Source organism: Hypomesus transpacificus, chromosome 9 (genome assembly GCF_021917145.1).
Source record: "Hypomesus transpacificus isolate Combined female chromosome 9, fHypTra1, whole genome shotgun sequence".
Lineage (NCBI taxonomy): Eukaryota > Metazoa > Chordata > Actinopteri > Osmeriformes > Osmeridae > Hypomesus > Hypomesus transpacificus.
In genome coordinates this window covers 1,083,715-1,146,080 of record NC_061068.1, presented here as the reverse complement: position 1 = coordinate 1,146,080, position 62,366 = coordinate 1,083,715, and the positions used below count along the sequence as shown (strand labels likewise).

Genomic DNA, 62,366 nt, shown 5'->3' with positions numbered 1-62,366 from the left:
ACAGTCGATGGCCCGGACGTGTGGAAGGGACAGCCGTGGGGCAGCCTGAGTGCAGAGCACCGCCTCTGCCCGTACCGCTTCTTGAAGAGCCCCCTCCAGGGTTCTGGGCATGGTGAGACGCACATGCTGGCGTAGCTGCTCTGGCATAAGCCCCTTGAGGAATGCATGGAGAGCCAGCTCCCCTCTTGCAGCGGCGTCGAACATTGGATAGCCATGGCGGGCGTAGAGCTGGATATCTGCGGCGAAAGCGCCCAAACTCCCTCCCTCCTGGCGGCGACAGCTGGCTAGCCTGTCCCTACTCTGGTCAGGGAATGGTGGCTGCCCGAACCGCCTCTCCAAGGCCCCGGTCAAGGTCTCCAGGTTCCGCTGTTCTCCCGGGGTCAGATCCAGGAGCACCTGCAGCGCATTTCCCTCCAGCGCCAGGGCAAGATGAGTGGCGGCTTCCTCGCTGCTCCAACCACCATGCCACACTGCCAACTGGAACTGGGCAAGATATGGCTCCAGGAGCGTCTCTCCATTGAACTTGGGCACCTTCGCTGGTGTTCTTGGCATGGCAGTGGAACGGGGCAGGATGGCCCCAACATCCACCTGTGGGGACGCCCCAGGTAGGTCAGGTTGGATGTCCACAGCTATGGCTGTGTGTTCTGTGGTTCCACTCCCGGGCTCTAGGGGGCGACAAGGCCGTGGCACACTGGACCCATCAGCGTGGGACGACGTTCTTGCCCTGGAACGCTCCATCTTCAGCCTACGTTTCTCCAGGTGTAGCTGAGTCCTCTTAATGGTCTCTTCAAGATCTGCGATTTCTTCCTCCATCCTGCGTGGTTGCGCCATCCCACTTCTGACACCAATGTAACGATGGCGCTAGGGGTCTATATTGGAGTGGATGCGTAATAATCGGACGCAGAGAAGAAGACCTTTTTATCCTGTGTCCCATACACCGCTCGACTACAGGTTTTATTACTACACCACCAATCACATGTGAATGCCAACAACAAGTCATTAACTCACATACAATTCACAGTTATGGCAACAACGATAACTTATAGTTACTAATATCCATACATCATCCACTGACAAACCTAATTGACAGAACAACAACACTCAACTCAAACATGCATACAACATTAACCAAACATGAAACAAGTATGTGAATTGCGCCACCCACAATCCTTTGCGCCAACAGCGCGAGTTAACACGCGACCAATCCGTGGGTCGCTACATAGCCCCCACCTGAGGGGTCAGTCGTCCCCGACAACCCCATCACCCAACAGGTAGTCTCTTAAGTGTCCTGGCCGTCCTGGAGCGCCACAGTCTCCCCACCAAGGGTGATGGCTGCCCTCAGGACATCAACATAGGCACCCCAACGGGACAACAGGTCCAGGCCGATAATGCACGAGTCCTGAATATTGGCAAGCCAGAACTCGTGCTCCGCCTCCTGGTTCCCAGCCTGGATCCGCAGATGCTTCTTCCCCTTTGTAGCAGCCTTCTCCCCTGTCACCGTCACCAGGTTCGTGTCTGACTTTGCCCATGCGCCGGAGAGCGTCCCCATGGTTCCTGGAAGGACGCCAGGACGCACCAGTGAGACGGTAGACCCCGTGTCTACTAGAGCTTGGCAGGGTTGGCCATCAAGCCAGCAGTCCAAATACAGTCCCTTAGTGTTGCCTACACGACCAATCAACAGTTCTTGGCTTAAGGGAGGGGCCAACGATTGGGGTGGCGGGCCCCTCACTGCGCCACCCCCCCGTCGTTTCCCGTCTGCTGTGGTGCTCTGGAGACTGGTGCTGGTGCTGGGCAGTCACGGGCAATGTGACCAGGTTCGTCACAACGATAGCACCGAAGAGTGGATCGAGGTCGACGGTTCCCAGCTGGGGCTGGCCGCCGCTGAAACTGCACCTGACAAACTGGCTCGGCCTCCTCACCCTCACAGTCGATGGCCCGGACGTGTGGAAGGGACAGCCGTGGGGCAGCCTGAGTGCAGAGCACCGCCTCTGCCCGTACCGCTTCTTGAAGAGCCCCCTCCAGGGTTCTGGGCATGGTGAGACGCACATGCTGGCGTAGCTGCTCTGGCATAAGCCCCTTGAGGAATGCATGGAGAGCCAGCTCCCCTCTTGCAGCGGCGTCGAACATTGGATAGCCATGGCGGGCGTAGAGCTGGATATCTGCGGCGAAAGCGCCCAAACTCCCTCCCTCCTGGCGGCGACAGCTGGCTAGCCTGTCCCTACTCTGGTCAGGGAATGGTGGCTGCCCGAACCGCCTCTCCAAGGCCCCGGTCAAGGTCTCCAGGTTCCGCTGTTCTCCCGGGGTCAGATCCAGGAGCACCTGCAGCGCATTTCCCTCCAGCGCCAGGGCAAGATGAGTGGCGGCTTCCTCGCTGCTCCAACCACCATGCCACACTGCCAACTGGAACTGGGCAAGATATGGCTCCAGGAGCGTCTCTCCATTGAACTTGGGCACCTTCGCTGGTGTTCTTGGCATGGCAGTGGAACGGGGCAGGATGGCCCCAACATCCACCTGTGGGGACGCCCCAGGTAGGTCAGGTTGGATGTCCACAGCTATGGCTGTGTGTTCTGTGGTTCCACTCCCGGGCTCTAGGGGGCGACAAGGCCGTGGCACACTGGACCCATCAGCGTGGGACGACGTTCTTGCCCTGGAACGCTCCATCTTCAGCCTACGTTTCTCCAGGTGTAGCTGAGTCCTCTTAATGGTCTCTTCAAGATCTGCGATTTCTTCCTCCATCCTGCGTGGTTGCGCCATCCCACTTCTGACACCAATGTAACGATGGCGCTAGGGGTCTATATTGGAGTGGATGCGTAATAATCGGACGCAGAGAAGAAGACCTTTTTATCCTGTGTCCCATACACCGCTCGACTACAGGTTTTATTACTACACCACCAATCACATGTGAATGCCAACAACAAGTCATTAACTCACATACAATTCACAGTTATGGCAACAACGATAACTTATAGTTACTAATATCCATACATCATCCACTGACAAACCTAATTGACAGAACAACAACACTCAACTCAAACATGCATACAACATTAACCAAACATGAAACAAGTATGTGAATTGCGCCACCCACAATCCTTTGCGCCAACAGCGCGAGTTAACACGCGACCAATCCGTGGGTCGCTACAATATTTAACATTATAAATTGTACAATTTCAAATAAAGTAAACAAATTAAAATACAATGATTATGACAATACCCCAAAATCCCACAGGGCTACATAACAATGTTATACTGTATTCCATGACATATCAACGGCCTTTCCTACCTCGAGGAACACCATTTGCACTCATTTGCATTCATTCAAAAGTGAAACTGAAGTTGACAATAAGGAAATAAGCTCCCCATCATACGATAAGCTACCCTGTAATATCTAGCCACACGATCGGACCACATCATTTGGCTCCACTGTTTGAATTGCTGCTGGTCTTGTTCTCTGATTGGCTCGTTTGGTTTGCCTCCTCCACGCAGGCCAGGCAGCTCCTGCAGAGTTGGCGGTAGGCCAGCCTGATCTTGGGGATCTTCAGAGCGTACACCACGGGGTTCATGGAAGAGTTGGCGTGGGATAGCAGGATGCCCACGTAGAAGGCCTCGTCGGGCACGTATGAGCCCCAGTAGGCGACGCAGTTCATGATGTGCAGAGGGAGCCAGCTGACCGCGAAGAGAGCCAGAACCAGAGCCAAGGAGCCTGCTAGCTTCCTCTCCTTCTGGAAGTAAGACTGGGGCCGGGGCTGGGGCCGGAGGGGGATCTGGGGACTCTCTCCCACCTTCTCTTTCAAGATATTCGCGATGGTAACGAATACATAACAGTACAGGCCAGCCATGATCAGCAGGGGGGTGAGGGTACACAACAGGAAGCTAAAGTACACGAGGTAGGACATGGGGATCACAGCCACGAACGTGCAGCAGATGCTGGAGGAGTTGACAGACGTGGAGTTGACAGACGTGGAGTTGACAGTCTCCTGGTTGTGCCAGCCAAACATGGGTGTGAAGCTTAGAACAATGGCAACGCACCAACACGCTGCCACCACCATCCAGGATCGCCTCTCGGTCACTATCCTCTTGTACCTGTTGAACCAAGTCAAATGTCGTCTGTAACATCTGCATATTCGTCGACTGTATGAATGCAGTATGTAATGTCTGTTTCTTCACGATATGAAGTAACTACAAATAAAGATAGGACACCCGGGTCAGTTAATGATTGCAAATGTTGCAAATACTTGCAAGGGCTTGATTTGTATTAAACCATGCCAGAAAATTATTGTCCAGCAATTAAGTCCAGCTGGGAGAAAAATCAAAAGCATTTTTAATATCTAAAATTCAGAAGTATGTGGTATCTGCAATTTGTCTTCTACACCCCTGAAGGTTTCATAGGAAGATATAAGAATGGCGAGAGTCCAAGGGATTGTAGTTTGAAGGGTCGTCCAGTTCTATCAAAAGCTTGGATAACGCCCCCCCCCCCCCCCCCCCCCCACAAGACGAGTGTGTTCGCTTGTATGTTGGTTGCCTAGTAACGAACATCCGGTTCCCGAGAACCTTAACTCGTTGCCTTCTCAGCGTGTGAAATGCTAGGTGTGGTGTGTGAAGGAGCTGAAATGTGTGTATCTCATGGTCAATGCGTGAGGATTGAGAACCCTGCTCTGTTTGCAGCTGCTGTGTTTCCTGAAGATAAATAGAAAGAAACAGGAAAGAAGAACAGAGAGTGGAGTGGGTGGCAGCACAGAGATTAGAGCAAATGAAAATACAGATCAAGAAGTTGCAGGTTTGAACTTTTCCCTGTACTGTACATAGCTTTGTATAAAAGCGTCCTTCCAACCACCAACTATAACAAGACACACTCATCAAACCACATCTTGATTCTCAACCATGATGCTGGAATGATTGCTTATTACTTAAACACGATGCATAGTGGAGGTTATGCCTTGGGAGGTAAGAACCGTGATAAAAGCGAGTGCTGGATGAACACAGACCTGAGGGGGATGATCACACGCAGGAAACGGTCCACGGCGATGGCCAGCAGCGACAGGGTGGAGGCCTGGGTCAGCAGGAGGACCACACAGCTGACGAGGAGGCAGTCCTGGAAGGAGGTCCACACGTGGCCGTCCACCACCACTGCCAGAGGGATCGCCACCACGCCAACCAGGAGGTCTGCCGCCGCCAGAGACACCAGGAAGCAGAAGGTGGGCTGGCGGAGAGTCCTACTTGACCACACCACGAAGATCACCATCAAGTTGCCCAAGCAACAGGTGACGGCGATGAGAACCTCGAGAACTATGTAGACGATCACACCTGCAGCAGTCATGGCAACTCTCGGGGTGGAAGAGTCTGACCACCCGTGTACCCGTGGTTCTAAAGAAGTTGTGGCTGTTAAGAGGAAGTCTTGTGGGCTTCCGAGAGGATGTTGTTATGTTCGGTCTGCACGGCAGGCTCTGGGCTTGATGTTTTAAATAAATGTGAGGCCTCGTCATATGCAAACGGAGGATGATCATATCTACCTTACTGAGGTACCATGGCACTGAGTGAGAAGGAGAATATTTATACATTATACTGTACAGTATACTGTCATACATAAAGATATCCTTTTACTGCAGACCAATATGAAGATCAAAAACTATCAGCGGAAGCTATTCAAATGTACTTCGGAAAACATGTTTTCTGCAACTTAACAGAACCAAGCACACAGGACACACTAAGATCTGACTTTAGACATCATTTTCTGCTTTATGAACAAACATATACTAAAGATTTTTATAGACAAATGGCACCCTGAAGCTCAAAAATACATTGGGCCTCATTCTCGAACGCAGTTAATAAGAATTTAAGAAGGAATTTCTTCTGAATTGGATTTTGGAAAATATTTTGCATTCATTAACGTTTTCTCATCTGGGATTTGTTCTGAACTACAAAAGACTTTCCGAACTCGAAATAGCAGTCGTAAATCGGCCAGAGTTGTCTCAAATGTGATTCCTTAAAAAACCACAAGGATCAAAGGAATCGCATTTAAGAAAACTCTGTGTTTGAGGTTTAATCAAGTTATGAGAACCAATCAACCAATGAATTCTTGATATCCAAGAATTTCAAGAATTGCATTTTGGATGTCAAGAATTCAATTCTGGATATCAACAATTTGAATTCTGGATATCAACAATTCATTGGTTAAATGATCAAACGGCTTGCCATAACAGACATCCTCGGATTTAAATAATTATAATAATTATCCTTACTGTAGTGTGCACACTGTTAGATCCAGTGGAGCTCTAGAACGCTCTTAGAACGCTCTTAAGAACGCTCTTAACGCTCTTTTCTTAGCGTTAAGAGCTTCTTAACGAATCTGGGAAACCCGGCCATTATCATGATGTTGCACTGATGCACCTGTGCACTGGTTGCTTTTCGCTTGGACATAACTTGCGTTCTGTTTGCTTACCTAATTGTGTCGATTCTGAATGCACACGTCACTGCTGTTGCGTGCCATTATAAGGAGCTGTCAGGGCGTGTATGTATGCAAATTCAGGAACAGGAGGACGTGCTTTCAACTTAAAAAAAACTAGCACAGCTCAGAATTTTTTGCGGCACACATTTTCAAGCGTCCATGAATTTGGTGGATGTCTTTTTCTTGCGTTGTTTTTGAGAAGCCCGTAAGAAACATTTCAGAAGAAACTTCAGAACATTTTCGAGAATGAGGCCCAATGATTTTGATGTTGAATGTCTTGTTCTGCATTGTTTTTCTTGGTTCAGTGGCCGGGGGTTTTGTCTTTTGTTCAAAACATTCCATTGTGTATTCATTTAGATATAGGCTATCTCTCACCACACAACCATTGATTCAAAATGTTTTTCTCGTGAACATGACAACATACATATGGTTTAATCAACAAAACACAACATTAATTATTGTACATTTTCAGTTTAGTGGTTTTACACCAGTGAATTCAATAAAAAACTATGCAAGAGACATGTTTCAAGTTGCCCTTAGACTTTCTGAAAGTAATGTGCCACAGTACTATAAAAGACAGAAGACTTTTCACATCAGGCAATACATTTACATTACCCAACATTTAAAGAATCTACAATTACATTATATGTAATCAAGTTGTGATCAATGAAGACATCCTCTTCGACCTTTACGGAAACGTTTTTTTCTAAATTGTGGTTGCTGCAGTGTGAAATCAGTCGGCAACTAGAGGGTAAACTTCTGCTAGGCACTAAAACCACTGAAGCTAAGACAGTTGAACTATTTCACCTCCAAATCTAGTTTAAATTTATACCGAACATCCCCCCCAAAAAGTGTGTCGCAGATATTGTTTATTGAAAGCATATCAAAAGTCTTGTGAGCACGGATTGTGAAAGATAATGAAGTCGAGTAAATTAGTCAGTTAAACAAAACCGACTTTTTGATAGTTTGCTGTGAGTTTTGTACTAAGAGTCATGAGGTTTTACCACATACTTGTGATAATAGTACCAAAGCAATCGATATAAACTGTAAATAATAATAATAATAAAAACAGTATCATGTTGGTGTTTCTGATCAGTGGACCGTGTGTAAATCCTCTGGTTTCAGCTAGTTTGTGGTGGAGCTGAGGGACTCTCCGGATGGTTAGTTACAATTGTGCTGCAGTGTGTACAACCAAGGGTTCAGAAGGTTAGCCAATTACCCATAATTCCCTGAGGGTCTTAAGTGGTAGCTCATCAGTTTCTCTTCCTGTGTTGGGCTCATTGCTGAGTGTTCTGCTGCAGACTCACTGAGGAGGAAGAAGTGAAACAGCAACCTGGCTGTCACAAACAGTCCAAAAAACTGGAAACTGACGATTTAGGACACAAAAAAAAAGATCCATTCTCCTGCCTGCTTTGTCATCTTCCTCCACAAACATCACATCTCTACTGAGGTTTACATACCCTACAGAACATTGTTATGGATTTAAAGTCTGATTCCCTTTTGGAACAGATGAGAACTCTCAACAACCAGCCATACAAAACTCTATGCCACATGTAAACACAAAAAAATGTTTTTTTATGATTTATATAACCTATAAAAGCCCAAAAGTAAATTCCCATGACCACCACGACCCTAAGTGTACCCTGTGCATACTGTTCCACCACACACCTCAGCTGGACCCTCTCCCCACACAACTATTCAGGGCCGTCCCCCATAACCACAACACATGAGGACTCATTATCTTTTACGATCTCTATTTGCACATCCGTCACCGTTATGGGTTGTCAGCTTGGTGGTGTGCTGGCCAGGCAGAAATAATCCTCTCCCATCTCCCTTAAGCAGAGGATGCCTGGGAGAGAGCACTATGTCGTAGGTTCCATTATACATTGGTGGGACATGTACCACCCACTTTTTGAAAACAGCAAATCTGTCCCCCCTACTTTTTATTAAGAAAATCATATTTAATGCCCTCATCCTGTCCCACCCTCATTTGAAAACAATGCCCCCCCAGAAAATGTTTATAAAGGTGGGTGGGGTGGGGGGGGGGCTACGGGGCACAAAAAAAATCTTGGAGTGGCACACCAAAATCACTGGAACTGGATTTCAGGAATTTTAACATGTTAATATCTTTCAGTGAGAGGGGCCAGTGAGGGCCCCCTTAGCGGCACCACGGAAAACAAGCCCACGCTGCCGAGTAGCACCGAGGCTTCTGACGAGGTAGGCGGTTCTGCAGCATGACGGGAAGTTCTCTAGTTTGGGGAGGATGCCTGGATGGGTCTGTTAACTGGAAATGGTAATAAGTAGCTTTTGGTATACTCACATTGTCCTGGTGCATTTTCCTGGTGGCTCCCTGCCTAGCGGATCTCTGCGCAGACGTAATCTAATTCATTAGTTCTATTTGTAATGGTGTTAGTCCTTAGGGGTGCCTTCATACCTCTGGAGGTTTCTGCACATTGGTATTTAACAGATTTTGACAGCACTCAAAAAACTATATTTTTATGAATCCATAGTGTTTTGTTAAATACTCAGGCTACAAGTCTAGAATGGCCTACTCGCCAATTTCTCGTTGCCCAGGTCATCACTCACATCACACTTAAAACCGATCAGCGAAATGTCACAGACAGATTCAAGAAACACAGCATCACAACTCACATATTTCCAGGGGACTTAACTTTAGTTGTAACGGTCACTGCTCCCAGAGGCCTGCCGTAGCCAGCTGAAGTGCTGTTCCAGTGCTGGGTGACATCAGGACCCATCTGCGATGGGCAGGTAGCAGCGGAGGCTGAGGGAGGAGGATACGGATCATAAACAAGAGTTATTGTCTGTTCACTGACACACGCTAACGAGCAGAGTACACTCTGAATCTGGAGGCAGTGTCCCAAAACTGATGTCCTGAGTCATCGCTTTTACCTCAGAGAGAGAGAGTAAGAGCGAGAGAGGGGGGGGAGAGGAGAGAGAGACAGAGGGAGAGACAGAGGGAGAGGAGTGAGGAGTGGGGGGGAGAGGAGAGAGAGAAACCGAGGGAGAGGGGGTGGGGTGGGGGGGAGTGGAGTAGAGAGGAGAGACAGAGGGAGAGAGACAGTGAGAGAGAGGAGTGGGGGAGAGGAGAGAGAGAGACAAAGGGAGAGACAGAGGGAGAGAGAGAGTGAGAGAGAGGAGTGGGGGGGGAGAGGAGAGAGAGAGACAGAGGGAGAGACAGGGGAGAGAGAGAGAGAGAGAGAGAGAGAGAGAGAGAGAGAGAGAGAGAGAGAGAGAGAGAGAGAGAGAGAGAGAGAGAGAGAGAGAATAAAGTGACTGCGTTTACGGGCAGGCGGGTCAGCTTGTTCTCCCCTTAATGGATTGAGGTCCATCGCATGGATTGATTCATTATGCATCTGTTATAGAGCCAGCCAGGCAAGTCTTGATCCTCAAATGGATATTGTCGTATTAAATGCAGAGTTCTTAGAGTAATTAAAAGTTTTGGGCGTCCTACCAGGTTTTTGCAATGCTCTCCTAGGCTTCGCATCTCTGCACAGAAGGAAATCTAATTAATACAAATGTTTTTATTTTTTTTAACTGATGCCGTTATACTAAATTGGTGATATATATATATATGGAGGTAATTCTATTTTTTAGATTCTGTGAAAGAGGTGGTTTACAACTGATCAGAAGAAGCCAAACAGTTCTTCTTGGTTTGATAGTAGAAGTGATCAGTGGAAGAATCCTGAGTTTGAAACTCTGTTGTCAAGGCTAGGTTCTGTAACTTCAGCATCTCTTTTTGAAGCTTGTGTCAGAAAAGATAATAAGTGTTTTTTTGTTACATTCTTTCAAACCATGTTGAAGTGATGACTTGGGTTCAAAACCTGATTCGGCACAGTCCTAATTCTCCCACAAGTTAATGACATAATAATGATGAATTGAAACATTAACAAAGCCTAATGTACCTTCCTGCTAATCTCAAATCACATGTGAATGATAATTCACATAGGCCTTAACTGCAATTACTCCCACGTCCCACGGTACTGATGCATTGTGACAAAGGAGAAATCTATGTTTGCGGTGAAAGCTTGTCCAGAGATTTATTTTTTGCCCGGAGATTAGGAACACGTCCAGTCACGGTCGAGATGACGTATATGGGCCTTTTCATGATTCACCTTTACGAGCAAGGCTATAGGTAGGATAGCCTATGGTCAATCAATAGTTCATTCACAGTCCAAATATAGATTGATCCACACTATCCACGCCGTAGGAACCATTTCATTGGTTCTCCAACGTTATTTTAGTTGATATTTTTGGTTCAAATTTTCAGTGTGTCCTTTAGGTTGTAATTCTTTATATGGATAATAAGGGTTTTTGGCTATTGGGAGCATGTTGAATGTTTTGGTAGACCGGGATTTACACTTTTTTAACCACGGCATCACAGCACTCCGGCACAAAGCACAATACACTGCATTTTTTGTGATACTTTATATAAAGCTTTGGAATTTGCCAGGACTTTTGGGACTTGTAACTTCGGTATGTTGGACTCTGTTGACTGGACAGTAGTTCACACAAGCAAGCTTTGTAATATCTGGATGTTGCAGCAAAGTGTGTATAGGGGATAGGAAGGATGGGTGTGTGTGTGTGGGTGGGGTGTGATGGGTGTGTGTGTGTGGGTGGGGTGTGATGGGTGTGTGTGTGTGGGTGGGGTGTGATGGGTGTGTGTGTGTGGGTGGGGTGTGATGGGTGTGTGTGTGTGGGTGGGGTGTGATGGGTGTGTGTGTGTGGGTGGGGTGTGATGGGTGTGTGTGTGTGGGTGGGTGGGTGGGGGTCAATGTCCATGCTCAGACAGCACAACATTTTATGTGAGTCACAGAGAAATAAAAACAGTTTGTCTCCCACTTCCAGTTAATGTCCTTTTAGCTTGAGTGCCATTGTCGAGATTTTGCCAAAACATCCAAATTGCAGTACAGCCTGACAGACCTCATGTACCCTTTCTCTCTCTCGCTCTCTCTCTCTCCCTCTCTCTCTCTCGCTCTCTCTCTCTCTCTCTCTCTCTCTCTCTGTCTCTCTCTCCCTCCCTCCCTCCCTCCCTCCCTCCCTCCCTCCCTCCCTCCCTCCCTCCCTCCCTCCCTCCCTCCCTCCCTCCCTCCCTCCCTCCCTCCTTTCCCTCCCTCTCTCCCTCTCTCCCTCTCTCTCTCTCTCTCTCTCTCTCATAAACACTCACACACCTTAACTGTAAGGCACTTGCTTATGTGCTGGGGAGTAACAACAATGTCCCGCCTTCTAGATTTATGATTTTTGTCTCCAAATTGACAGTGAGAGAGAGAGAGAGGGAGGTAGAGAGAGAGAGAGAGTGTGAGTGATAAAAGGATGGAGAGATGGTAAGAGAGATAAGGAGAGGGGGAGACAGACAGCGTGATGGAGGAGGGAGAAATGGACAGGGGGAGAGCAGAGCAGCAGAATGCAGTCAGTGTGGACTGGAGCTCATGGATATGCAGGAGGCTCATCTCTCCAGATCTCTCCAGCGATACGGGAGTCATTCAGTGCTTCAGCGCGAGGAAAACCAGACATTTTAATGACTTGGAAACTCGCTGAGATAACTGGACAAGGACACCATGCTGCTCTCATAGCGCAAACTCCAGCTAAAGAAGGAGCTGGTCGGACGATCTGGAAGCGCAGAACAGAGGCTGTGGGGGGAAAAGGAAGGGAGATTTTAGCAGAGATTGTAAACCCTTTTAAGGAAGACATCGAGGAAGATTTCAAACCTGTTTAATAACTATTTTAAATACATGAGAGGGAGATTTCAAAGACAGTAAAGGAAGACATTTTAGAGAGATTTGTCATCCAAAATGTCATCCTCTCCTGGAATTGAGCTTCGTGAGCATGTGGACCTGATGTACATCTCCATCGAGACGGCCATCGCCCTGGCGTCAGTTGTCGGGAACGTTCTGGTGGTCCTGGTGGTGTGTGTGAACCGGGCCCTGCGTGACACCACCTTCTGCTTCATCGTGTCTCTGGCTGTGGCCGACATCGCTGTGGGAGCCCTGGTCATCCCGCTGGCAGTGGTGGTCAGCCTGGGACTCAGGACCCAGTTCTACACCTGCCTCTTCCTCTCCTGCCTCATCCTCATCATCACTCAGAGCTCCATCCTGTCCCTGCTGGCCATCGCCATCGACCGCTTCCTCAGGGTCAAGATTCCCACCAGGTGAGCTATCATAACTCGGCCCTTGGCCTCCACCAACACATCAAAATTATATTGCCAACATTTCCGTCCACTTTAAAGAGGACTCTCCCAACCAGAGATTGAATTAGAAAGTTGTTAGGCAACTGATTTAATAGAATGACTAGTTTGTTTTCCAAGGCTGTACTCTTCCCACAATCAATTACAATTCCAGTGAGATGTAGATTGATGTTATTCCAAATTAATCCACACGCTAAGGACCTTTTCCGCTTCAGTTGAACCAAGTTAAAACTTTTTGTAATCGGAAACAGTTAGTATTACATTTACATTTACATTTATTCATTTAGCAGACGCTTTTATCCAAAGCGACTTCCAAGAGAGAGCAACAACGGGATAGTCCCAAACATTGCAAGTAGCCAAAACATGAAGCATACATTGTGAAAAGCTAAACAAGTGCCAAAGGGAAGACCCATAAGAGCATGCAGTTATACAAGTTACAAATTAAACAACATGAACCACAAAAGTGCAGGACTGTACCTGTAGAAGAACAATCAACAGTAAAATATTTCACAGCGAGTACAAGACTTAACTTAATTATATCTAACCTAAAAGAGCAACAAGTCACTCAATAAGAGTCATTGTGATCCTGGAGGAAACTAACTAACAAGTCTAGTATTAAAGTGATTCCAAGGCAGTCAGTGTATCCCTTGTTGAATTTCTCAAAGTCTGACTGTGAGCTGCAGTCTATATCTCTGGCCAGCTAGATGCAAATCAAGGTCCAGGACATCGAAGGCTTTTAAGTGAATTAAAATGTTCCTGTCAGCTCAGTTGACAGAATTTTAAGGCCGGTTTGTAGGCGTTGTTGGCTGTCGTCCAGGGTTACGTTCTGTCATGACCAAGTCAGCAGACAGCAGTTCCAGATCAGGAACACCAAGACAGCAGGGGAAGACCGTTTCTGCTGTTTAAGAAAGATTTCTATCATGTCTGTTACAAAATGAAAGGTTACCTCCCAACTATTCTTCTATAGACACAACTAAATTGTGGGACTGCAGTCAAAAAAGTTGTTTTCATATTATGTCTTGGTTTCATTATAATCGATTTAAGGTCCCCTTTATAACTATGCACCGCAAATTATGCAACCTTAACCTTATAGAGGAAAGCTTCATTACAACCTCAGGCTAATTCTATGATTCTCCAAATTTCAGTCAGGACCCCCCTTGAAACGAAAATCGGGCTCACCCTCCGATTATGATTTGATCTTCTTTCTGTAGCAAGAAGAGATCTACTGTTTCTTTAACCTCATCTGCCACTCCTGTCCCCTCCCTGAAGGTCTAGCTCTCCAGCTCGAAAGAAAGGTCTAACCTTCAACCTTTGACCTAAGATATGTACCACAGTATACATGATGTATCCCAGGTATACATAACTCAGAGGTAGAACATCTGACTGCAAATCACTGGGTAGCAGTTACAAATCCCTTTCTCTGCTCCTTGCTTTGGATGAAAAACGTCTACCAAATGAACAGTTCCTAACCTTTAAAACCTTTCGCCCAGGTACAGCATCATCGTGACACAGACGAGGGCCTGGGTGGCAGTGTGTCTGTGCTGGCTGCTCTCTGCCCTCACCGGCCTAGTGCCCATGCTGGGCTGGCACAACCAGGAGCCCCTGGGTAACCTTAGCGCCAGCGGCCACATCGTCTGCCAGTTCACCAACGTCATGCGCATGGACTACATGGTGTACTTCAACTTCTTCGGCTGGGTGGTGGTCCCGCTGAGTGTCATGATCGGCCTCTATGCAGAGATCTTCAGGGCCATCCGTCGCCAGCTAAACCTTCGAGCCGAAGCCACCTGCGACACCAGCAAGTACTACCACAAGGAGCTGAAACTGGCCAAGTCTCTGGCGTTGGTGGTCGCTCTGTTCGCCATCTGCTGGCTCCCGCTGCACATCATGAACTGCGTCACGTTCTTTTGCCCAGAATGCAACATGCCCAAGATGGCCGTGTACGTTGGGATCTTCATGTCGCACGTCAACTCCGCCCTCAACCCGTTGGTCTACGCCTTCAGGATCCAACGGTTCCGAGCCACGCTGATCCAGATTGCGCGCCGCTGCATGCTGTGCAAGACCGCAGAGGCCAGTCCCTGCCCCACCAATCCGCCGGCGCTCATGGAGAAATCAGCCGCCAACTTTAAGGGATGACTTCTGTAGCTCGGTGGTTAGAGCATTTGACTGCAGGTCAAGAAGTTGCAGATTCAAATGTCCCCCTGTACGTTTTGGGATGAAAGAGTCTGCTAAACAAATACATTTTTTTTTTTTTATCTCTGTGTGCCCCTTCCCAGTGAGCTGATTTATCGCTCCCCGCAGATGAATGATGGGACTGGGGATTGTGTGGAGTTCTTGCACATCAATATTCTGACACACGGGACATCGTGACCAGTATATTAAGATCTGACGATTCATCTGTGAACGACAATGGACTGCTCTGACTTAATTTAATGAGTTCATCTGCGTCTCATTCACACATTCGACCGGGCTGGGAAGCAGGGCATCTGTAGCTCGTACAAATACACCACAACAGAGCCAACACGTGTGGAGAAACGTTCATATTTATTGTGCTGAGTAGTAATTCACATTGAATCATGCTATTGCCCTTCCGATGGCAGACTTCATTACACACAAACACGCAAACAATTATACATCAGTCAAACATGAATGCCTTCTTCAAGTGGGATGTGTTATGGAGAAAAAAAATCGGTTAAATTGTTCCCTGGATTCTTGTGCTTAAACATCCATTTGAAACATGTTGGCTGCGATGTACAAAGGAAAATATACTTGTTCCTCTTTATACAGCTGCCGTGGTTTATATTTTTGAAAAGGTGATGGTTTAGGATTTTCTTTAAGGATTGGCTCTAGATCGACATTGATGCGGTAAAATTAGGCTATATTACATCAGAGGCACGCTACACATAGACAATCGTTTAAAGGCATAGTTAAGTTAAGATATTTTCCAGTTTTTTTTCCAGTATAAAAATAAAAATGTCCTCTATAAACATATAGTGTTAGCTAATGAAGCCCATTGAGAGATGTTTATCAAAACAGGCAGTTTAGTGCTGGAGGAGTAAATCTCACATTTTTCCAGCCAATTATGTTCCAGCAACCCTCTTCCAGCCAATTGCCTTGGGCGACAACAGTAGGCCTACCAAGTACAGCTTTAAGACGGTAGTCGGTTCAAGACCGTATAAATACCTAAACAAAACCATGTACACAAACGAACATGCCGGATAAAAAGGTCAGACAGATGGAGGCTAGCTAATAAATCTTTAGCTTGTTCTTGGAGCCGTATTTTTTTTTTGGTGTGACAGGATTGTAAAAGGGCTTCCAGGCATTTTTTTGCTGGTTAAAGGGCGTGCTGAATGCCATGGTGATGAATAGAGAGGTTTTTCAAGGCTTTTGTCAGTTGTGCTTAGTCATCAATACGACTTCCCTGCGGCTAGTTTCTGTTAACTGATCTAAGATGCAAATTGATATTCATAGAGTGAACATGAAGAAAAACCAAAACAATTCCAGCCTGATCATCATCTTTGAAAATACAGAAAAACTGGAAATATCTTTAAATTATGAAAACAACATGCACAGCATAATAGTGGAAAACACATTCACTACACATTTAGTAGCCTAATTGAATAACACAGCAAAGTGTAAATCAGATGTAGGCTAGTGGACTTTTGTCGAGGCTCGTAAGAAGACTAGTTAAAGTGACCCACTGACATACCGTGGTGTTGATCCTATTGACCCAAAATGGCTCTCTTGTAAGCTACACTTGTAAGCTCTCCTCTCTCTCCATCTCTCTTTGTCTATCCCCCTCCATCTGCATCTCTCCTCCACTCTCTTATATTGACTCAGTCACGTACTTCATCTCCTCCCATCTGTTACATTGAGCATGGCTTTCTGTCTAACTTCACAGAGGGATTCCAAAGTGCTGAGTGTGTGTGATAGTCCCCTTCATCGGCTTAGCAAGGTGTACTAATCAGCAGGCCACTTAAAGCCCTACCTTTGTCTACCACCTTCTCGTCCACGCTGCCCTCGGGCTACCACTGGGCCAACGCTTCTGTTCAACACAGGACAACACTGACACCTGGACAGGCTGATTAGTCACGTTTTCGTTTTACAAAAAAAATTACTTTGCAGACGTTGAATTGAAATTGATAGCCTATTTTAGCCAGTAACCAGACACATTAATCTGCTAGGGAGCTTACAGGGTGCAGGAGTCCCATAGTGTAGGCTACCGCACCATCTGCCTGGAAAGGATTCACTAACCGGTAAGATTTATCATCCTATTTATCATAAAAGACCACCAAACATTTCAATTTGATTGAGTTGCTAACGATAGTTTTCCTTTTTTACCATCCTCCGTCGGCGTCGTTGACAATTTAAGGCACCAAGATTTGTCAATCAGCTGTCAGAAGAAGTCTGGAAGAGATGGCGGAGGGGGATGGAGCGGAGGAGAGGGAGGACGAGGTAGAGGCTCCGCCAGAGGAGGTCGACACTCAGGAGGGGGCCTTATATCACTTTGGGCAATACAGTGAGATGAGACAAGCCCTTCCCTGGGAGCAAAAGAGCACCTCAGAGAAATTAGGGTACTTCCTGGACCGAGGTTTCATGGCCTTTGTCGTCCTGTTCCTGCTGGTGCTGCTAGTGGAGTGTGTGTACAAGTTTTGGTACGTGACAAACGTGGATAAGATCGTGGAGTTTGTGTTCGACATTCTGTCCTGGCTTCTTACCCAGGAGAAGGATGAGGAGTTGAATGAACTGTAGGCCTTACGGAAGCTGGGACAATGCAATGCCCACCACCACCATCACCAGTTAAGCAGTTATTTGGTCAGTGTTTGGTACTTTGCAATGTATTGTTTATATTGACATTTTTTATTTTCTCTCAGTATTGTTGAAAAATAATAATAATAAAAATAAACTTGATTGTAATCAAATATATTTGAACCTTATATCTTAACCTTCGACTTTAAGGGAATTATTCTAATAAACCTGACTGAGGCACAATTCATGGTATCTGTGGTATGTATGTGTGATCTGGATTCTTGATAGCTTTTAGGCCAATGGTTGTTTTCAACTAGTCTTTCCTTCATAAAGCTATATCGGTTGTTATTTACTTTTTTTTATCATCATTGTGACTAATTGAATAACCAGAGATAAATTGTATGAACAGGGTCTCATTAATAAGTAGCTTCTTGCCTTCAAAATAACTTTAGCAATATGAAATAAAAAACACATTTGCTCCAAATCTTCTTTAGAAAACAAATGGATATGCTTTGAAAATAATTTTGCCCATATAGATATATATTTAGCAATAACTATCGGTAGATATTAATATGTGTTTTATTTTATCATGGCAAAATAAAAACATTTCTTTAAACTTATCTGAGAAAGGGCAACAATGACGGACTACGGACAATGCTAAATACGGACCAATAATGTGACCGCATGAAGAGAGGTTCTTTTAACTTCCGGGTCACAGCATTCTCTCTTCTTCTGGACATTTCAGCGTGACCGACGTTTCGTGTCTCTTTAGACTTAAAGTGAGTATTTTAAATAGTTAATGTTTGCTTAACTTGCATTAAGTGATTACACATGTTCTAATGATTCGGATTTCGGTCATTATTATAGTAAATCTGAAAATTTATGAAGGTTAATAAGAAAGATCACTAATGCGCAGAGCTGCATAGGCGGGAGACGCCATTCTTGGATAAATGTACTACTAGTAGGCCTCATTTAGGATTATCTGGCGAGTCTTCTTCCATTCGTCTCATCATTTTGTTTTCGTAAGCAAATAACGAGCGAAACCCACCAGTAAACGTCATTGGGGTGGCAGACAGTTTTCGCCAGCTAGGCTACGTGTTAGAGCTGGCTAGCTCCAAGCATTTCGTGTGCGTACCCACACAACGTAAATGTATTTTTCCTATTCCATGATGTACTGCCTATTAGTGCTGTGGTCACAATAAATAATCGATATATATATTTTTTTTTTTTACTTATCTAGAGACGTCAAAAGTAACACCGCGGTTTCACAATCCGTCTTCCCAAATCGATATAAAGCGTTGCATTAAACAGTTTATAGCAATGAGTTTAGTTCAACGAATCAGTCGACAAAACGGTTTTGCGGTGTCCTCAATGTAATTGATAAATAACTGCAGTAGAGGGAATAATACGTAAAGAGTTAAACTATTACATAAATGAAACCATACTTGTAAGTCTTTTCTTTAGGTATGTTACCTGTATTACCATAGACACTTCCGCGTGTTTTCCGCCTGTCACTGGCTTAACAAATCACATTGCCCCCCTCCCCCCAATATCTCTTTCTCCCAGAATGCGTTACGTGGCCGCTTACCTTCTGGCAGTGCTTGGTGGCAACACCAGCCCTTCATCTAAGGACATCAAGACCATCCTGGGGAGCGTGGGCATCGAGGCTGAGGATGTGCGCCTGGATAAGGTAACTCCACCATACAGGAATGTGTGTTGAGTTAAAGTTGTGTGTGTGTGTGTAGCCAGCCCAGGTTTATTGGATGTGTTAAAGTGGATGTTGATTTGTCTCATCAGGTCATCACTGAATTGAACGGGAAAGACATCAATGAAGTAATGAATTCTGGTACAGTTTTTATACAAATATATTAGACCAACTTTATGGCGGTGAATTCATCATTGTTTTGGTGCTTTTTATAAATGCACTACTGTGACATATTTACTTTAGCCTCATTGCTTCCCAATAAATTGTAATTATCTTCTCCTTCCACAGGCCTCTCTAAGTTGGCCTCCATGCCAGCAGGTGGCGCTGTTGCAGCTCCTGCTGCTGCTAGTGGAGGGGCTGCCGTGGCAACGCCTGCTGCTGGTAAGCTCTTCCCCTCCTTCATACATAGTCAGCTTGGCTCATAGTGTACTTAACAGGATTCACTGCAAGGCTTTTAGTTCATTAGTCTATTTTCCTTTGGTTTTTGAGTTTTCTGCAAAAACAAGCGGTAGAAAATTGTTAGAAATTACGTTGACAAGTTTGTTAACCTTGTGCGACCGTACACACTGTAGCAACCAGCAAGGGGTGATTTATATTCGAATGTTGAATGTTGCACTGATGAGATTTATTTCCTTCTCTTCAGCGGAAGAGAAAAAGGAGGAAAAGAAGGAGGAATCTGAAGAATCTGATGAAGATATGGGCTTTGGACTCTTTGATTAATTTTTCATCCACTAAGAAAGCAATACAAATTGAAAAGGTTTACACACAACCCTTGTTTTGAATCATTTCAGTTTAAATCCAAATGTTTTACAAGGTGAGCAGAATTGAGGACAGGCTAACTGATTTCTGTTCCTATTACCAGCTGTCAAGACAGTAATTCTGCTGATAATGCTTTTATTAATCTTTTTAATTCACTGATGTTTTTATCCAATGGCATGTATGGGGGGGATTTAGATATGGAACCTCTTGCTCTTCACTCAAACTAAGCTTTGCCCATGAATCATCATCTTTTTATCAATCAAGTCTTAAACAGCACTGTTTAGTCATAGACACTTTAAGTCACTTCTTGCTGCTTGTTGCGGCAATATGGAATACATTTCTTCAATTTGGCTGACCAGTAATGGTTTGCTTTGTAGAACAAATCATATCCTTATACAAGCACTAACAACTTACCCCTCTGCACAATTCCTTCTAAATTAGACACATGGTTGTTGATTGTATATGTTGATAATATTTTTAGCATCTCCCTTTCTCATGGATCTGACCCATCTTGCAAACAACCTTCTACTATCGTCATCTGGATTGATGAGATTTCATCTTATTTAACAGGGTCGAGTAGTTCAACTTCCTCAGTAAAGAAGCGACCTGTGCCATCGAAGTGTTAACTTTTCTGTGGCTTGGCAGATTAAAGCAGTGTTTGTGAGAAGTGGTTGTCAGAGTACAAGGTAAACACCGGAGGGAAGGCAGTGATACTGCCGAGCAATGAATGTTACCTGACGTAGCATGCAAATGCTAGTGGCAAGAAAGTCTGTGGTTATAGCTGGCATATTTCTACGGAACTGGCAACTGAGTTTGGTAATTGCTAAGTTCTCCTTTTCTTGTGAAGGAAGGTTGATTAGTCTTACAGCTAAGGTACAATTACTGTCTTGACTGACGTCACTGCAAAAAAATCACGTGTCAACGTAAAAAAATGTTTTGTTAGACTTCACATGCAAGTCATGTGGTTTTCACAATGACTTCATTGGCTAGGTTCCAACTGAGTTTCAATGGAATATTAAGAACAGGTTCTAGGTCGGGTTTCTACACTGAACAACAATATGCAACAACATATTTGCCATCAATTTCAGTTAAATGAGCTGTTAACAAAATCTTGCATGTTAGGGTTGCGCTTATATTTTTGTTCAGAGTGTATTAACCCTTGTTATCTTCGGGTCATTGTGACCCCCCCCACGTGCAGCGACAACTTCACCTCATACAAAAATAAAGTTTAGCATTTTCTTTTATTCGTCGGGCTGTCTCACACCCCCCACAACACGAACGTTAAAAGAAATTGGCTGATGTATTGGTTAAAGTTGTCGCAGCACAACGATGGGTCGTTGTGAACCTTTGGATCATTGTGGTCGGGTCATTGTGACCCGAAGGCAGCACAAGGGTTAAACACTTCACTCTCCAAACGGATGTGTTTTCCTTGTTGAGGCTTGTCCGTTTCAGAGATTTCTAGAGGCATGTTCCTCCCACACACCCCGCCTCCTCATCTGCAGACTGAGCTGAGAGACTACTCTTCTGTCCAGTGTCTCAGCCCCCACCTCCAGCCTCTTCCTCTACAGCCCCCCCAGATAGAGGCCAGCCTCTCTCACCCCTGGAGCCTCCTCTCTGACCCTAGCCTGGGGGTGGACTTCCAGCCTAGAAGCCCGGCCCCCTTCACCAACCTGAGAGACCTGGATACAGGAGGTAGTGATCCATCAAGAAGCACCTCTGACATTCATGTGTAGGGAGGAAGAGGAGGAAGAGGATGAGAACCTGTCAGAAGAAGGGATACGGGCAGAGAAAGAGGTACAGGCTGAGATAGAGGAAGGGGTAGAGGCAGAGGAAGGGGTACAGACAGACCCAGAGGAAGGGGTATAAGCAGAGGTAGAGGCAGAGGTAGAGGAAGGGGTAGAGGCAGAGGAAGTGGTAGCAATGAGGGGGTACAGGGACCAAATAAATTAAGGACATTTAATAAAAGTAGCAAAAATAGAAACCATACATTTTTACAAACAATATGTGCATGCCTGCATGCACATCTTGTTTTACTACACATACTATTTATATTTATTTTACATTTTAATCCAGTTTCATGTCAAAGGGTGACCGGATTGAGTTGATTTCAACAACATTAAGTACATTTAAATACTAAATATTAAAAAGGCTACACATACACATTTATAGCTTTTTCTTAACTGGCTTATGTGAAGTTAGTGTACTGATAAGGGCTGTCAAATGTATTCACTGTAAACCCATCCAGTCCATTCATGGTGGATACATATAGGTCCTCTAACAGGGTTCGCTGATTGAGGCAGTCTGTAAAGTCTCTATTGAGCCATCTTAAATGTGTCATTATTTACAGTCTATTCTTTACAGGGGGATTACAGGTGAATTGACAGTAAGCTCTCTACTTTACATGAAGTAAACCCGTGACTTCATAACTGGGAAATATTCTGTTGATTGACCGGAGCGTTATATCTCAGTTTACGTTCAAAGGTCGTCGTCATGGTTTGGGTTTTCAGAGTTCACACATAGTTCCATTAGAGGGTGTAGAGGCCCAATCCGACAGTTGATCTTCATTTATACGTCCTCACTCACAATCGCTTATCACTGCATGATCTGGGATAGCCTGCAAAAAGTATAATAAGCCTGTTTAATGAACAATTAATAATTTCAATAACCTTTTTCATGCAACAAGATATTTTTCTGTTTCGTGTCTACGTGTTGCTGTACGATGTGCCTTGCTTAAAGGAAAAACTGGATTGGCAAAACATTCTGTACGGTATGTGAAGTTCTATAGCTGAGGGGGATTTGAACCTTCTCTGTAACTGAAGCCAGTCGATTTTAGGCACCTGATGTTCCATTTCATTTAACAGTTGACAAGCACAGAGGAATTCAACATAACAGCTGTAGACAGGATTCCTTGTCAAGCTATCCTTGCCGCACAAAAACAATAAAGCTCTTCTCTCACTTCTTAAAGAAACTGCTAATCTAACAAGATGGGTCCAAACAGCTGGGTCAGGGAGCTGACCACCCTTTCACCCATCCAGTCATGTTAAGATCAGAGATTACTTACAGCAGGAACACGTGCAGGCTGGCAGTTAACAGCAGGACTACAGACACAGACCCCCCCCCCCCCCTCTCTGTTTCTCTGTCTCTCTCTCTCTTCCTTCCTTCCTTAGTTTGTTCCTCCCTCCCTCCCTCCGGTGTGTTGACACCCACCTGCATGGTGTAGGAGAAACGCTCATCTAGGTAGCGGGTACCCAGGCCCATGATGTGGTTGGAGTGTCTGGAGAGGCTGGCCACCCGGGCAGTGAAGTCCAGGGTAAAGGCCAGCTTGACCAGCTCCGGGGCAGTGTGGGGGACGGGGCGCTGGCCAGGCACGCTGGGGCTCTCTGTGTCTACGTAGCTGTCAGCCAGGAGCTGGAAAGAGCTGTACGACATGGTCTGGAAGAAAGGGCTGATGGAGGGGTTTTCCTTCAGCTGCAGGAAGAAAAGGTTCGGATTTCAAGTTTAGCTACATTTTTCAAGTTCCCTCACAAGTTCAGGTTTAAAGTACAGATAGGTTGGAATTTTGGTTTCTCCTCATCTATTTCCTCCATTTTTTGGAAAACCTATATCCTCCCTGGTTCCAAATCTGAATTTCTACTAAAGTAAGTCAGAAGGCAATTAGCAACCATACTGTATTACAGACAACTAGAGATTATTTGTTTAAATTTAGAAGATGTGTTCATCCTGGATTAATACCATGCAGTGTCCAGTATCAGTATAAACTGTGGTCATGAATTATGTGTTTGGTGGTACATGCAGGAGAGCACTGACCTTGTTATCTATGGCATCCCCTTCGTGCTTCATCAGAGCAATGATTCTGTCAATAACATCCTCTGAAAACAGAAAACAAGACTGTTAATCAGCAGCCATTCGTGAGCCAGCTGTTTGTCTCATTATGTTGGGGATTTTTGTTTTGTTTGCGTCTAACGTGTCAATTAAATGTCTAATGTCAACGGGTTGACTTGTCAGGTTGGGTTAGTGTGTTCTTGTTTTTAGTTTTTTGGCAGATTTAGAAGCAGTAGGAGCGGGGACATGAGGAAACTGAAGCCACACTTGGCAGGAAATTTTCACATTTCAGTCAAGTTGACAACACTACCACCACAACTTCCGAACTGCAAATTCTCACATTTATTGTGAGAATTCTCACTAATTCTCACAACCATGACTAACTGGACCAACATTTTTAATTATGAAAAACAAAATCTGGTAAACAAAATACAATAAGCTAAAGAAGTTGTTTTGTTCTGTTCACCATTTGTAAGCTTCTCGTCTGTGTCTTGGACTTCTTGTACAATCTTCTCCAGTTCGTCTGTCACGTTCTCATAGTAGGAATCAGGAGGTACCAAACTGGCAACAGCTGCATACAAGAAGATATAAATTAATCAGTTGATTGACTGATAAACAATTGATCAATACTCAATTGAGAATTTAAAGAAAGTAGTGACAGTTTGATTATTCAAACGTCTTAATGTTTTGTTGTTAATACATGCAATAACAAGTAGGCTAAATTCACAGTTGTTTCAGAAGGACATATAACTTTCAATATCACTTGGTCTCCAACTTACATTCAATGTTGGTGATGTCATCTTTCCGAAACGATCTTCTAAACGAGAGCCTTTTCTTGAAAGACCGTTTTTTTGATTTTCTTCTTCTGGTGGATGTGGAAGTACCGGGATGGGGCAGAGGCAGGCATAATCCACCTGTGGGCGAAGGCATCTCCAGTAGCGGTGTTGGATTAGCTAGGGCGTCGGGGCTGGGCGCCGTGTCCTCTTTTTGCTGGGCATCCTTCCCTGTGAAGAAACCCACAAAACTTTTCCATAACGAGTGTTTCTTCTTGCTCTTCTTGGCCGCTTTCCGTGGCTTCTCCGTGTCCGCCGATTTATTAGGCTGCGCAAAGGGAACTTCGTCAACGGCCTCCGGTTTGAAAACTGCGTCGTCGTGTGTGCTGAACTGGATGGTTTCACTGGGTTGTCTGCTAATCCTTTTGTCTGTAAAAGACATCAGTTTCTTCAGCGTGTCCTTCTTGCGCATCTTGCGTGGTTTCTTCTTCTCCTGGTCCACTGACTGGTTGGAGAGGGTGACCGGGGCTTCAACCAAGGCCTTCGGTTCATCAGGCAAGCTCAAAATGATGGAGGAATCACTGGAATATCGGCGGACTTTTCTGTTTCTAATCGAAGTCCAGTTATTTAGTTTTTCTCTGTGTCTAGGTGCTGTGCCATCGTTCAGGCTGATGCTACGCTTCACGTACACCTCCAGAAGCCGAGTAGCGTCTTTCCGGCTAACGTAAATCAGCTGACTGTTATGCAGCCTGTCTGTTTGCTCCATGATATAAACTGTAGATTAAAACAAGAAAATCACAGATTACATTTTAATTGACACAGGCCTACCTAAACTACTTGTAAAAAATGACGTTCAGTGACGCGCGCATAAGCATTAGGCTGTGTCATGTTGCATCTTGCGCGAGGCTCTCACATTGTGGGCTATGCCTGAACATCACGAGGCTACTTATACCGGTCGTACACTATGCAGCCTGTCCACAAGTTTTATTATTTACCTGCTACAATGTCTCGGTGAGTTTGAATCTCAATGAGTACCTCGTAAAGTTAGGCTTACTAATGCAAAGCCTGGAAAACATTTACGCGACTTGTATGAGCAAGGAAATGCGATTTTGTATGCTAAGTTTACTGCCCATTCTACATGTCCGAAAATAGACGAGTAGTCTAACACAATTACAGAACATCGACGCCAGAGATTAAGTGTAAATTGGGCTACAACATCTGTTTTAAAATTTTAGCGTACGCGGTAATATAATGACTGTTACCGATTAACTACATAAACCCACCTTAAATCGCGTGCTTTTCGACGGCTGTTGGAGTGGAGCTCTACTCTATAACTTACGTAAGAAAACTTAGCTCTTTCTTTGTCCATGTAGGGACATGTCTCCAGTCTCCACCTAGTTTTTCACCTGAAACCTATCACCTGTGTTTGCGAATATAGGGGGGTGGCATAGTCGGGCAGGTAACCAACAACACCTACGTGCATCTGCTAAATGCCCGACGGACCGACGTTACACTAGGGGAATTAGAGGAATTTGCTTCTTCCGTGTTCGCTTGTTTATGGTTTCGCTTAGTCGGTCGGTGACATATCCATGGATTTACAATAGGTGGTTTCAGAGAAAGACTTCCATTTGATGTTACCTTTTACCGATAACAGTATCGCTGCAGATTACATTGCAATACAGACAGCTAATATTTGGCCTGCTATCTCCAACTTTAGTAGGCCTAACTCTATCGGTGGGTTTCAATAGGGAGGGCATAAAACGAAATTAGTTTTCCATGAGGCCTATATACAACACTGCAATAAAACTTACATGTTTAGTTCAATACAACAGTGAATGGGAAATTATGAATTAAATGTGTGGGTGTTGGCGAGGGTGGTGAGGGTGTAATGGGTTAGAAAAAAATGACGATTATCATGGGATTTGCCATAGTCAATCTTTAGATTAACATTTGAAAATAATACATTCTGCTGATATAACATGTTAAATCTACGCGGTGTGAAGTCACAGTGAGTTACAGTCCCAGCTGAAACACAGACAGAACACAGATCAGGTTCTGCACTCCTGATGGCTTTCCTGGCTCATCATTACAGATTATACGGCTCTTATCTCACTCATAAACTGCTTTTACAGCTGACCTGTTGTTATGACTGGTTCTCAATAAATGTATTACATAATTCGGCAACACTTTAAAATATAAAGGTTGCCTAAATTTCTCTGCTACAACTGGATATAGCAATACTCATAAATATAAAGCATGACTTATTTTATCCTCCTTTACTTTCCCTTAATCAGCACTGACAGCAAGACCAAAGAGCGGAATGTTTCTGCCAGTCAAAGTCAGGGTTTGCCAACAAGGGTGCGGTAGTCTGGCGTTGATTGTTTTTAAAGCATTAATAAACAATTCCCCTTGCGCAACTCCTTCTAAACTACCTGCCCAGTTGTTTTTCCCGCTCCTGCATGAGCAAGCTTATTGTTGTAATACAGGTGACAGTGTGACACATGCTTCCAATAGTATGAACCAACTTGCAATCTTTTCCATTTACCAGGTTGATTAACCAAAAATGTAATCGTCTGTTTTAGCAGTTGTTGCCGCTTGATTAGCCTAGGTATGCTCAGAAATGTATTCAGCTAAATTAATATATGACATTACAACGTGGCACTTTGAGGAACAAGCTGCAGTAGCACATCAGGGGCCACATGGTGGCACACTATCCTTGTGCAAAGAACAATAACTGCTCGTCGTCAAAGTCAGAAGGCTGAGAGAATAAATAAACTCTCACTGTCTTAGATAAAGCCCCAAAGTGTGACAAACCTTGATTTTAACATTTGGTTTATCAACAGGATACTGTTTGTATAGTAAAAAAAAAAAAGACAAAAGACAGATGGAGTCCACGGCCTCGATTTGAACTGCACCGACCAATGACTACATCAAAACAAATGGTTTGCTGTAACACAGTCTTTCTAGTTGACTGGTTTGACCAACAGTAGGGTGGGACCTTGAGAAGCCCAGCCCTATGTTGATGTACACACCAATCAAACCTGATGAGGCCCGGTGTGAAGATCACTCTCTGGAGAAACATGGAGAGGTTGACTGGATGTGTGTGTGTGTGTGTGGAGGATGTGTGTGTGTGGAGGATGTGTGCACACAACTGGTTGACCAGCATGTGAGAGACCTCCAGGCCTATCACTCATCAATCTTTATCTCCACAAGTCGTTATCTGCTCCTATTTCTCTCACTCTCACTTCTTCACCCTCTCTCTCTCTCTTTCTTTTCCTGGATCATTCTCCCTCTCCCTCCGCCTCCCTATCCCACCTCATGTCACCTCGTTCTTTGTCTTTCCCTGGGAGCGGGTTCTAGTATAGATCACCTCAGATAGTTGAGAAAGAAAATTGTATTATTCTCCTTGAATTTAAACGGTTTTTCGATGTAAGAAGAAATCTGTCAGGACCCGTGGTGACAAACTATTTTGAATGTATACTAAATACATGATCTCAGCACAGTTGTAATTCTATATCTTAATGTATTATTTATTGTGTATCCAGGGTGAAAATCTAATCAAGGAGGCTAATATTTGTCACGGTTAGAGGACCAGTCATCAACCAAGCCCTCTCTTAAAGCACTCTGAATAATTAAAGAAGACCAAAATGTCATTTGAATAATGTAGTAGCTAGCAGTAACTCAGTCTGACAGTGGAGGATTCTGGGTCAGGACCAGGGGAGTCCCATTGTTACGTCACAAATGTACAGTAGAGTCTCCATCTCCCCTCCACTGTTACATCACAGATATACAGTAGAGTCTCCATCTCCCCTCCACTGTTACATCACAGATATACAGTAGAGTCTCTATCTCCCTTCCATGCAAGGCCTTCATTTTATATGCTTCATTTTATATGCTGACTGGTCGCTCTCTACCTACCCTAATGGTTGATCAAATATATATTTGTTTTTTATGATTTAGATAAGGGACTTTATCCATTTTTATTTTTAGTTGCTAGGGATACCATGCAAAAAAGGGAAGAACCCTGAGATATGTAATCAATACTGACTCCCTGGAAGCTAAGGTGCAGCTAAATATGATTTCCCGTCAGTGCAAGCCAGGTTTGTGGAAAACCAGCCACACCTCCATTCTGACATATCATGTGCCCAGAAAGGAAGTACCTACTAAAGAAGAGAGGGAGGAAAATGTGCTGTGTGTGTGTGGGTGTGTGTGTGTCATTGACAGTAGATCAGTAAACACACAGAACATTCTTCAAGCAGGGTGTGTGTGTGTGTGTGGGTTAGTGTACATATGTGTGTGTGTTAGTGTGTGTGTGTGTTACTGTGTGTGTTTCCCACAGTGTCCCTGTACTGTGTTTTTCCCCACTCCTACGGTCCCCTAGAATGTGTCCACCTGTCCTTCACAGTCTGACACTGAGGGAGCAGATGGACACACACGCACACGCACATGCACACACATACACGCACACACACACATGCATATGCATACACACATGCACACGCACACACACAGTAAACAAACCCATGCAGGCACGTCAAATCCCCCTGAGCCCTGCTGTTGGCCCTCTGCTACGGACGTTGTTGATTTGTTTAAGTAAACCTTTCTACAAAGTCACGGCCTGTAATTCCATCATATTAAACTGGTGGTCAATAGAGCAGTAGTGACAGTAATGCAAAACCCTCAGAGGAAGACAGTGGTCAGCAGGACCAGGGCCTTGCGATCCATACCCAAGTAATAGCGGAGGGCCGAATGTGCCGCCCGAATTTTAATCTAAAATCGAACCAGTGCAGATTGCTCAATTGTGTGTGTGGGGGGGGGGGGAGGGGTCAGATCCAAGGCTGACGCTTGTGTTTCTCGTCCCCAAGTGTTTCTTACATTCAGGGGCCGAGGCAGGGAGAAAGGAGAGACTGCGTCAGGTCCAGAGCACACAGACGGTTCCTCTATCCTGAACTCCGGAGCCCCTGCCCTCCAAGAGGCACTTGGCCGGGACGCTGGCCGGCCGGCCGGCTCTGTGTCTGGCTGCTACCATGTCTGCTGACGAAACAGTAACCCCATCCTCTGATGTGAGATGCATCGTCTGGCCCTCTGGGCATCGTTTCCCTCTCTCCACTCTGAGAGTCCGTTTGTCACTCAGGTTGGGCCAGAAGGATCTCTGTGTAGGTGGTATTCAGGAAGCACATCAAATGTGGTATTTTTAGAGTTGTTAGAACTGCCTTATGGGGTCCTTTCTGGCAGGGAAGGCTGTTTCCTGGGGTTTGAATGGATTTCTGTTTGCGTCAAGGCAGGATAGATCTGATATCTTCACGGAAGAGCACATGAATAATGTATGCTCCACTCACTTTGTGTTTGACCTTGTGTGAGCCGCCTGTCTCTTTAATGGCAAAATACCAGCCAGGGTGTGTTGGACGATATCACTACACTATCAGTGATCACTGATCAGTCCTGGGGCAGATGTCTCTCAGCTGCGAGTTAACTAGTGACAGGATGCACAGAAAGAAACTGAATATAAAAGTCCCATGAATGGAAAACAATTAAACAAGGAAAACCTGAATCTTCCAAACGCAAGCCGGGTCATAACTCTTTGTCTGACACGCAGCACGAGGCGCTACCTGAAGTATGATCAAGTATGATCATGTGACATACTTATTTCAAGCTATCGTCCAATGCAATGTACATGGGGTAAGATTCCTCCCTGCGATCTCTTGATCTGCTGTTAAACACTCTAACCACTAAGCTTTACCTCACAACTACTGTAAACGGATGATCTCCTCTCGTATTCGGGTCATCGTCTGGCCGTGTCCCAACTCCCAGATCATGGTCTTAGGTGCCAAGACAGATTACATGATAAATTGTTAATCAGTTTTGAATATTTAATTCAATTATTATGCTTTTGAAGCTATCTCAATCAAAGGCATTGTCAAGCACACAGCATGATACCAAAGATCGCACAGCACTGTTAGTGTGCAGAGAACAGTGCTGTGTGACGCTCTACTGATATGACCCTTCGGTTCTGTATTGCCCTGTACAGCACAGTCCCAAAGCACTCTTTTACTTAACATCTCAGGAGAGCGTAAAGATTTCATCCTGCCACCAGGTTACTCACAAAAGCAACATTATATATGTATGTCACCTCATTCCATCTTATAACCTCATGCCTGCAACCTTAGATATTTCTTATTTGCATAGTTAGGGAAGGTAACATGACCTAATGGAAAGATAAAGGTTGCATACAGAAGACTGAGGCTAGCTGGTTTTCTGTTCTCTCTCATCTGTTCTTTTCACTGGTTGTTTCAGGACACAGCTATTTTGTCACCCAGTGTGACCCCTGGTGTACGAATCAGATTTATAAAAATAATCTGTATTTCCTCCTCTGTGACATCATGCAGACACCAGCTAACACGGTGCTGAAAATGTGGCTTAGAGCGAGAGAGGAGGAGAGGGAGGGAGGGAGGGAGGGAGGGAGGGAGGGAGGGAGGGAGGGAGGGAGGGAGGGAGGGAGGGAGGGAGGGAGGGAGGGAGGGAGAGAGAGAGAAAGAGAGAGAGAGCGTGTTGGGGGGGAGAGAGAGAAAAAACAGCAGGGGGGGGTGTTGGCTGGAGAGAGTTAGGTAAGTGGTGCTGGGAGGAGAGAGAGAGAGAGAAGGCATCTTGGGAGGAGAAAGAGAGAAAGAGAGAGAGAGAAAGAGAGAGAGAGGGCGTGTTGGGAAAACAGAGATAGATTTCCCCATTACACTGGATGTGTGACCAGTCTGCAGTGAGAATATGCTAACACCTTGAGCAGGGTGCTAACAGGAGACAGACCACACGTCTCCTTCACACGAGTCTTCTGGTGATGGACTGCACACCCAGGGACATACAGAGACACCCAGGGACACACAGGGACATACAGAGACACCCAGGGACACACAGGGACATACAGGGACACACAGAGACACCCAGGGACATACAGAGACACCCAGGGACACCCAGGGACACACAGAGACACCCAGGGACATACAGAGACACACAGAGACACCCAGGGACACACAGGGACATACAGGGACACACAGGGACATACAAAGACACCCAGGGACATACAGAGACACACAGGGACACCCAGGGACATACAGGGACACACAGGGACATACAGAGACACCCAGGGACATACAGAGACACACAGGGACACCCAGGGACACACAGGGACATACAGAGACACCCAGGGACATACAGAGACACCCAGGGACACCCAGGGACACACAGGGACATACAGAGACACCCAGGGACATACAGAGACACCCAGGGACACCCAGGGACATACAGAGACACCCAGGGACACACAGGGACATACAGAGACACCCAGGGACACACAGAGACACCCAGGGACACCCAGGGACACACAGGGACATACAGAGACACCCAGGGACATACAGAGACACCCAGGGACATACAGAGACACCCAGGGACACCCAGGGACACCCAGGGACATACAGGGACACACAGGGACATACAGAGACACCCAGGGACATACAGAGACACACAGGGACACCCAGGGACACACAGGGACATACAGGGACACCCAGGGACATACAGAGACACACAGGGACACCCAGGGACACACAGGGACATACAGGGACACACAGGGACATACAGAGACACCCAGGGACATATAGAGACACACAGGGACACACAGGGACATACAGAGACACCCAGGGACATACAGAGACACCCAGAGACACCCAGGGACACACAGGGACATACAGAGACACCCAGGGACACACAGGGACATACAGAGACACCCAGGGACATACAGAGACACCCAGGGACACCCAGGGACACACAGGGACATACAGAGACACCCAGGGACATACAGAGACACCCAGGGACACACAGGGACACACAGGGACATACAGAGACACCCAGGGACATACAGAGACACCCAGGGACATACAGAGACACCCAGGGACACACAGGGACATACAGAGACACCCAGGGACATACAGAGACACCCAGGGACACACAGGGACACACAGGGACATACAGAGACACCCAGGGACACACAGGGACACACAGGGACATACAGAGACACCCAGGGACACACAGGGACATACAGAGACACCCAGGGACATACAGAGACACCCAGGGACACACAGGGACATACAGAGACACCCAGGGACATACAGAGACACCCAGGGACACACAGGGACATACAGAGACACCCAGGGACATACAGAGACACCCAGGGACATACAGAGACACCCAGGGTTGATTATCATGTTCATACATTTCTTTCATGTATCCTTTTGGGAATATGTGGGAGATATAAAAAAATATATACACTAACCACACACCAAAACACCAATCAATTACGACACCAACCAATTATGTGATGTGACTTAAGGGTACATGTTTAATTGAAGGCACTCATAATACTGTATAATGAATAAAACAGCGAGTTGTTATTCTGCTGCTGTGTCCTACGATGTCCAAACATTTACATTTCTTTAATAACCAGTGATTATCTATTCCAGTAAAGTGCTGAATACCCAGTAATTCTCTGACAACACAGTCAGGCTTATTGCTTACTTACTCACGATATGATTGCAGGTATGGCTTTGTCTTTCATCTTTTGGTAGTATTGTGGTTTTGTATGGATTTTAGTAGGCTTATTGTTTATTGTTTTCTATTTACCTATGTCCAGCCATGCACTGTCATTGCACATACATTCATTTTGAATAGAATAAATACAATTTACACGATACCCTGTATTGCTTAAATTAAGTATTCAGCCGATAACACATACAATATGTTTTCCACAAGGGGTTCCTTATCGACCTAAAACATTCTTCTTTTCTTTTTTCCCCAGACGTAATTTGTGACATGTGCACCAATCAGGTGCCTGGTTTGGCACCGCATCGAAACATGGTTCAACTCACGACGCTAATGTCGCTAATGTCCGACGCTAATGTCGCATCTCATATCTGTTGATAGCATTCACTGCAATTAATATAAGATGCATAACTACAGCATGTGAATTTTACATGATCAACACACGTGCATATAGATTGTTGAAGCCGTGCTTTCGGCACACTTACTAATCCATGCAACACAGACGACAGCCACAAGTTAAAGAGATAAAGCGTCACAGTTTTGAGGGCAGAGATGTGCAAAGATCTGTTGGTTTCAAGCCATACTTTGTTGCTCAGACAGCATTGAGTACTTAAATACTTATGGTTAACCCAACACCCACCCCTGATTGTGTGCATAGAAGTGATGGTGTGTACAGTGATGGTGTGGATAGTGATGCATGTGATAAATAGTGATGGGATGTCTAGTGATAAATAGTGATGGGATGTTTAGTGATGAATAGTGATGCTTATGATAAATAGTTTTGATATGTCTAGTGATGGATACTGATGGTTTAGTTATGGATAGTGATAGTACATTTAGTGAAGACTGTGAAGAATTGTGATAGCATTTATAGTTATGGTATGTATAGTGATGGATAGTGATTGTCTGTATTGTGATGGGTAGTGATAGTAATGGATAGGAATGTCAGTGTAGTGATGGATAGGGATGGTGATTGTATGTATTCTGTTTTCCTTGACCGACCAGATAATATTGTACAAGCACCATACAGAGTTTACTGATATATATTGAGCAGTTTCTCCCTCCCTCCCTCCCTCCCTCCCTCCCTCCCTCCCTCCCTCCCTCCCTCCCTCCCTCCCTCCCTCCCTCCCTTCCTGAAACCTACAGTGTCCCGTACACGGGCACATGATACCATCGTCTCTCCCTTTGTCCTAATGAGTACGGTAAAAGTGCAGACTAAGGTGAAAATGTAGCATGTGTATGATGTTAACTTTGTAGTTGTATCTACATATGTGACTTGCGGCTGCATAGTCAATGGGAATATATTTAGCATAAAGAAGAGAGCTAAATAACTTTGCTACATTACACTGGTTATACTGAGAAAATAAATGCAAATTGTTCTGCTGGTTACAACTCTGCTAGGAACAGCCCACTCAACCTTTCTGTTGGAATTATAGTCTCTATGTTGTCTTAATTGCACTTTGACACGTCCACATGCATATTAGTTGGGCAGACGACCACCAATTGCTGCTTTAAGGTTTAGTTTGAATGTTGAATGTTGCTGCGTATAAAATCATACCAATTAACATCGATGTGACTGACGGATGAGTTCGGAAGTTTGACGCAGTCCTATCCCGCCCCGTGGCTGTGCTGACGCCTGGAGGATCAGTTCACACCGCTCTTCTCGTTCTGCCAAGTCCCATTGCTCTTGTTGAGAGACGGGGTGCTGCCATACTTGTTGGTCGAGTCGGCCGACTTCTGCGCGTCTTCGGTGGCGATATCCATCACCTGCTTCTCCTCCTGCTCCGTCTCCCGGTGGTAGAAGTAGTTAAAGTTGGAGACGATGACAGGAACGGGCAGGGCGATGGTCAGCACGCCGGCGATGGCGCACAGGGTGCCCACCATCTTGCCCCCCATGGTGATGGGGCACATGTCGCCGTAGCCGACTGTCGTCATGGTCACCACAGCCCACCAGAATCCGTCAGGGATGCTGACGAACTGGGTCTGCGGTTCGTCGACCTCGGCGAAGTAGATGGCACTTGAGAACAGGATCACCCCTATGAAGAGGAAGAAGATGAGCAGGCCCAGCTCTCTCATGCTGGCTTTCAGGGTCTGACCCAGAATCTGAAGCCCCTTGGAGTGGCGGGAGAGTTTGAAGATGCGGAAGACTCTCACCAGACGGATGATCCGCAGGATGGCCAGCGACATGTTCTGGCCTGAGTTGATGTCGTCGTCCGGAGTGGTCGCCAGCTCCGTCACCAGGGTTACGAAGTAAGGAAAAATTGAGACAATGTCGATGATGTTCATGATGTTGTTGAAGAAATCCCTCTTGCTGGGGCACACCACGAAGCGAACCCCCAGCTCGAAGCAGAACCAGATGATGCAGATGGTCTCCACGATGAAGAAGGGGTCGGTGATGTAGGCCAGCACGCTTTTCTGGACGGCGCTGGGAGGCACCAGGGACATGTTGGAGCCCTGGGCCGGGCTCGGGAAGTAGTCCGGCTCGTCGCGGAACTCCGGCAGAGTCTCCAGGCAGAAGATGAAGATGGAAATGACGATGACGAACACGGACACCAGGGCCACGGTGCGGGCGGCGCTGGAACTCTCGGGGTACTCGAACAGGAGCCAGAACTGACGGTGAAGCTCGTTGGTGGGCAAAGGCACCTCGGGCTCTTTGACGAAACCCTCGTCCTCGCGGAACTGCTCCATGGCCTTGTGTCCCAACTCGTAGAAAACAATCTCGTTGACGAAAACGTCCAAGGGGACGTTGGCCGGTCGTCTGAGTTTACCCCCAGACTGGTAGAAGTAGAGGATTCCGTCGAAGCTGGGCCGATTCCGGTCAAAGAAATACTCGTTCCTCATCGGGTCAAAGTACCGCATCCGTTTCATTGGATCTCCAAGCAAGGTGTCCGGAAACTGAGTCAGGGTGCTCATCTGAGTCTCATACTTCATCCCAGACACGTTGATGAGCACCTTGTGGTTGGGAGAGTTCACCACACGCTGCTTCTCAAACAGGTCCTCGTTGTCGCAGCATTCCTTCAGCCGGCTGAAGACACTGTCGGTGGGCGAGGTCTCGCTGTTGATCAACAGCTTCAGGTTGGAGATCAAACTGCCACAGCTAGAGTGGCCCTTGTTGCTCACCGTGGGAGGGGTCGAGGGCGAGGTCTCTGGGCCCCTGCGGCCTCTGCTGGGCGACTGTTGGGGGGTCGTGAGGCGGTTGGTGGCCAGGTTCTGGTCAGGGGCCTCGGATGTGGGCGTGGTGGGGTACCCCGAGTCACTGGGGTCTCCCATGTGGATGCCAACGTCATCCATGTTCTCAAAGTTAACCAGCGGTACCTCCATCACCTCTTCTGGCAGCTGCAGTCAAGGTTCAGGTCCTGGTGCTTGTCCTGGCCCCAGTCCTGGTCCTGGTCCTGGTCCTTAGCCCGGTGTGGAGAGAGGGAAAGGAGACGTTGCCACAGCCAGCGTTGCTCTGGAGATCCCGTGAGGGCCTCTTCTGTGCTGGTGTGCATTCAGACCGGCGTGGATCCAACCAGGTATCCTGACTCAGTCCTTTCCTGGTAACCTGAAAATAGAGAATGAATAGTTGTGTCAGATTACACTGAATTCTGCAGTGTCTCTCTGTCATTGAGGGCAGGCAAGATATTTACTTTAGTTTCTGTTGAAATTAACAGGTTGAGGTGATAAGTGATACAAAAACAAATCCTCACTAGAACAGAGTTATTCTAGGCTAAAGGGGCTTTGAATCTTTCCCCTCTTTCACGCCACGCAGAAACTGTACGACCTTTATTCTTTCTACTACGGACGTCGACGGTACATTGACACTTCAGATCTGGACTGATCTCAGTGCAGGTAAAAATGTGGTTGTTAAGTGGTTGTTAATCTTTCCACTTGTCTGCTTTAGACAGGTAACTATATCCCAATAGGCGCCTCCTGCAAACTCTGTCTTTACTTGACACCGAGGGCCCAAGAAGCTCGGAGAGAGAATCTCTTGGACCCGTGTCAACTCACGTTGCAGTCTTTGGCAGGTAGCACACAGTTCCTCCTTATTCAATTGATCTGAATGAAACGTGAGTTCATATTCATTCATCGTGTCCTGAGCCAAGGACATTGTGGGTAAAAATAGTTTCATCGATTGCACGTTTAGTGGGTGGAGGGTGGAAGAATTTATAGATGAATATGAATTAACTGAGTGTAAACAATAAGGTTCGTCAATGTCTGACGGCCAGGGTGTAAAACAAAATTTCTCTATTCAGAATGCAAACATCAGATATTCTTAAAACTATCAGAATCACTATCGGTTAAGGTTCATGTTTCATTACATCAAGGATTATTTCGGTTTACATAATGTTTTCAAGCTGTTCCTAAGACAAGCTACAATGCAAGATATGTACAAACAACAACAACATTGTGGTTCCTTCAAGACAATCAAAACAAACCACATCACCCAACACTGCCAATAGCAACAACATACAACGCATCCTGAACACTCACCTGAGCACACACACCAACACAGGCCAGACACAGAAACGAAGTGTGCGCGGGCTAAAATAGTTTTCAGTTTCCAGCTTTGTGGGCTGCAGATGTTGGAACACTCACCGGAGCAGTCCCAAGGTTACCAAGGTTACAGCGGGCTGAGAGCAGCCCAGGTGTTCAGCTGCTGTCTGCCCTTGAAGCGCTGTCTTCCTCTGCTCACCCACGACACAACCTGGAGGTCTGCCTGACTCCGACGCAATAAAAGATCCCACAGGGTAATCTTACACCTTATCCGAAAGCAGAGACGCCATCATGGACACACTCACGCACACACACACTCTCTCTCTCTCTCTCTCTCTCTCTCTCTCTCTCTCTCTCTCTCTCTCTCTCTCTCTCTCTCTCTCTCTCTCTCTCTCTCTCTCTCTCTCTCTCTCTGTCTCTCCTCTATCTATCTCTCTCTCTCTCTCTCTCACACACACACATACTTACACATGGCATAAAACAATACACACATACGTGTCCACACACACTCTGCGTCTTCTTCTGTGGTATACGTTGGGGTCCCCCCTCTCTGTGTGTGGCGGTCCTCCTGCCGGGCAGCGTTCAGCAGGCTGGTGGGCAGCGTTCAGAGGAGAGGTACTGACTGCCAGGATGCTCCAGGAGATCCCCTCAGTCCTGGTGCTAGCAGCGGTTTGACGCGGACGGGAGGAGAGGTTGTCAGTTGTCTCACCCTTGCGACTAAGCACACCGAGGATAACATCCAATCCACCTCACCTTGGGATGCCCCCCCCTCTCCCCTCCACTCATTGGCTACCCACAATGTTTGGGGCTATCTCGTTGTTATGATCAGTGACCTATGCACTTTTATAAAACTCTCTCTTGGAAGTCGCTTTGGATAAAAGCTTCTGCTAAATGCATATATTTAAACGTAATCTATCTTTCTTTCCTTCTTTCTATTCATTCATCTATCCGTCCATCCATTTCTCAGTCTTTCGCTGATTTCTTTGAAAGAATAAAATTCCTAATATATATACACACAGTATATAGAGTACTTGATTGATAATGCCCCTGGTGGCCGCAGAAAAGGACAGCCTAGTTGGCATGGCTGGAGGACTCTCACTTTACACAACAGAGAGAGACACTGTTATGCAGTCAGTCCTCTCATCTATTTTCTCCTCTCTCTTTCTCCCTTCCATCTCTGCTACAGTTTGAAGTCACAGTCCTCTGGTGACACTGCTGTGCTGTGCTGTGCTGTAACGTAGAGTGTATTGTGCTATTCTGTCGTGTGGTGTGTTGTGTGCAGGGTAAGCATGAACAGAACTACTGCAGGTGTCTGGAGTTCATAGCATCAAGGTCATCCCCCCCCTCACACACATACACACTCATCCACATGAACACACACAAACACACAACCATACACAAACGAATACAAACACACACACACAGCCCACCTTCTTCCCCGCAGGGAGCTGATTTTGCATGGGCCTGCAGTGCCCTTAGCATGTCATTACTGAGAGAAACTGCAGCACTGGCTGTCACTTTAACACCGCAGACATGGATACAGAGAGAGAAGGGGGGGGGGGGGGGAAGAGAGAGAGAGAGAGACAAAAAGATAGAAAAAGAGAAAAAGGGAGGGAGGGAGGGAAAGAGTGTCCGAGACAAAAACAAAGGGAGAGAGAGAATCAGGCGTCTAATCAATCTATCCACTGCACAGTCATTTGTGATGGAGGGGCGTGAAGGAAAGAGTGAAGGACAGAGGGAGGGAGGGTGGGAGGGAGGGAGGGAGGGTGGGAGGGAGGGAAGGTGCGAGGGAGAGGGAGGGAGGGAGGGTGGGAGGGAGGGTGGGAGGGAGGGAGGCGCTGTGCGGTAAACTTATGCTGCAGTGCCACTCTCTCCCTAGTCTTTCATGACAATATCACAACGTGTTAGGGTGTGTGTGTGTATCTGTGTGTGTGTGTGTGTGTTAGGGTGTGTGTAGGTGTAGGTGTGTGTGTTCGTACAGACAGATACATGATCCACACGCCTACGTCCTGCATGCCTCACCTGAGGCGAACCTCAAGAAGCAGCAATATCAAGTTAGGTAACAACAAACTGTTTCTTTTCTCAGCGCAACACTGTAATTCCAAAGAATAAATTGAACATGAAGCCACAAAAAACTTGTACGTGCCACAGAACAAGATTTCCGACGGCATATTAGCCCGTCTGCAAAACAACATGTCCATCTTTTCAGTACAGTCTGCGTCGTCATTCCCAACAATTCTATAATGTGCACATATATGGCCTTTTTGGCCTAGTCCTTTTATGCAGGCAGCCTCAAAAGAGATGATGTTTCTGTCTCTGTATGGGTGTTGAACAAACCTATATACACAACACACAGATCCAAAAGCAGGATGGGAAATGAGTTGTAATTGAAGCAGAAGTATCATATGCCCCACATTAACTAGAAACCCTATCTAAACAGCTCATCATAGACATTAACTAGACACCCATCATAGACATTAACTAGAAACCCATCATAGACATTAACTAGAAACCCAATCTAAACAGCTCATCATAGATTCAACTACTAAGCCTGACAGGTTTACAGAGGGTCATGTCTGGCTGCTTGCCCTAGTTATTCCATACAGGTAATCCTATAGTTTAGCCTTGGTAGACTCCCCGGCAGCATCTCAGTCTAGTAATTCTATATCTGGAGTTCCCTTCTATGACCCTCGGAAACAAAGTAGATGAGGGTTTAGAGGTCAGGGGGTCAGGGTCAGAGGACCGGGGGGACCAGAGGGCTGAAGGAGAGGTCAACTCCTCAGTCAAGTGGCACACTACTAGTCATCACTTAAAGTATCAGAGAGGGGAGGAAAGGGGAGGGGACGAGATGAGAAGAGAGGAGAGGAGAGGAGAGGAGAAGAGAGGGGAGGAGATGAGAAGAGAAGAGAGGGGAGGAGAAGAGAGGGGAGGAGAAGAGAGGGGAGGAGAGGGGAGGGGAAGGGAGGGGACGAGACGAGACGAGAAGGAAGTGAGCAAGTGAGGGAGGGAGGGATGAGCTGTATTCTTAGAAAAAGATCTGCTAACTAATAAGCACACTTTATTGTGTGTGTAAATAGTATACTTTGTGAAAACAGAAGGGATTGTGAGACTTGTGGGTGAGGGAGTCGGGCTAGTAATCAGAAGGTTGCCAGATCGATTCCCCGCCGTGCCAAATGACGTTGTGTCCTTGGGCAAGGCACTTCACCCTACTTGCCTCGGGGGAATGTCCCTGTACTGACTGTAAGTCGCTCTGGATAAGAGCGTCTGCTAAATGACTAAATGTAAAATGTAAATGTAACTGGATTGTTTTCAGGCATCGTATGACATATAGAAGCAGCAATCCTCCATTCAAGGTCACACTTCTATCAATGATTAAACACAAGACAGGGAGGCAGACAGGAAGACAGACAAGACTAAACTAGACAAGACAGATTGACTGACCGACTGATTGACAGACAAACACGCAAACCCCCCCCCCCCCCCCCCAGCCTTACAGGCACTAGTGTCTGCCCTGATGACTGGACACCATTAAGAAGATTAGGTGATTGAGGAGGTCAATGATGTAAGCTCTGTGAGCCAGGCTGAGAGAACAGGACTGGAGGATCTCACACTAAGACGGTCTTCTGGACGCCCTCCAGATCTCTCATCAGGAGGGTGAGGAGATGGTGGAGAGCAAGTCAGAGCACAGCTCCTCCCAAACACATGGAGGTAGGACAGTCAACAACGCCCCTCCCTCTCATTCCCCCCTGTTCTGGGTGTTGGTGACCATGTCTCATGGATGAATCAGTGGAGTTCGGGTTATGGTGCTCATTTGAGCTTGCTTTTTTTTTTAAAGGTTTTTCAATAACCATAACTCATACACCATAACGGTGTCACCACGCAAAGAGTCTTTTTTTGTGTTTAATCTATGTGTGGTCATGGTGCATGTTTTTTCCCTGCTGTTGCATCCAAATAAGTTACCAGCAGGTGGGCGTAGAAACACAATCCAAGAACACAGTTTATAAAATATAGCTCATATACACATGAATAACACAGGTAGAAAGAAACAGGAAGAGAACTACAGGTAAAAACAGGAAGGGGACTACAAGTGTGTAGAAACAGGAAGAGGACTACAGGTGTGTTGAAACAGGAAGAGGACTACAAGTGTGTAGAAACAGGAAGAGGACTACAGGTGTGTAGAAACAGGAAGAGGACTACAAGTGTGTAGAAACAGGAAGAGGACTACAGGTGTGTAGAAACAGGAAGAGGTTGACAGGTGTGTAGAAACAGGAAGAGGACTACAAGTGTGTAGAAACAGGAAGAGGACTACAGGTGTGTAGAAACAGGAAGACGTTGACAGGTGTGTAGAAACAGGAAGAGGACTACAAGTGTGTAGAAACAGGAAGAGGACTACAGGTGTGTAGAAACAGGAAGAGGTTGACAGGTGGGTAGAAGCAGGATTGTGACCACAGGAAGTCAGAGTTGCTCCAGGAACTCCTGGAGGGCTCCATCTACCCCACGCAACATGAGCACGGACCAAAGAAACACACACGCTTACACAAACACACTAACACGCAAGCACACACACAGACAGACAATCCACATTCCCTTTCTTTGTGGGTTTGTGTGTTTTGTGTGAAATGTCTTAAATGTTTTAAAGCTGCTGGACCTTGACTCAAGGTCACATTCTAACCACTGAGCTAAACCCATCTTAACCCTAAACATACAATAACAAAGTGTGAGTAAACAAAGCTACTGCACTGTAGCCGACAACCTGCTGTATTTCACCCTGTACTCACCACTGGGCTGAAGTCAAGCCGGTAAATACAGGCCGCTCCTCAACTCTGACGACCATAATACCAGTCAACTCTTCTTGTTCTTCAGCTGTAATTCCCACATGCCCTCTTCCTACGTTGCTTTGGATAAAAGAGTCTGCTAGACGACTCAAACCTTGTGTCACCTGCTGGACGACTCAAACCTTGTGTCACCTGCTGGATGACCCAAACCTTGTGTCACTGCTCCGGGGCGGGGCTGTGTGCGAGGCGTCAGAATCGTGAGTCTCTTGGTCCCGGTGTGCTCTGGCCGTCAGGAAACACGACAGATGTTTAGTGTGACGCAACAACAAGACGATTGTAATTAATTTGTCCAATTTCCCTGAAAGAGCAGGCTGAGTCTTCCAGCTGAGGATGTTGTTGCTCGCAGAGCGGGCGATTCACGAAACGTCGACAGAGTACAGAGGACAGAGAGAGTGTGGTTTTGTTTCATGATAATGACAAAGGTATAGGAGATACTACCTAATACCAAACTTATATTACACATTATATTAAACATTTTATTCACTTAGAAGACGCTGTTATCCAAAGCCACGTTGATGGGTCGTGTCTGTTATTTCTGTATGTTCTTGTCAACTGCCTGTCTGTCATCTTGCCTGCCTATCTATTGACCTGTCTGTCTGTCCATTGACCTGTCTGTCTGTCCATTGACCTGTCTGTCTGTCATCTTGCCCGCCTGTATATTGATCTGTCTGTCTGTTTATTGGAGATTGGCCGCGTGTGTGTGTCTATGCGTAAGTGTGTGAGTATACGTGTGCGTGTGCTTGTGTAAGAGTGTGTAGGTGGAGTGTGTAGGTGTGTATTTGTGTTTGAGGGGCTCATTTTCCCCTCAGCTGGTTTTCCTCAGGGTGACCTCCCTGTGTGTGAGGCGGCCAGGTGTCTGTGTGTGTGTGCGAGGCGGCCAGGTGTGTGTGTGTGTGTGAGGCCAGGTGTGTGTGTGTGTGTGAGGCGATCAGGTGTGTGTGTTCAGTCTATCATATTTCGCCGTCACACTGAAGATTCTCTGGGTGGGAGCCATCTCTCTTACCCTTCACTCTCTCTCTGAGGACAGAGGAGCAGGGGAGCACAGCCAGAGCAGGTCACTGGAGGAACTCCACATTCTCTGAAAACAATCTCAAGTATAGTTGAGGGTATAGACACCACACAGATGGACACACACACACACAGTAGGATCACACACTCTCGTCAAAAAAGGAGAGGGAGAGATTAAAGGACAGGCAGAAAGAGAGGAAGGGAGAGAGCGAGAGAGAGAATCGTCCACTTCGAGAAAGAGTCCTGCATCCATAATGAATGTGATCATGAGCAAAGATAGATTCACTCACCATGAGAAGGACACATTCACCTGCACATATATTCCCTACCTACACACCCAAACTCTCGCTTCACGCACACACACACACACACACCTACACACACTCAGGGTATGGGTGGGCAGAGCAGAGGGATATGGAGGGTGGGGTGGAGAAAAGAGAGAGTTGGAAGTTGCGGTGAGAAGCTTAGGGACCAAGATGGAGATGAAATATTAACTCACAAAGGATGTTTTGAGTCTCTGTCAGTCGTGCTCTGGGTTGGGTCTCTGTCAGTCGTGCTCTGGGTTGGGTCTCTGTCAGTCGTGCTCTGGGTTGGGTCTCTGTCAGTCGTGCTCTGGGTTGGGTCTCTGTCAGTCGTGCTCTGGGTTGGCGTGTAGGACACAATTAAACATCAGCATCTAAGGAGGTGTGCATGGAGTCAAACCTGCATCCATGATGGATCACATTGGCCTGGATCAGAATCGGACCAGGACCAGAACCATTAATGCTCAGTCACCCCCACTTACACCACAGTCACCCTCTGTGTTGTAGATCCAGCAGGAAACAGCTGTCTGCATCGACGTGTCACTTCCCAGGGTACACCTCCAGGGGGCACTCACGCTATCCTCGTCTTCACCAGGGAACAGGCAAGCATCCTGGACTGCTCAAAGGAGCCGCATTCAGATGGCTTTCTCTGTGGCCAATCATCAAGCCCTCGTAGCACTGCTGGGTCAGGAGGGGGGAGCAGGGCGGTGTGTGTCAGTGTGTGTGAGCAGTGTGTGTGAGCAGTGTGTGTGAGCAGTGTGTGTGTCAGTGTGTGTGTCAGTGTGTGTGAGCAGTGTGTGTGTCAGTGTGTGTGAGCAGTGTGTGTGTCAGTGTGTGTGAGCAGTGTGTGTGTCAGTGTGTGTGTCAGTGTGTGTGAGCAGTGTGTGTGTCAGTGTGTGTGAGCAGTGTGTGTGTCAGTGTGTGTGAGCAGTGTGTGTGTCAGTGTGTGTGAGCAGTGTGTGTGTCAGTGTGTGTGTCAGTGTGTGTGTCAGTGTGTGTGAGCAGTGTGTGTGTCAGTGTGTGTGTCAGTGTGTGTGAGCAGTGTGTGTGAGCAGTGTGTGTGTCAGTGTGTGTGAGCAGTGTGTGTGTCAGTGTGTGTGTCAGTGTGTGTGTCAGTGTGTGTGAGCAGTGTGTGAGCAGTGTGTGTGTCAGTGTGTGTGTCAGTGTGTGTGTCTGTAGCAGGTGATGAGGGTTGTGTTTATCAGAGGCAGTACAGAACTCTGGAGAATAGGGCTCAACAATTACACACACGCCAGCTCACACACACACACACACACACACACACCAGCTCACACACACACACACACACCAGCTCTCACACACACACACACACACCAGCTCACACACACACACACACACCAGCTCACACACACACACACAGCTCACACACAAACCAATTCTTAATTAGCACGCAGCCACAGTGGGACCTATCACTCCCTATCAACCAGGCTGGTCCAACATACACACATCCCTGCTCACCTCTCCTCTCCTCACCTACACACACACACACACACACACTCACACCTGCACACACACTTGCTCACACACACACATATAAATCCCTGCTCACCCATCCTCACCTGGCAAACACACACACACACACCAACCTCACCCATGCTCATTTGGCACACACACACTCCTGCTCACCTGGCTAACACACAAACATACACACACACACACACACATATACACATTAGTGACTCAAGACTCAAACACACACCAACCTCCCTAACTCAGTCACAAACATGCTATCCTGACACGGAGACAACAACAGTCTGTTCCTGTTCCCGAGGCAGTGGCACCACCTGTCTCTCGTCCTCCCTCCACGCTTCCCAGCATGCTCTCTGCCCGAGGGAAGGTGAACCCTTCCATGATGACTCTGGGAACTGAGAAGACACCTCCATGCTGGAAAGACTGAATATCCCTTCTACTCACAGTGTGCATTGCTCTCTACCTGCATCGCAACCTGCATTTAGAATCGTGTTTGCTCAGCAGAGTTTTCATTCATAACGACGACCAGAGAGAATTTGAACCTGTGGTTTCCTGATCTGCAGTCAGATGCTCTAACCACGCTGCTTTTCCTGTCCCCAGTGTTTGTTTGATGTTGGAGAGTTGGGTGACCAGCAGCTCCAGAATACAGCAATGATCTCAGATTGTATTTTATAATTTAGCATTTGTCACTTTGCTTTGTCACCGTCATTGTACTGAAAGGTAGACACTGTGTAGGAGTATCACTGATACCACCCTCCTCCTCCTCTTTCATCCCCAGAACAGGTCCCTTAGCATATCCTTGCCCTCCTCACCCCCCCCCCCCCTCACCCCCTTCCTCCCCCTCCCTCAGTTTCTCCCTGTTCTGGTTCTAGCAGGGTTGCAGAGCAGAGCACCACTGCATTGTAGCAACAAATGAAAATGAACGACGGCAGCAGAGCGGCCGGCCTCACTAAACTCTGGCACCCCTGTACCCTGTTTTACCCAGCCCTGCCTCCCCTCACACGCATCTTCACACCCCTCACCCACACACACCACCATACACACCCCTCTCACACACGCACACACACACACACACTCTACACACACCACCGCCACCATACAGTGTGGAATTCAAGTAGGGCACCAACCCAGATGTATAGGAGTGATTAATCACTTTCCCGCTTCCAGCAAAGCTCAGAGTCACTTGCCCTGCGCTGAGACGATTTACGAGCCTTAAAAAAACACCCCTTCAGCCTTCCTCCCGTCCCTCCCATCTGGAGGCTGGGCAGCAGTCCCTCTCCATCCCCCAGCTCCATCCCCCATCTCCAGCCCCCATCTCCAGCCCCCAGCTCCAGCCCTCAGCTCCAGCCCCCCAGCTCCAGCCCCCAGCTCCAGCTCCAGCCCCCAGCTCCCATCTCCAGCCCCCAGCTCCAGCCCTCAGCTCCAGCCCCCCAGCTCCAGCCCCCCAGCTCCAGCTCCAGCCCCCAGCTCCATCCCCCAGCTCCAGCCCCCAGCTCCATCCCCCAGCTCCGGCCCCCAGCTCCATCCCCCAACTCCGGCCCCCAGCTCCATCCCCCAACTCCGGCCCCCAGCTCCATCCCCCAGCTCCGGCCCCCAGCTCCATCCCCCAGCTCCATCCCCCAACTCCGGCCCCCAGCTCCATCCCCCAGCTCCGGCCCCCAGCTCCATCCCCCAGCTCCGGCCCCCAGCTCCAGCCCCCAGCTCCAGGCCCATCCATCAGGCAGCACAATCGAGGAGCCGTGTCTGGAGATAGAGGGTCGGAGAAAGTCTACTGTAAAGGATTCCTGAAAGAATGGAGCCCTTCTCTTGCCCCAATTCCCCCTCCCCTCTCTTCCCCTCTTCTCTCTAACTCTCTCTCCCTCCCCTCTCTCCCCCTTACCTCTATCTCTCTTCCCCTCACCTCTGTCTCTCTCCCCCTCCCCTTTCTCCATCTCCCCCTCCCCTCTCTCTCCCTCCCTCCTTCCTTCCTTCATTCACGCTCCTGGTCCTATTGCTCTCTCCAACAAAATGTCTATTAATAGCACAACCCTCCCTCCCTCTCTTTCCCTCTCTCCCTCCCTCTCTTTCCCTCTCTCCCTCTCTCCCATTCTCCCTCCCTCAACTGCAGAAAACATGAACAGTGCCGTGCACTTAAACAGCAGAATAAGCCCAGCATGCCAGAAGCCACTGAAGGCTCCTCTAAAGAGCCCTTGGCTACAGAGACACAGAGGAGCTGGCTGCAGCATCCAGAATAGCAACAAAGAGCTCTCTGATCGATTCACAGCTCTTTGTATCAGCAGAGACACGTTGACACTGCTGCTGCTATAAATATGCTGAGAATCGTTGAGCAAACGTGATGTTTTACAAGCAACAAAGACAAGCCAGACACCAGGAGTGATAAAGACAGCACATCCAGTCTCATGGTACATCTGGCGTTTTACCGTTTGGCACGACGACAAAGAAAGACTGATCGAGTGCTTAGGGGCGGGTGTAGCTCAGTGGTAGAAATGTTTATCTGCAGATCAAGAGGTTGCAGGTTCAAACTCCCCCCCATAAATCGATTTGGATCAAAGTGTCAGCCAAATTAACACGTTGTTAACATGATTTATCTTTGGATGCACTTTTAGATTGAGCGTTGATGGTGCTCCTAAAGGTGATAAGAAACAGAGTGCATTGATCAACAGTCATGTCTGACTCATGAGAAAGTTCCCCTTTCACACAGTTAAAAAAACACACACAACATTTTGGCTGAATAATTATTGTCTTCATTATTGGTATACTTTTTGTCATGGTTATGAGCATTTGGAAGGGTTATATGCATTTTAATTAGATGTTAGATTATTTTTTTCTACCCGTCCACAGATTGTCCTTTTGTTCTTGTAAAGTGCAGAGTTCCCACTGATTCACGTTCTTACAGCAGTCTGGTGCTTTGTTCTTGTTGTTTGTTGATTTTGTTGTTTGTTGATGTTGTTTGTTGTTGTTGTTTGTTGTTCCGTAATCCCGTTTGTGTGTTCTGTACATAATTTTTCCTCACATATCTTTTCATAGAAAAAATATTGTCCATTAGTACCAAAGTCAATAGAAGTTGACAGACCGTTCGCTCGGGATGGCGATGGGGAAGGGAGGGGGGGAAAGGGAGGGAAGGAGGGGGTTTAGAGAGAGAAGGGAGGGGGGGAAAGGGAGGGAAGGAGGGGGTTTAGAGAGAGAAGGGAGGGGGGGAAAGGGAGGGAAGGAGGGGGTTTAGAGAGAGAAGGGGGGGGGGGGGGTGAGGGAGGTTGAGGGGGGGGGGGGGTGAGGGAGTGACTGTACAAAGAAGTGAAATTCACTGTGTCGTATTCACCTTCAGGCCAGTAGAAGAACTATGAACACGCTGTCTGTTTCAGATACACACACAGACACACACATGCATATACACGCAACAGATTGCATATTATATTCGTATGTGTTTTTACAACAAGTCTCTCCAGGGACCATACCGGTGATCTCTTTCATTAGCTGGGTCCCAGAATTCAGTCGATTCTAACCCTAAACCCTGAAAGAAACTTCGTTTCTACACACCGTTCCGTGTCACTGAGTGCAAAGGTCAAAAGATCATGACATGAATACACGCATAAACCCAACAGCATTCACACTGGAGAATGATAAACGATAATAAAATAATAAACAAAACCCCCAACCACACATTTCCTGATGTTAGGTTGGTTTGAAACCCTCCTTATGACTTCCGTGTGCCAGATCAAACACATTAAACATTATGACTCAAATCAGGACTTTCTGTTTCTGAGTCCAGCAGTATCTCTCTGCATAGTCTTCTCAGTGCATTAATAGTTGGGCATCCCTCTAACTAACTAAACATCACACAGACTAGACTCTCCTTTCCTTCATGTCACACGGCGGGCAAAGATTGCTTCCCCTCGCTGGCGTATTGCAGCTGCAGCAGCAGTTTTTAGCTGAAAGAACAAGAAACTTGATCGGGTCATTCTTTGCTGATGTGTCACACCCTGTTGCCAGAAATATCACATTGCCGGTAAGCCATACCGGCATTATTGCCCAAACAACAGCCCGTTGTGTCGTGACATTAGCTGTGTTTTTGCTGGTAGAGCCCCCATAGATTAGAGGGGAATCATGGATTACTGGTGCTTTCTTATGAACATGAGACAGACTCAGACACGAGACCCTTCCAAGACATAGATGTGCATGGATATAGAAATGTTTGAATTTACATAGTAAATCAACAAGCACAGGCTGGTTAAACTCCTATTGTGCTTGTGCTTGTAGAGTTTGGACATCTGATAGTCTATCAACTACAGTACAGTGCTTGAATTCCAAATAGGAGTCTCTACGATAAAATGGACTCTACAGAGTCTCTGTGCATTTAATTCTAACAGGTTTATCATGCTATCTCTTTATGTGTCTTGGGAATATCCGTCCGTAGAAAAAGAAAGATCAAATAAATGGTAACAGCTTATAGATGCAAACTCATACATGCATAGACAATTGTTTTTGGTCGTTCTGTAAGCAGGTTTCCCTCTATCAGTCATGCATGGCTGGTCACACGGTTCATCCGAAATAAATCTGTACATCCAGACATTAAGACTCGGACATTCTCAGGTGGGCTCACACGCACGCAAACACATGCACACACATGCGCGTGCATACACACACATACTAGCCTTCACACACACACATACACACACACTCACAGCAAGATGTAAACACCACAACTGTGCAATTACAAAGCCCCATCAGATCTGTAGCATCTCTATGTTAGACAATAGGATGGTCAATAAGTCAACTTAACGTCACCCATACACTCACCATCCCTCCGCCCACATGACCCCTCTCTGCCCGCACTCCAGGGGCTCCTCCGCCCCACATCCCTGGGCACTCTGGAGGGAAGTGGAAAGCTGAGTGGTTAGATCCACTTGATCCACAAGGTCCATGCCTGACAGGAGCACACACTGCCTCAGCACGCTGGTGCTGTAAGACACAGGAGATAGAACGTGGCTCCAGGGAGAGGGCTAGCAGCTTAGAACCGCTTAGAACAGCTTAGAACTGCTCCTCTAGACAATCTGACTGGACATCCTGAGAAACACCTGAGGCAGGCGTTGAGACGCAGCTAAACCTCGTCTCCATAGAGACATGCCAAACTGGCACTGGGCCGCAGCCAAGCGGAAAAAGAGTATACTTCAATCTGAAATTGTTCTAAATGAGAGGTCAATAATTTTGTATTTTTCGACAGAATAGAACGTCTACTTTTTGGGATTTTCACATTCAATTTGTACGTATGTTTATACTTAAGTTTACTTTAAGTATAATATTTTTTTGCTTGGGTCTTGTTTTGGCTAGGATAGTCTGGACTGGGCTAGCCTTGGCCAACTACCTGGGCTTGTCTAACCCGATGACTCAACTGACAGACACATCTAAATGAATCCTGGCAGTCCAGCATCTACCTATCTACACCCAGGAGTTAGTGATCCTATCAACCTCATAAGATGCTGCTGCTTTCTACAGACCCTTCAGATGGAGAAGGGATATGTGTCAGGTGCATGTCACAGACCATGCACAGCTGCTACATTACACAGGTGTTAAAATGGCAGCCAATTTCCTTTTAAATGCTAGCTGAGCTAACGCTATCTATGCTAACACTAACCATGCTAACGCTAACTACTCTAAATATGCTAACGCTAACGACGCTAATGCCGAGATTGCTAAGAGAACGGTCAAAAGGAGATTGTTACAGAAAGATAACACTATCGATCTGATGGTCATTGTTTTGGATGTGATAACCGGTATTTTATTTGTGATGGCTACTGTTTTAAACGTGAAGGCTGGAGTGTTTTTTTATAGGCTAGTGTTTGTATTACTATAAGATGGCTATGTCTTTGGCACTCTGTCCCACCAATCATACCTGGATGTGACCACACTACCAACACGATGGCCGTTTTTTGTTTCACAATCAAACACCGAAATGGTCTGCATACCATGTCAAGACTCTTCCTTTTCACACTTCAAAGAATGCTTTTTGTCACAGATTAAAAGTGTTATGTATAGTTGTATATGTTTCAGATAAATATACATCTTATAGGCTAATTATCAATTGAACGTTTACTTTTTTTTCAGAGGCTTCTTTGAACTTAAATGCATGCTTTTAGAAACGCAGGGAGGTCATGCAGCGTCAAGAAAGATCGGCCTTATATTTCTCCTCAAGGTCTACCGAGGATTCAAAAGATTTACCATGTGTCTACGTCAATCACAATCAGTGCCACAAGTCGTACTTTATCAGAACGCTATATCATATGATTCATTGTCTTTTAGCTAGTATTGTGCTGGGTATTTTGATAAATTAATTCACTACATTTACATACAAAAATGTATAGTGTCTTACTCGTGGTGGGTGCAGTAACCTCCCTGAAATGAGTTTCTGCAGGTTGGGATGACTGCCAAGCACATGATGACCCGCCCTCCACCACTGTCCTTCCATGATCAAAGTGAACGAATACAAAGAAACGCAGAACACAATACTGGGAAAACAACAACAAATTAGAACTCTATTACCGTATTCTAATAAAGTAAGACTGGATTTTTTTTTGAGATTGGTGCAGACAAGAGGCAAATCCTTGGATTGATCGCACACCGTATAAACATCCCTCAGATCACACCAATGCATCGTCTTGAGGGCACTTTGAGTCCGGCTAACAAGGTAGGGCTGGCAATGCTACACCAACAGAGAGCGAGATTGATGCTTTAACCCCTTTCAACAGTGTCAGTCTGTAATCTACTAATGCACGAGTCTAAAAGCACAGCTCAGCTACCGAGCTACATGAACACAAGCTGCTCGACGCGTACATCGTCCGGCGTACCGATAAACAAGCTTTAAACTCATCTTTTTCTACCGCTAGGCCAAACGGACTGGATCTCAGTCTGAGGATGATGTTTTGGGTCTGAAAACACAACCGTATCCTACGATGAGGTTCCGAGACACTTTAGCTACACTGGTAACCAGGACGATGACGGCGGTGACGTCAACCACTATTGGGGATGCTACGTTTGACTAGAATCGGTAAAGCCGAAGAGGACAGGATGCCGTATATTCCCGTCACAGAAGACTGGGGATGTTCATCTTTGCCAGTTATGCTGTCACTATGCCGGAGACCCTCGTAATAAACGAGGAATCCCTTCATGTCGTGAGATGGAAAATTGCAACAAGGGCTATCATACAGACACATAGAGTAGTGTGCTGAAGCAATTAAGAGTTGTGAGTGAAATTCGGATCTTATTCGGATAAGAGCTACATGCAAAGTTGCTACCTACGTACAGTAGGTAGTGCGTACCTATGTGACTACCATTGTGAAGTCACAACTACCGAGGTCAGTTGAACCGCTAAGTGTAAATGAGTGAAAACAAACAGGAGAGAAACATTCACTTTGTCCTGAAAGCTCTGCAGCGAAGTCGAGAGGGAGGCTTGCATCACACATACAGTACATAAACAATGTGAGACTAAAAGCAGTGAAAAGTCAAGGCCATTCTCAGTCGTTCATCAGATACCGATGTCTACTGGAAAAAAAGGTGTCGAACCATGAGCTGGGAGCTGATGGATGTCATTCATCCTTTTGACCACATGGGTTCGCTCTCACCCTCACACCCTCTCCAAGCCTCCCACAGAACACAGCAACAGAGAATGCTTGCTTGGTCCTCACACACGCTCTGTCATCTCCAGGTGACAGTTGGCGGCCACGAGAAACAGTTTGGTTTCCCTAGGTTACAGAAGCAGCTTTTTACGGAGCACACTCGCCAGACTCGTCTGAAGAGTGCGGAGGCACAGTACGTCTTGCAGACAGGCATGTTGCCGGGGAGACGGAGACAGAAGAAGCAGCAGCAGGGAGGATGGTGACAGTTGGAAGTTAAAGATGGCTGCCTTTTTTGTATATTTTTTTACTCTGTCCCTCGTTTTTTATTTATTTTTTGTGTCCTTTTTTGTATATTTTCTTTAGCTCGATGTTTGGCTATTGTTGTGAGCAGGGTATTGATTTGAAAAAGTCACAAAGATTAAAGCCGGCTCCATGCAGATAATTGAAACATTTGGATTTGCAGTCTGTCTGACAGGATCAGGACAAGGTGCTAGGAGTTTGAGGGCAAGGTGTGGTAGATGATGAAGAGGGGAGCGGCAGATGGTCTTTGTTTTAGCTCGTCACTTATATTGGCGTGTGCGTCCTGAATCTATTGCCTTGATATGCCAGCACATCTGAGAAGGCAGGCTGAAGGCCTCCCCCTATCCCATCTGATCTGTCCACCCCACATCTCACCCTGAGGGGGAAGGGGCGGGGGGCAGACATGCCGCTACACGTCTGTGAGCATCTTAGTGATGTTGACGTAGTTTGTGTTGGCCAACGTGCAGTTGGCCGTTTTGAGGTTCTCCTCCTGCAAGTCTTCGTTGCTGTTGTTCACAGCTTCCTGGATCTCCATATAGTCCGACTTGCTCATGGTCGAGCCACTCTGGCTCTTCTTGAGCTCCTCGTTGGAGTCCTCTTTGGGGACGTTGACTTGCAGGTACTGGGCCTGCTCCTCTCCCTCCGTCTCACGGTGGTAGAAGTAGTTGAAGTTGGACACTATAACGGGCACGGGCAGAGCAATGGTCAGCACGCCTGCGATGGCGCAGAGTGAGCCGACGATCTTGCCGCCGATGGTGGTCGGAACCATGTCGCCGTAGCCCACTGTCGTCATGGACACCACGGCCCACCAGAAGGCGTCCGGGATGCTTTCAAACTGGGACTCTGGTTCGTCGGCCTCCGCGAAGTAGACCGCACTTGAGAACAGGATCACCCCTATGAAGAGGAAGAAGATGAGCAGGCCCAGCTCTCTCATGCTGGCTTTCAGGGTTTGACCCAGAATCTGAAGCCCCTTGGAGTGGCGGGAGAGCTTGAAGATGCGGAAGACTCTCACTAGACGGATGACTCGAAGGATGGCCAGCGACATGGCCTGCTGGCCCGCTGGGCCATCTTCGGGCTTCTCTGCCAATTCTGTGCCCAGGGTGATGAAGTAAGGGATGATAGCTACAATGTCAATAATGTTCATGATATTCCCGAAAAAGCCTGCCTTGCTGGGGCAGGCAAAGAACCGCACCAGGAACTCAAAGGAGAACCAGATGATGCAGAGAGTTTCCAGGATGAAGAACGGGTCAGTGAAGTAGGTGGAGGTGTAGATCATGGTGTAGTTGCCGTCGGGCATCAAGACCCTTTGCACTTCGTCCTCGTCGTTGCGGAAGATGGGCAGGGTCTCCAGGCAGAAGCTGACGATAGATATGAGGATAACCATGACGGAGATGATAGCTATTATCCTGGCCGGACCGGAGCTCTCTGGGTATTCGAACAGAAGCCACACCTGTCTCTGGAACTCGTTATCCGGCAGCGGGCGTTCCTCTTCCTTGACAAACCCCTCGTCCTCCCTGAACAGTTCGATCGCCTCATCCCCGAGCTCGTAGAAGCGGATTTCTTCGGAGAAGATGTCGAGCGTGACGTTGACGGGTCGTCGTAGCCTGCCGCCCGACTGGTAGTAGTAGAGTATCGCGTCGAAGCTGGGCCGGTTCCTGTCGAAAAAGTATTCGTTTCTCAGTGGGTCGAAGTATCTCATCCTCTTCTTGGGGTCCCCCAGGAGGGTCTCTGGGAACTGGGAGAGGGTTTTGAGCTGCGTTTCGAAGCGCAGGCCGGAGATGTTGATGACCACCCTCTCGCAGCACTCATGGTCGGCCTCAGGGTCGTAGTCCTGGCCTGGGCGCGCAGCGGCCTCGTCAGAGGGGTCGCCAGCGGCAACAGTCATTCTGAAGAGGGAGGAGGGAGAGGCCTGCACCTCTCAGTGGGGCTGGATGGAGGGGGCCAGAGAGGGAAGGGGGCAGGAGAGGAGAGAGGGCAGTAGAGGGGGGGCAGGAGAGTATATGGGGGAGGAAAGGCGGGCAGGAGAGGATTTGGGGGAGGAGAGAGGGGCAGGAGAGGAGAGCGGGCAGGAGAGGGGGGCAGGAAAGGATGTTGGGGAGGAGAGGGGGGCAGGAGAGGAGAGCAGGCAGGAGAGGGGGGCAGGAGAGGATGTGGGGTAGGAGAGGGGGGCAGGAGAGGATGTGGGGTAGGAGAGGGGGGCAGGAGAGGATATGGGGCAGGAGAGGGAGGGGGTTCAACGCCGTAGAGGCCTGAGGGCCACAGGATGTCACCTAGGATCTGTCCTGCAGCAGGAGGAGAGGAGGGGAGAGGAGAGACATGAGAGAGGAGAGGAAGGGAGAGAAGAGGAGAGTGTAGAGGAGAAAAGGGGAGAGAGGAGAGAAATGAGAGGAAAGACAGGAGAGACAGTAGAGAGGAGAGATCAACGTGTCAGGTAAGGTTTCAACGTACCATTTTGTAATAATCGATATGATTTGGTATAACCTTAGACATACTATATCTATGGGTTTGGCAGGAGAGGAGGCTAAGTGGGCGTGAAAGTCTAGTGTGAAATGATGTCCAGATCTGAGGGAAAACTCAAATGAAACAGCTATCAACCAAACACAATGTTGCTGTAGAATGTGCATCTGCAAGTATTTTAACACACCTTTGCTTAAATTCTGGCTTGGTCAAAACAGTACAAGTTTCCACCAACAGCTTGTGAATCAGTGCCTGTACTTTAGGCCTCGCTACTGCAATGGGGATGGGGGGGGGGGATCCATCTGGGTGAAACTGAAGCTTCTGCAGTGAAATCATGCATGAACATAGGGATGCAGTGCACCCAAACCATAGATAAGTAGATTTTCACAAAGGTCCCAGGAGACAGAAATAGACTGGGATGAATCTTCCTGGTCTGCAAAGTGGCAAGAAAAGCCTTTGTGACACTTATTTATATTAATTCACTTTAGAATAGTTTTGTTGGGACATTTCTGTCTCCAGTCTCAAATGGTGCCTGTCTCTGAAATATTCAAAAACACCAATAAATTATTTAGTCGCAGAAGGAAATAGGTTTCAGGAGGAAAAAAAACATCTATTGCCTGCATCATCCTTTGCTAACAGATGAAACATTTTTACAAAACCGCCTATTTCTTGAGAAAATCCGGATTTCCAGTTTTAACTTCTCTGCATAGACGTGATTAGCAAGCACACCCTACGTCTTATAGCTGAATGTTATGAAAAGGTTATAGAAAAAGTGAGAAAATAGTATTTCATCCAAGAACATTACATACCAACAGACACCTTTTTCAAAGCTCGTTTACCGTTGCTGCTCCCATTACACCGGCTAGTTGATTCCAATGACGAACGGCTCGTGACAATAATAACCGCGATGTCTTTGATCCAGCTGAAGAAAAATCTATTTCCAATTTAGGACACTTAATCAGATCCTCGTGTTGTCCGCAGCATCCTCCGCAACGCGCCGGCGTTGAGAGCGGGACCGTATGTGCGGGTGTGTCCTCTCCTCCCCCTCCCAGTCTCCGTTCCTCGCGGCAGGTTGTCGTAGGATGGCGATAGACAAAAAAGGCGGGGGGAGGTACCGAACCAAGAGTAGGTACTGCTGGTGCTTCCCTTAATATCCAAAGGTGCTAAGATCAGCAAAAGCAGCCACCTTCTGTGTGCTTAGACCCTATGACGTTGCCCGACTACAACAGACAACCGCAAAAGTAATTGCCTTTAAAAGGTGCTAAGAGGCAACATCTGTAAAGAAGAGAACTGGTGGAGAGGAGGAGTTGTTCTATTGATGACAACATTACATGTCAACAATACCAGAAATATAGGCTACTGTCATACTAGAAATTACAGGTAATCACAGCACGGTGAGCTAGTACAGTCTTCATCTATTTTTGGTTAGGTTGAATATTCAGAATGGCCTTAATTTTCGGGTGGGTGATTTGCACAACGATTAGACTATTGCCCATTTATCATAAGGAAAGCTTCAAAATGATACTGCGCTCATCTGAGTTATGACTCATCACTATTCCACTGGGCTCGAACGCAGGATACTATTAACTTTAATTCACTCGCTGACAACGTTTAAAAAGGAATCAAGCATAAACCCGGAACACCTTGCCTCTCACTCCACAGTATAGCCCAAACGAGGGTGTCAAAAGAAAATAACACCAATTAGACACAAGCGCTAATAAAGGTGATTTGTACAGCCGTGCCCATGTGGTTCAGTTAGTCGAGGGAGAGACCCGCAGTCTCGTTAAGCTACACTCCTACAAACAACAGCATTTCCACACAATGAACTGAAAAGACACGCATGAAAGAATCACCCTGAACAGTGATCCAGATTACACAATTCCTTTTTTTTTTTTTTTTTTTTTATAGAGCCCGTGGTTCCTCTGATCTCTTTCTCTCGTCTAGCAGAGGACAAGTCTCTCTAATCACTAGTTGCCATCCTACTGCAGGTGAACAACGCGCGGTCCGAACTGCAGTCAAGCAGCGCCTTGCATAAAGATTGGGGTTGTGCTGGTGACGGGGAGGGAGAGAGAGTTCTCCCCTTGGCGCACCGTGCTAGCTACGGCTTCGTCCACCTAATCTGCAGCGTGGGTTGTTTAAAGTGAACGTGTATTGAGCACTGAGCTAGGCTAATTGTTCTAATGATGTGAAACGTAGGCCTATTATAACATGTAGTGTCTTTTTCCTGTGCATGACGGGCGCAAACGTGACACAACTGCCGATGCTGCGGTAGGCTTTAAGGTAGCAAACTAAGATGAATTCTGATGTGAAATGTGATCTTTATCATAATCTCAAGCAGTCTCTGATTTCTTAATTTACTATGACAGTCAATTATGTTAACTGAAGGACGTATTATGACTCATGGTTTGGATGATTTTTTTATTTAAATGAGCACTGCAATAAGTAAGGATGACACAGCAACTGCATTGAATACATGTAGGCCTACATAAAGCAAAGTGCGTGGTGATGCTGTGTAGGACGATAAAAAAAAAAAATAAATAGAAGAGGGTGTCTGTTTAATGTACACTAAATCGAAGGTTGTTTCTTAATCCATTACACTATCGTTAATAGTCGTATTATCACATTCAGTAATTTAGGCCTAATTTATAAAAGGGTCAGACCATTTTGACCGAAGATCAAGGGGCAGGTTCAAATACCACTGTGCTGATGGTTGCATTGCATAAAACCGTCTGCTAAATGAAAACAAACTTCACAAGCACTCGTCCATTTAAAAAACGACATTAGCCTACGGCATTTTAAGGAGGCAAATTATCTTAGTTCCCATCTCTGCAATGTAATGGTTGCATAGACCACCGGTTTGAACTAAATTCATGAAGTTCATTGAATCTAGCCCCTGGTGGTTTTCGTCATCGTCATAGTATTTTGGCGACAAGTGTGAGAGGCAGAGCGTGCGTTTCTTGAGCGTTCACAGTCTCCAACAGTCGCCTGGGAGTCTTCCAAGCCTAAACTGCAGTTTGAGGCAGGCAGAAAACAATCCCCCCTGAAAACAATCCCCCCCCCCCCACACACCACTACTCTCAAAGTCACAACGCGGAAAGACTCACAAACCCAGTCACTGTGAAGGCTCAGCTCCGCTCCTGTGGAATGGACATCCCGAACGTGGAAAGAGAGGATTACTACTCACGTTTGAGTCAACAGCACAATTTCTTAATATTTTAAGCAATACGCCATCACTTCAATTTTTTTATTTACATAATTCAATTTCAAGACCATTTTTTTCTTTTAGATACTCAAATATATAAATGTATATAAGTTAAAATGGCTGGGATTAATTTGACCCTCAAGGATAAAATATGCTTGTAAATTTGAAGACAACCCTAACCCCAAACCTGCAGGAGGAAACAGTGGAAGGAAGAATGGTACCCAGAAACAACCTCAACACAGGGTCAAAGGGCACGGGGAATCCCTCTGAGGAGAGGAGGAGGAGGAGGAGAAAGGGAGGGATAGAGGGAGGGGGATGGAGGAATGGAGGAGATGATTTGTGAGAATTGGCATCGTCAAGGTGATTGTTAGCAGCTAGCGTTAAGCCTCCCCTCCCCATACCTCCCCCTCCCATGATCTCACGTCCTCCTTTTTTTTTATCCCCTCTCCTCTCCACTCCTCTCCTCATCTCCTCTCCACTCCTCCTCTCCTCTCTCCTGTCTACCACACGTGCACACCTCTCCTAATGGCTTTCAGAGATTTTCCCTGACAGCTGAGTAATTATTCATGAGAGAGGAGGCCGTTACGAAGCCTGCTAATGCAGCCTATAAGAGGCTTGGTCCACGTTACATTAGTCTCTCTTTAATTACAGTAAACACTGACAGTAAAAGTGTAGGCTGCTGTTGGCATGTTACATTAATTGTGCGCAGTTGGTGGTCACTGAGGGGAAGGGGCTGCTGGGGGTGGAGCAAAAATGAATCGAGTTCAGGCGGCATTGATTTGAGGTCACTGACCTCCCCCTTGCAGTCTGCCAATACGGGAAGCTAGGAGAATGAACTTGATGTACCGCAGAACGAAAGAAAGGCGAGCTTCTATCTTTGACAGCGGCGGTGGCCTCTGTCTCCTGTAAGGTCTGACATTTCAACCTCTGCCACTGAGACTGTGCGTTAAAGCAGCTCATCTAATCTTACATGTTAATCTCACATTTCGCATGCGGAGAAAGAGGTGGTGCTGGCATTGGAGGAGGGCCCTCTGCGACGGTGGAGGCCGGGGAAGGAGAGAGGATGGGCGGCTGAAACAGTCCAGGACTGTTGACACTGCAATGCACCATCCACATGCACGCTTGACAGCCTCCCCTTAAACTGGCAGAGTTATCAGGGTAACCACACACACACACGCACGGAGGCAAGCACAAAGCACATATGCACACAAGAACGTCTGCACATACACACACACACACTTTGTTGTGAAGGTTTCTATTACTAACTACAGTATCCTTGATACACAGCAATATCTATATAAAGATTTTTGCCCAGGATGCTGTACGTGAATTCATCCTCATAGAGCTCAGACAGACCCAGATATGTTCATATCCTACACAGGCCTGCATGTGTTTAACAACTTAGAAAACATGAAAACTCAAAAACATGTTTGCTTGTGGATACTTTGATGCTGTTTCCCGCTGCCATCAGATAGTTAGCATGCTCTTTGTAGCCATGCTGTGGTCCTGCATGTGGCTGGTTTATGACTAGGCAGACTAGGTAAGATACCAGCAGACTAGGTAAGATAGCAGCAGACTAGGCAAGATACCAGCAGACTAGGCAAGATACCAGCAGACTAGGCAAGATACCAGCAGACTAGGCAAGATACCAGCAGACTAGGCAAGATGAGGTTCACATTGTCCTTCGTTTGAGGACAGACACCAGCTCTGAAAACCTCCTGCATCAGAACATTTCTTTCAGCACATTTCTTTAGTTTCATGAGCCTGCGTTGTCCTGCTGGACAGAGGTCGTTTCAGCACCATTGTGCAGGAGGATGAAAGAGAAAGAGAGAGAGGGAGGCAGAGAGAGAGACGGAGGGGGGGTGAGGGGAGGGATGGAGAGATAAGTGGGGTTGAGGGAGGGAGGGAGTTTGAGGGAAATGGAGAGGGGAGAGAAAGAGGCTATTACTGAGCTGCCTTCAAAGTTGAATTACTAAGTGAAGAATAGGAAAAGCTGAGATGTCCAATGGACCAAGGTGAAGTCATAGACTGTCCTTTCCTCTGGAGAGGAGAGGAACGGAGAAGCGCAAAGGGAACAAGGTTATTGGTCCACTGCAGTATTCAGTCTGCAGCATGCATCCTGCTGTCCAGTCTATCTTAGTCCCGGGTGAGCTCTGAGATGATAGCCGGAGAGTTTGGGGCACCATTTCAAAGAGAATTGGCTTTCTGACTCATAAAGTACAGATTGATATTTGCGTGGGCAGCATGGGATCATGTTTGGAGTCTCAAACTCTGCAGGACGTGCCTCACACACATATACACACACATACACACACACACACACACAAGTACGCACACACACACACGACTGTTACCTGAACTCAATGGGAGGCTGGGGGGCTGGAGGACTTGGAGATTAGGATGACTCACTCAGGATATTGGAGGGGATTCCTCCTCAAGTACACTGGAGCTGACATGACACTTTTCTATGAAACGCCATACAGACATGTAGATGATGTCTAGTTAAATGGTATCACATGAATTGACATATTTTGACACACGTACGTAGATCCATGCAAAGCTTGTGATTTTGAATTGCCTGCTAGCAATGGTTTTTGTCATTACTCTCTGCATTTCCGTACAGAGTGACGCCCTTGAAGTGTTCTGACAATACCTCTAGAGAGAGAGAGAGAGAGAGAGAGAGAGAGAGAGAGAGAGAGAGAGAGAGAGAGAGAGAGAGAGCAAATCTGAGTGAAATTGAGAAAGAGAGAGGGGGGATATAGATAGAAAGAGAAGAGGGGGATCGAGAAAAAAAAAGAAAGAGTACAAAATCGATGGAGAGAGACACATACAGACAGGCTGGTTCTGTTGTCTATTGAATACAACGTCAGTTAGATTTGCTGCGTTGGATACAGTGGAATTCTGCTCAAGTAGTCTCCTTTCGTTGCCACGGAGACAGCCCCTGGCGACATTCCAGTGAGCTGGAGGTGGCCCCGTTTGATGACATCATTCCCTCAGAGCCACTCCCCCTCTGAAGATGTCAGGTATCATTGGAAGCTGCACGATGACCAAGCACTTTGCTTGTCCTTGTTCATCCCTCCTGCCTCTCTCTGCCTCGTTCGTCCTGTGTAATTCGATGTCGGGTTATCTGGTTTCAGAGAGAATAGGACCATTGCATCCATACAATACCTTTATCCTTTGTTTGTCCTGAGGGGGTTTATTACATTACTTTTAGCAGTTTATTCAGTTAGCAGATTCTTTTATCCAAAAGCACTGAAGTGCATAACTCAAAAGTGAGTTAAACTGCGAATAGTCATCTTACAGTAAAGGGAGCGTCATTGACTTATCAAGTGCAAAGGAAGCATAATGATTTTATGACTAGCCTGGTATTTATGTCAATTGTGTGAAGGAAAAGCACGTTTCTGGCAGGGTAATCTGGGCTTCCCTTTGTCACACTGAAAGCCTTGAACTGTGAGTCTTCAACCAGAAGAGCGAACTTCATAAATGGTCCCCAAAAGACCTTTAGATACCTGCCAGAGAGCAGACGGATGGTGTGGACAGAAACATAGAAGACAGATCCGTCTGAAGTCTGCTCTCCAAGTCGGCGACAAGGTGGAGTCTAAGGGGACAATAAAATGACATGTATCACCAGTGAGATGCCTTGAACAGTG

The 62,366-nt window shown here is 46.6% G+C and overlaps 6 protein-coding genes across 7 annotated transcripts; 2 read left to right on the top strand and 4 right to left on the bottom strand.

Annotated features, from left to right (window-relative positions):
- Window positions 1–3,079: 3,079 nt before the first annotated feature.
- LOC124471933 (adenosine receptor A1-like) lies at window positions 3,080–5,960 on the bottom strand. Its single transcript, XM_047026602.1, has 2 exons — window positions 4,986–5,960; window positions 3,080–4,083 (listed from the first exon to the last, which is right to left on the bottom strand). The coding sequence occupies exons 1-2, from the start codon at window positions 5,315–5,317 to the stop codon at window positions 3,411–3,413; spliced, it is 1,005 nt and encodes a 334-aa protein (XP_046882558.1). The 5' UTR covers window positions 5,318–5,960; the 3' UTR covers window positions 3,080–3,410.
- A 5,851-nt stretch (window positions 5,961–11,811) lies between these two features.
- Window positions 11,812–17,526, top strand: LOC124471943 (adenosine receptor A1). The gene is made up of 3 exons (XM_047026613.1): window positions 11,812–12,611; window positions 14,138–16,900; window positions 17,017–17,526. The coding sequence occupies exons 1-2, from the start codon at window positions 12,256–12,258 to the stop codon at window positions 14,778–14,780; spliced, it is 999 nt and encodes a 332-aa protein (XP_046882569.1). The 5' UTR covers window positions 11,812–12,255; the 3' UTR covers window positions 14,781–16,900; window positions 17,017–17,526.
- A 539-nt stretch (window positions 17,527–18,065) lies between these two features.
- Window positions 18,066–20,208, top strand: rplp2 (ribosomal protein, large P2). 2 transcript variants are annotated; one of them, XM_047026610.1, is made up of 5 exons: window positions 18,066–18,172; window positions 18,960–19,083; window positions 19,191–19,226; window positions 19,387–19,479; window positions 19,742–20,208. In XM_047026610.1, the coding sequence occupies exons 2-5, from the start codon at window positions 18,961–18,963 to the stop codon at window positions 19,877–19,879; spliced, it is 390 nt and encodes a 129-aa protein (XP_046882566.1). In that variant the 5' UTR covers window positions 18,066–18,172; window position 18,960; the 3' UTR covers window positions 19,880–20,208. The 2 variants fall into 2 exon arrangements, with proteins under 2 accessions (XP_046882566.1, XP_046882567.1); XM_047026611.1 differs by having other exon boundaries at window positions 19,191–19,239; window positions 19,742–19,867.
- Window positions 20,209–20,322: 114 nt separating this feature from the next.
- Window positions 20,323–25,975, bottom strand: LOC124471931. The gene is made up of 6 exons (XM_047026600.1): window positions 25,736–25,975; window positions 24,459–25,226; window positions 24,146–24,250; window positions 23,665–23,726; window positions 23,065–23,325; window positions 20,323–22,471 (listed from the first exon to the last, which is right to left on the bottom strand). Exons 2-6 carry the CDS (start codon window positions 25,216–25,218, stop codon window positions 22,433–22,435), a joined length of 1,227 nt encoding a protein of 408 aa, XP_046882556.1. The 5' UTR covers window positions 25,219–25,226; window positions 25,736–25,975; the 3' UTR covers window positions 20,323–22,432.
- An 8,656-nt stretch (window positions 25,976–34,631) lies between these two features.
- Window positions 34,632–36,356, bottom strand: LOC124471925 (potassium voltage-gated channel subfamily A member 10). The gene has a single exon (XM_047026595.1). It carries the CDS (start codon window positions 36,354–36,356, stop codon window positions 34,680–34,682), a length of 1,677 nt encoding a protein of 558 aa, XP_046882551.1. The 3' UTR covers window positions 34,632–34,679.
- A 16,835-nt stretch (window positions 36,357–53,191) lies between these two features.
- Window positions 53,192–54,995, bottom strand: LOC124471928 (potassium voltage-gated channel subfamily A member 2). The gene has a single exon (XM_047026598.1). The coding sequence runs from the start codon at window positions 54,940–54,942 to the stop codon at window positions 53,467–53,469; it is 1,476 nt and encodes a 491-aa protein (XP_046882554.1). The 5' UTR covers window positions 54,943–54,995; the 3' UTR covers window positions 53,192–53,466.
- Window positions 54,996–62,366: the final 7,371 nt, after the last annotated feature.

Excerpts from the sequence above, each read along its gene's own strand:
- LOC124471925 (XM_047026595.1), bottom strand. The coding sequence starts at position 36,356 with ATGGAGGTACCGCTGGTTAACTTTGAGAACATGGATGACGTTGGCATC.
- LOC124471931 (XM_047026600.1), bottom strand. The coding sequence starts at position 25,218 with ATGGAGCAAACAGACAGGCTGCATAACAGTCAGCTGATTTACGTTAGC. Across the intron at positions 23,326-23,664 it reads GGGATGCCATAGATAACAAG|CTGAAGGAAAACCCCTCCAT; the intron begins GTCAGTGCTCTC and ends TTCTTCCTGCAG. Across the intron at positions 22,472-23,064 it reads GTTTCTCCTACACCATGCAG|GCTATCCCAGATCATGCAGT; the intron begins GTGGGTGTCAAC and ends TACTTTTTGCAG.
- rplp2 (XM_047026610.1), top strand. The coding sequence starts at position 18,961 with ATGCGTTACGTGGCCGCTTACCTTCTGGCAGTGCTTGGTGGCAACACC. Across the intron at positions 19,084-19,190 it reads AGGATGTGCGCCTGGATAAG|GTCATCACTGAATTGAACGG; the intron begins GTAACTCCACCA and ends TTGTCTCATCAG. Across the intron at positions 19,480-19,741 it reads CGTGGCAACGCCTGCTGCTG|CGGAAGAGAAAAAGGAGGAA; the intron begins GTAAGCTCTTCC and ends CCTTCTCTTCAG.
- LOC124471933 (XM_047026602.1), bottom strand. The coding sequence starts at position 5,317 with ATGACTGCTGCAGGTGTGATCGTCTACATAGTTCTCGAGGTTCTCATC. Across the intron at positions 4,084-4,985 it reads CGTGTGATCATCCCCCTCAG|GTACAAGAGGATAGTGACCG; the intron begins GTCTGTGTTCAT and ends TTGGTTCAACAG.
- LOC124471943 (XM_047026613.1), top strand. The coding sequence starts at position 12,256 with ATGTCATCCTCTCCTGGAATTGAGCTTCGTGAGCATGTGGACCTGATG. Across the intron at positions 12,612-14,137 it reads AGGGTCAAGATTCCCACCAG|GTACAGCATCATCGTGACAC; the intron begins GTGAGCTATCAT and ends CCTTTCGCCCAG.
- LOC124471928 (XM_047026598.1), bottom strand. The coding sequence starts at position 54,942 with ATGACTGTTGCCGCTGGCGACCCCTCTGACGAGGCCGCTGCGCGCCCA.